The sequence below is a fragment of the Vulpes lagopus genome, chromosome 15 (assembly GCF_018345385.1).
Source record: "Vulpes lagopus strain Blue_001 chromosome 15, ASM1834538v1, whole genome shotgun sequence".
NCBI lineage: Eukaryota > Metazoa > Chordata > Mammalia > Carnivora > Canidae > Vulpes > Vulpes lagopus.
Genome location: NC_054838.1, coordinates 42134577 through 42206665, shown reverse-complemented (window position 1 = coordinate 42206665; position 72089 = coordinate 42134577). Strand labels below are relative to the sequence as shown.

The 72089-nt window shown below is 43.7% G+C and overlaps 1 protein-coding gene and 1 pseudogene across 1 annotated transcript; both read right to left on the bottom strand.

Moving 5' to 3' along the window:
* Positions 1 to 20768: 20768 nt before the first annotated feature.
* Positions 20769 to 56270, bottom strand: MTNR1B (melatonin receptor 1B). Its single transcript, XM_041729921.1, has 4 exons — positions 56158 to 56270; positions 55065 to 55183; positions 43752 to 44106; positions 20769 to 20835 (listed from the first exon to the last, which is right to left on the bottom strand). Exons 1-4 carry the CDS (start codon positions 56268 to 56270, stop codon positions 20769 to 20771), a joined length of 654 nt encoding a protein of 217 aa, XP_041585855.1.
* On the bottom strand, positions 30687 to 30765 carry LOC121476702 (annotated as a pseudogene).
* Positions 56271 to 72089: the final 15819 nt, after the last annotated feature.

Genomic DNA, 72089 nt, shown 5'->3' with positions numbered 1-72089 from the left:
TCTTCATGATCTCTACACTATGTATTTCCCTTGCCTTACAGCACTGGCTGGGAGCCCCAGATCAATGCTGAATAGACAAACTGTCTTTTTCTCATTCTCATTGTGAAGATGCACCTGTGACTCCTGAGTGATGGGAATATTTCAGAGAAACAGATGGTTTTCTAAAAAGATGACAGGAATTGAAAACTGTAGCAAGGCAAGAGAGAATTCATGTTGGTTCAGGATGAATACAACTTCATGGAACCTCAGGGGTGACTGGGGCAAAGATGGGAAAGAAACTTTTGAGGCTTATTTTGAAAGGCTATATCTCTTTTGAAAGGTATGTTATTTTTAAGCCTCATAAGAGGACAGTTAGAAAGTATGCCTGTGGGTGTGGGATTGAGGAACGCTAAAAGACTGTGTTCAGTAAAGAAATTGATCAAAAGGGGAGGGACTTCTACAGGATGCAAGGATGAACTTTGTAAAAAGGAAAAAAACCTCAAACAAACAATACATCACCAAAAGAAGGTGACAGAAAGATATAGGAGAATTCCCATGGAGGGTCATACCGTCAGGCCATGCATTTTTCTCAGGATGTTTTGTGTGCACACACACACATACACACGCACACATTACAAATAGCGTTGATGCCTTTTAAATGCATTACCACTCAACAAATGAACCAAATTACTTTTGGAGATAGTGCATACATATGTACATCGAGGAGAGCATTTGTGACAAAGAACGAACTCCAGAAAGATCTGATCCTCCCCTCTTGAACTGTATGTAACTGACAATGATAAAGGTTTATCGCAATGAGGATCTGTTCTTCCTGTCTTATAAAATCAGGAAGGAAAATTTTATTTTTTTTTCAAGATTTTATTTATTTGAGAGACAGAGAGAGAGACAGAGAGAGCATGAGCAGGTGAGGGGCAAAGGGAGGGAGTTGGGCAGGGAGCCCAATGTGGAGCTTGATCCAGGGACTCTAGGATCATGACCTGAGCTGAAGGCAGATGCTTAACCAACTGAGGCACCAGGCTCCCCAGGAAGGAAGATTTTTAATGGAGGAGGTTCTGTGGGCCTAATCAATAACTCCATCTCTTAATTAAATATGAGCCTGACTTATTGGCCAAAGCAACAGCTGCCATCCTTAAGGGACCTTTACTGAGCTGTCACTTAATTAAAGTGACCATCTATGCCCAGGTCTGTTGAAAGTGACACGAATGCCAATTTTTTCTATTTTTAATCTAGTAAGACCCTTGAAGTATTGAAATTCAATACAACTGTGAAAACTTTAAGACTACTCCTTTAAAAAGCAAAGCAAAACAAGTGAAATTAATTTTAATAACATGTTTCATTTAACCAGTATATTGAAAACATTATCATTTTAACATGTAATCAATATATTTTATACTCTTATCTCATATAAGTCTTCAAAATCCAGTATTCTACATTTACAGCACGTCTCAATTCAGAGTAGCCTCATCTCAATTTTTTAATAGCTACATGTGGTGAGTATTAGATAGTATAGTTTTAGGCTTAATTGGATATAAACATTTTTTGCCAGAATACTTCATAGATGGTGTTGTATTCTTTATATTTTATGCTTCATATTGCATGACTGGGATGTCAGGGGCATCCCATGATTAGTGATGCAAGCTTTATCCTTTGATTAATGGGCAATCATCATAGTACTTCATTACAAAGACGTGTTTTCATGTTTACATTAGTAAGAAATCTGTGGGTTGATACTTCAGCACCATGCAAATATCCTGTTCCCTAACCAAATTTCACCTACTAATTTTCACAACTGGCTGATGCTAGCTAGTCTCTTTCAGTTATTATAATGGAGGCTGGAAACTGATTCTAATTTCATTGTTCCTTTTATATTCACTAACTTTATATCTATAAAGGAGTTTATCCCTCCCCTCCTTTTATGAGGGTCATTAGGGTTTATGGATTGTTTTTATCCTCTGTATTATGATTAGTTTTTTTACATTAAAAGTACTCCAAATTTTGGCTCCTGCCAGCTCCTTTCTGTAAAGCAACTGGTAAATTTTTTTTCACTTCTTTAGACACTTGCCTATATAATAGCTTCCCAAAAGAGTTCATAATCTGTGTTCAAGTAAAATACCAATTACATCTCAGAAGAGGAATATCTCACGATCTGTAACATGTGGCTACATCACAATTGTTCTTAAAAATGTTTATTTCTTATACTAACATTGGCAGGGATTATCTTTTACCCAGAAAGTAAAAATATATTCCATCCTCCTCTATCTAGATAGCAGGATGGTTATTTATTTATAAATAAAACAAGTGGTTTTGGTGCAAGAACAGACTCTGACTGCCCATCTTCAACCCTCTACAGACATAACTCTCCAGACAGGAGTTCCATCAACCCTTGTAACGAAGGAGATTATAATCTGTCAGTCATAAACTTGTGGTATTTTGTTTGTGTTTCCATACAGGTGATTTTTCACCCTCTTCTCAAGCTCATACATTCCTTTATGTTAATACTAAGAAACGTATTTCCTTTTGTTTCAAAAAAAGAAAATCGATCGGAGAAGGACAAACATTATATGGTCTCATTCATTCGGGGAATATAAAATATAGTGAAATGGATTAAAGGGTAAAAGAGAGAAAATGAGTGGGAAAAATCAGAGAGGGTGACAGAACATGAGAGACAACTAACTCTGGGAAATGAACAAGGGGTATTGGAAGGGGAGTGGGTGGGGGGATGGGGTGACTGGGTGATGGGCACTGAGGGGGGCACTTGACAGGATGAGCACTGGATGTTATACTATATGTTGGCAAATCAAACTCCAATAAAAAATATACAAAAAATTAAAAATTAAAAAAAATTAAAAAAGAAAATTGGGCTGAATAATGATTCTCTCTTTCTTTTGATAAAATGTGAGGCTTTTCTTATATTAGCCACTGTCCTCATTCCACATCAGAATCATTTTTAATTTCCCAGATTCTCACCAGATGAGCATCTTTGGGAAGATGCACATCCTTCCACGCCTCTGTGTATTAACAATGGAATTAGTTGGATGATGAAGTGGTGATGGAGATGTCCGCACCTTGGGCAGGTGCCTTCCTGTGCCAGGTTGCATGGCGAAGAAATCCAGTTCAGTAATAATGTGCACAATGCACTCCCAGAACCTTCCTCTGACCTTCCAGCTTACTTTGCTCACACTGCTTACATTGCTATATCTAATTCAGCGGGAGCAGGGGGGTTCTCTACAGCATCAGTTCACATTGTCCAACATTTCTGCACATGCAGTCTCAGTGTGGTGCTTCTACCATGGAAAGCTGGGCAGGAGGTACACTGGCCCTTGGGAAGGGTAAGTCTAAGCATTTTCTCTTTTTGACCACACTGTGGTCATTTCATCTCAAATGAAGTAGAAGGATATTCTTCACTTGTTCCATCTGATGGCAGTTCAGATACAACTTCTTGTTATATTTCACTAACAACTGGTCAGAATTCTCAGAACCAGAGAAATTACAGAACATGCGAATATATAAGGAATCTAATTTATTATATTTTTAATCAGCACCCATCTTTGTTGAAAATGCAGATTTGGTTTGGAAGATAAAAGTATTTCCTCCTTCAGCATATCCTGGGCAATCCCCAAGATCCTGGGAACTGGACCATTTGTGGTTTTGCTTTGTTTGGGGATGCTCTGTGAGTAACATCAGTAGGTTCAGATCCTGTGGCGTGCCACCAGACATGGCTGAGGCTGCACAGCACCAAGTGTGTGGCCATAGATTGCTACAGGATTACCTTCCGTGCAGCTTCCTAGAATGAGCACTTCCTTGAGACACTCAGAAGCAGCCAGCTGGGTATAGACACCTGCTTTCAGTGGGACTTTGTTAAGCAATCCATCTGTCGAGGAGACTCCGTTGCATCCACTTCACTCAGAAGCCTCTGCTGAGACAAATAGGCAGCATCATGGAAGCTTCCAGAAGGAAATGCACATGGATGAAGTCCATCTCTCTGGCTCATGTAGGTATCTGTAATTCATCAGGGCAGACGAAAAAGAGAACTACATATCTTAAGATTATACTGACTGTAGATTTTCTTCCCCTGATCAGAATACGTTCAGAGTAAGTTTAAGGATGGTGACAATAGCTAGTGTGATATATTTGATGAGGCCTTTTTTGACCTTCACTGTTGTCCTTACCAACCTGCTCACAGAGTCCCTTAATTGAATATTAAGGGAAGGCCTCCATAGATCAGATGAGTGGGAAAGAGAAGGTTACTCCTTGTATAAAGACTGCCAGCTCCAAACAAGTTTCTAAGAAACTTCTGATAACATCATAACTCTCCGTTCCACTAGTTTTATCTCTCCCTCACACACACAGAGTTTTTTTCCAGAATTAAAGAAACTAGCTATTGTATCACTGCTATCAAAGGACTTAGTGGTCACAAAGACAAGCTTTAAAGTCATAAATGATCACACACATGGGGCCACTTTGCAGGTTCTTTCCCCCTTTTTTCCTGACCCCTCACAGTCTCCAGCACAAATGATGGCCTGCTGCTGCATGGCAAACTCGAGGGTTCATTTTCCCTTTTTGTGGTAATTAAACCTGGCCTCCATTCACCAGTCAAAATTAACTTTGCTGCTCTTCCCAGGGCTCCATGTGTCCCATGATTTCGAGCATTGTCACGTCTTGGAGCTGTAATACTTGGGGCCTGCAGAAATCAGCAAGCAGTATGGTGCCCAAGGGGCAATTCACTAGAGTGCTCCTGAATAATTACCTGGAGACGGGTCCTCCTCTAAGATGCCAAAGATCTCAGGGCCACTCATGCCAGAGACGCCTGCTCTGGAATCCATGCTGCAGGACAGCAGGCCCTGGAGGTGTTTGCTGTAGTCCATGTGGGGGGTTTGACATCCTTCTAACACTTCTAGATTGTCAATAGGATATACCCTAAGGAGGTGAAAACTGATAGTGACAAGCTCCCAGATAACTCACTCAAGTGATGCTGGAAGGACGGAACCATAGTTCAGATTTCCCCTCCAGCAGCAATCTTAATATGCCGGGAGCTTCAAAGCAAATAATCTCTAAAGCAACAGTCCTCAATAGACTGTATTTACTGTATCATCTCACCCCAGCTGGGACACTAGTGCCTCCTGCTTATGGCAGGGGTGGTGAATATGATCATCACAAAACTGTGGAAATGACTTTAAGATGCCAAACTTCACAAATCTCGGGAGCTTTATCTGTCCCTTCAAGCACTGCATTTACTCCGACAGTATCCGACAGTAGCACTGCGTGCCTTCTATGGCTCCATATAGAGAGAGGAGTAGAGCACAAATATTAGCTTTCCATCCCTCCTGAGGAGCAGGGCAGAAAAACATGTCCATAAGAGTGAATATAATTTGGCCTTTTCCAGATCCAGCTATGTTTTTCAGTATCTACGAGCTGATCATAATTAATCCTTGTGTATGTTCCATCTTCTTCCTATAAGTAACATAAACGTACGCTGTCTGAATGGGCATCATCTCACCAAGCTTTGAACTGTGGTGTCAGCAGGTAGCATTCCTTCAACCCCCTGACCTCACACCCCAAAGAGGAACGCATGGGGTCCAGAAGTCTTGCTGCTCCAGAAGGCCCGTGTTGAAGGGGGCCCCGCCAGAGAATGTAATTGACCACAGTTCTGGTGAAAGTCATCCCGCAGGTTCCTCCAGCAACAGCGCTGTGCTCATCCCTGAAGCCGGTGAGGCAACCGAGCATGCAAGAGAATTTCCATTATATTCCCAGGCCACTCTGGCTTCCGTGATCGCAGCTCCCACTGTAGCAGGGGGAGCGTGGAAATGTCCTAGTGGAGCTCTGGAAACCTCAGAGCTCGATCATCATGGAATGATGCTTCCATGCAGAGTGGCCATCCATGGGTCTCAGAGTCAGTGTGTATGTATTAACGGTTAAAACTGCTCTGCTGCACACACAGAAGCTAGGTAGAACAGAGAAAGAGAGATGACAAAGTGCCTCCCAAGAGGGTCATACTCAGTGCATATGTATTTTAAAAGGTACATACGAATTGTCAGAGTCGTCTCTACGGTACAGAATACCAGCCGTGTTCCGAAGCTGTGTGTTCTTACAGTGGTGCCATAACTCTGTCTATGGATCAAACAATTTATTCTCTTCATTCCATTGCAAAAACTTTGCTTTGTCAGCTGGCATGATCTGCTGGAGCTCTAATATTTCATAGCTACCATGGGCCTATATATTCTTGATTCTGAAACATTTTCTTAGAATGGGGGAACTTGCCTAAATTCTCAGGAAGCCCAAGGCTCAGAGGCTCTCCCACCACACAGCCATCTGTGGTAATGTACTCACCCTAAGGCTTGAGTTGTGGGTGATAAGTTGTCTTGAAAATCAGCAGTGATATATTTGTTTAAAATTGGTCACCAAGTTCTCCTTTTATTTTGAACATGTGTACTGCCTGATTGAATATGAACCATGTAGCCTAGGTTCTTGTGTACATTATCTTGGGGACCCTAAAACAGGTAGATACTTACCCTTCAAAACAACCTTCCATTATTCCATAGCAAAGCCCGTATTTCTTTGAGAAAACACATCGGAAGCACTGACCACTCAGTGTCTTTTCTTGAAAGCTAGTATGTATGGTATTGTCTTTCCATGTGCCTTTTGAAAGAGCTGAGGGAGTGGTAACCCACTCCTCACACTGTAAGGATGGACAGCTGCTAGAAGACTTATTTATTTAAATTATTTAAATTTATTTATGTATTTATTTGTTTGTTTATAGCGCAAGTGGGAAGGACAAAAGGAGAGGGAGAGAGAATCTCAAGTAGACTCCACGCTGGGCACAGAGCCCAACATAAGGGTTGACATGGGGTCCAATCTCACTGCCCTGAGATCAGGACCTGAGTCAAAACCAAGAGTCAGACACTTAACCAACTGAGCCACCCAGGCACCTCTGGTATTTATTCTCATAAATTACACGCATTGGCCACAGATCTGATGACACCCCCAGAAACAAAGTGTTCCCATTCACCATGGTCACATGGTAACCACATCCAAATGTCCATCCAATAACTCTCCATCTCACTGTTGTGTCACTCTCTGAAAGGACCCCCTCCTCCCCAGGCCTTGTGACACTCCCCTGCTGAGACCCCAGCAACATCTTAACTTTTCTCCAGGAGCTGTGTTAAGAGTTGCAGCAAAAATATATGTGAGCCTCCAAGTGATGAAAATTCACAAGATGCTGATCATTTGATGAATCACCTCAGGACAAAGAACAGATTGAAAATTTCTCTGCACCCTTCCCCTGTTGCTCTTTACCACCATCATGATATCTTTACCATCTAAAACCAATGAGATTGTGTTACTCTGCAGCAAGGAGTCTCACAGCATTCTTGCTTGTGTGAGGACAGCAGCTGTCCAACTTCTCTTGACAGTTGGAGCTGGGTCTAAATGTTCAGTCTCAGTTCTGCCAAAAGTCTGCAAACTCCCAATGGGTTCTGTAAAAGCTAGTGTCTGGTTTGGATAAAGGAATTAGTGATTATAGTCAACACTATGAAATTTTCACATAGGAATTCTCAGTTTCTTGAAGAAAGAAAATCTTGTACACCTCCGCATCATTACTCTTGGCTGCTTTAGACTCCCCACCACAGCACCTGCTTGTTCTCAGGTCTCTGCACTTCAGATGCTTTGCCTGCACAGAGCTCATCCCCAGAGTATTTCAGGAAGGCTGGCCAACCCTTGGCAGCTGGTGCTCCTATATGTTGCATCAGTCTGAGAAATTATCTGTGTGATTCATAGACTCCCTCTTTGTTCTGAGAACTCAGGGCTCTAGGAAAGCAAAAAATAAAATAAAATAGCCAGCAGCTGTGCCCCAACCAAATCCTGTTGGACATACACACTTCCTAAACCCTGTCCATTAACATCATCTGCCATGTTCCTATAATCTGCGTTTCTAACTTCACTTCTATTGTAAGCATCGAAGCACTTTGTTCAAGATGGATGATAGCCATGTTGTGTTAACAGTACAGTGACTGGGTTTTTTTGGTTCTTTGTTTTTTTATTTTACTTTCAGTCATGGTACACCAATATTATAATTTACATACATACATTATATATTATATATCATATATATCAATACACATTATATATACATATTTGTAATATTAGAATTTTTAAATAACACATGTTTGGGTACAATTTCCAACTCTTAGCAGGCTTATCATTTTTATAGTTTTGTGCACCTAGGGGAGGGTTAGGGATGGCATTGGCAACTGTTTCCTCATTTTTATTATAGCTTTGTATACATTATATTTATATATTAACTATCACTATTGTATAGAAGACAGGAATATTTATCAAAAAACGTTTTCTTAAAAAAAGTATACATAACTAATTTTAAATATATTTTACTACTGACCTTCAAAAATAAAATGTTTTCATGTACCTTGTGTGGTAAGTATAGTCAGATGAGGTAAAAAAGTACAACAAACCAACCTCCCACCATACATTATTCAAACATCTAAGAATTGCTCCATTTTCACTCCCAAAATGTTTGCATCAGGGGCATCTGGGTGACTCAGTCAGTTAATCATCCGACTTCTGATTTCAGCTCAGGTCATGATCTCGGAGTTGTGAGATCAAGCCCTGTATCTGTGCTCAGCAGAGTCTACTTGATATTCTTTCTGTCTCTCCCAAACCCTCTGCCAATCTCCCCACTCAAGCACTCTCTCTATTTCTCTCTCTCTCTAAAAAGAAATATATAGAATCTTTATTTTTTTAAGATACTTTATTTATTCATTCATGAGAGACACACAGAGAGAGAGACAGGCATAGACACAGACAGGGAGAAGCAGGCTCCCTGCAGGGAGCCCAATGCAGAACTTGATCCCAGACCCCAGGATCAGGCCCTGAGCCAAAGGCAGATGCTCAACCACTGAACCACCCACGGGTCCCCAAATAAATACATAGAATTTAAAAAGAAAACACCTGCTTCAGATTGCTGGCTGGTGAGGTTCAGGAATCAATCAGGATGATGTGGTAGGATTATGAGGTGGGCATGCAGCCTCTAAAGTGGAGAGAAAAGAACTGGGCTTTTAGTTAGCACTATGAAGGCAAAAATGAAATATAAGTTGAGAAGGCACAGGGACACCTGGGTGGATCAGTTGGGCATCCAACTCTTGATTTTGGATCAGGTCATGATCTCAGGGTCGTGAGATCAAGCTCTGTATCAGGCTATGTGCTCAGTGTGCAGTCTGTTTGAGATTCCCTGTCTGTCTCTCCTCCTTCCTGTCCCACACACACATCCTCAAACAATAAATTAATAATTCTTAAAAAAAATTGAGAGGCACATCTCTCTTTCTAAAAACCAAGTTAGTTACTATATCTTTGTGAGTCTTGGCTAGGTTGTCAGGAAAGGACACTCCTACCATGGCCTGAGGAATAAGGAAGCATCTGAGCAATTTCAAGCCAGCAAATGAGATATCCCCAAATGAGATCGCCACCCCCATTCCCAGGGGTCTGTTTGGCTTCAGTTTTCTTTCTGAAGCCTTGAATCCTACTGGAGTTACACTGTGAGATCTAAAGATATAGCCCACACAAAAAGCTTCTTTCTTAAATACTGCAAGGGAGACCAACATTGAACTATCTGACCATAAATACAACTTAAGATCTGGATAACAAGGTCATTCTCTTAGTAAGTAGTTAATAGGTCATACTTTTGGAACTACTCTATTCATAAGAGTGCCTGGCAAACTTTAAAACCCAATATTTTTTTAATCAAAGGATGCTATGCTCATATGTTGACAGATTACCTCTGCATACTGTTGATAAAACATATTAAAAAAATTACTACTTCTCCCCAAAAATTAGATAAAAACAGTACTTAGGGTAGCAGAAATTGGTCTCTTGGGAGTTATTTTTATACTTCTCACAATAATCTTGTTGATGGAATTGGTGGATTTCTATGTCAGGATCTATAGATCCAATGACTTTTATTCCAAAATCATGTCTAAAATTACTGATATGGAATGTTTTGTTGTGTTTTAAGTCTCATTCTCCCTTTTTTGGAACATTTCAATTTTTTAGTGGTATAGGAATGGGGTGGGGGGGTACATGTTTGTATTGCCAGCTGTGGCCAGAATCATCAAAGGTCAGTGGTGAGAACTTTTGAGTTTGACTTTGCAAAAATTTTATATTTAAAAAAAAATCCAGCATGTTTTCTATATGGTAATTTATTTAATAATACTTCAGTACTAGCAGTATGATATAAATCCATTTGCAGGTTAACCTTGCATGAATCAGAAAAATGTGTTTCCCTAAAGTGTCACTCATCCCAACAGCCCAACAGCAGAACTCCCCCACTACCCTGGCCCCACTTGGAAGAAGAATATTTTCAGAAGTTTGTCTGACTCTCAGCCTGATTCCCCTTTCCCCACCTGGCAGCATAGCTAATTGCTGGTTTATGCATCTCCTAGTGTTTGAAGGCAGCTGTTCTCATTAGTACTCACTTGCTGTGATGGGAGTCAGAGGCTACAGCTTCACCTCTGTGCTCAGGAGCTGGTAACGAAAGGAAGGAGTCACTCCACATTTCCAAAGGAGATATGGTACCTTCTAGTACCATTTACAGGGCAGCAAAAAGCATTTTTCAGAATAGATAATGCTCTCAGAATTAAAGACCCAGGACACCACAATAGAACTCTGCACATCAACTCTGTATCTAGAGAGAATAGAAATGTTCACCTGCTTTGTGGGCCTCCTCATTCACCAATGGCTTTAATTACCTTTATAATAATGATGACTCCAGATCTAGTCTCCCCAGCCAGGAACTCTCACCTGAGCTCCAGACAAGTCCATCTGTTGTTGACCAGCTCCAATGTCTCACACATGTTCATTATTCTGTCCCCAAAACCTGTTGCTTGCTGCTGCCCCCTCCCCGGCATCTTTCCCACCTGGTGTATCATTATATCATCCACCATCTGGAACCCACACTCATTGTGTGTCCATACTACTAAAATGTGAACAGCTTAATTAAATTGAATTTTTCTTTTAATTCATGGGGATGTCTGCTTTCTGTCAAGGGCCCAGGCAGAGTGATGCCATTTTCATATGTGGCTTCCAAGGTCACTCTGTGCATGGATGCCCATGTACAGCCAACAAGGGCACAGAGAGTAGATTTGGCCTGCAGCTTGCAGTTTGCCAAGCCTCACTTGAGAATGTCAGGTCTATAAGATCAGGAGCCTTCCCTGTCTTATTCACTCTACATCTCCTGTATTCAAACATACTGACTTTTTTTGGAGAAGAGAGAATCTTCATATTGTGTTCGAACTGAAATCTGCCAGGGGCACTCTATTTCAAGCAGGGTGCAGGAAGGAAAATCTTCACTAGAATCTGATGTTTCCTTGCTAATGAAAGAAACCACTCAGTATATATAAAATAGTGAGTTCATTAATAGTAGACTTGGTGAGTGCATTTAAGGCTTGTGAGCAAAATCTATTTTTTTCAACAAATATATTCAACAATCTAAGTAAACAAATATTGTTCCTCTAAAATAAATGTTAAACATGTTTTGTAGTTATAACAAATACATGGTTAAGGTTTGTAGTCTTATGAAAGTAAATGAAATTTTTGTAATTAAATAACTAATTATCTTGGAGAACCAACAATTTGCTTTTCAACACCCTGGAGCTATTGGTGAGATGGAGAGATATATTTTAATCAAGATAGAGATAACTAATACTTATTGGATGTCAGAAGGCATTAAAAAGGGAATATAATATTATAATATGGACAAAGGATTATGTAGGCCAATTTCCCTTCTAATCATAAATATTTCATATAAGTCATGAGCCAAAGAAGTATATTTGTAACGATGTGGGTACGGGGATCTATTTTTTTCATCTGTAACTTTTATGACAGACGTAAATGCAGACCAATTATTTTTTATGACAGCGTAGTACCTAATGTAAATATGTTATAAATGTGAAACACACAAATTGGATTTTGAAGAATTAATCTAAAAAATTGTATTTTTTTTGTGTTGATTACATGTTGATATGATAATATTATAGATATATCTGGTCAAATAAAATCTATTATTAAAATTCAAAAAAAACAAATAACAGAAATTAGAAAATATTTTACACTGAAAATTAACAGAATACAACATACCAAACTTGAGATACAGCCAAATAGACGGAAAGAAAGACTTATCCTTTTCATGTGTATATCAGAAAAGAAGGAAAGCTGAAAAATTAAAGATGTAAGCATTCAATCAGCAAAATAAACCCAAAGAAATTTTAAAGGAGACAGTAAAATTTCTAATAAAACAGAAAGGTTCTTTGTAAAACTAACAGGACTGACAAATTCCTAATAAAATTCATAAAGTTAAAAGAGAGAAGCACAAAAGAAGGAAATCTTGTCATATAGCCAATTCAGCATGGATGGGCTGTAAGGGTATTATGTGAGTCAGACAAAGACAAACAGCATATGATCTTCACCTGTATGTGAAATCTAAAAACAAACAAACAAACAAACCAAACTCATAGATACAAAGAATAGATTGGTGGTTGCCAGAGGCAGGGGCTGAGGGGTGAGCAAAATGGCTAAAGGGGGGGGGGGTGCAAAAAGTACAAACTTCCAGTCATAAAATAAATCATGGGGATATAATGTACAACTTAGTGACTATAGCTAATAATACCATGTTGTATATCTCAAAGTTGCTAAGGAAGTAGATCTTATTACAAGTTCTCATCACACAAAAATATTTTGTGACTGTGTGTGATATTGGATGCTAACTAGACTTATTGTGGTGATTATTTCACAATATACACAAATATTGAAACTTTACACCTAAACTAATATAATGCTAGGTGTCAATTACATCTCAATTAAAAAGAGAGAGAAGGTACAAATAACTAATAATAGTAATAGAAAAGGACATTACTAAAAAAAAAGAGAAAAAGACATTACTACAAATGCTGCAGGTATTAAAATATAATAAGAAGATACTATGAATGATTTTAGGACAGTAAATTTGAAATTCTAGATGAAATAGACAAATTCCTAGAGAAATGCAATTTATCAAAACTGACAAGAGGTAAAACATTTGGATTGAGTGAAAACAATTTAACAAATTGAATCAGGTAGCAAAAACTTCCCATACAAAAAACCTCAAGCCTAGATGATTCCAGGTGCAAATTCTATTTAATACTTAAAGAGAAAAGAGAGGGGCAGGGTAACAGAAAGAAAGGAGAGGAGTAGGAGGAAGAACAGAAGAAATGAGGAAGGAGAGAGTATAAAGATTGGAAAGAAATAAAATTGTTGTTATTTGAAGATAATGCACATATTTATTGGAAATCTAAATGGAATCTACTGACATTGATAAAAGAATTTAGAAAGGTTGCCAAATTAAAAAAAAAAGAATCGATATATAAAATTTAGCTACATTTCTACATGTTGGCAAGAAAACATTAGAAAATTACATTTTAAAAAATATTCAATTTATAGTATGATCAGGGTGTTTGCAAACAACAGAACTGACTCCAGAGATTGAAGGGGGTGGGGGGGGGGGCGGTGCTCGTTTTCACACTAAGCTTCTAGGAACAAGAAGCAGATCACCTTACTGTCTCAGTGATGCTGGTTCTGCTCTGAAACTCAACCATGTGCAGCCCTCTGATGCTCAGCGATTGTGCCACAGCCCCCACCAGCCAGTCATTTCCCACATGAGCCCCTTCCTCAAGTTGTCCACTTCTCAATTAAAATCTCATGTAAGGGGATCCCTGGGTGGCGCAGCGGTTTGGCGCCTGCCTTTGGCCCAGGGCGCGATCCTGGAGACCCGGGATCGAATCCCACGTCGGGCTCCCGGTGCATGGAGCCTGCTTCTCCCTCTGCCTGTGTCTCTGCCTCTCTCTCTCTCTGTGACTATCATAAATAAATGAATAATTAAAAGAAAAAAAAAACCAAAAGGTGTACTCCTAATCCCTTCACCTAAAAAAAAAAAAAAAAAAAAAAAAAAATCTCATGTAAGTGAGTCTGGTGGGTGGCCCAGGTCACATGTGCCTGTCCCAGGGGCAAAGGACACTGAAGCAAAATTTTCTGGGTTTCCCTACTTCAGAAATATGAAGCATCTTGAAAAAAAAATTATGTTCAAAAACTTGCAGGGAAAAGAACAAATCTTACTGAAAGAAATGAGAACAAACCTAAATAAATCGAATAACCATAATGCAAAGACCCCATATTGTCACATAGTAATTTTTTCCACAAATTTATCTAGATTTTTGTAATTCCAAAGTCCTAACAAGATTTTTGTAGGGTTCAATAAGATGATGCTAAGATTTTTATGGAAATTGCTAAGAGCTCCAAATGGTCAAGAATAGTGTAGAGAATTTGGTCTGCCAGAAATCCAGGCTAATTTTAAAGGTATAATATTTAAGGAAATGTGGTTTAGTGCAGGAAGAGATAAATAGGACAGTAAAACACAGTAGAGAACTCTTTAAAAAATCTATTAATATGTGGGCAGGGAAACATTGACACTGCAGAAGAGGCCCTGCAGGTTCACGAGTAAGGTCAGCCTTTACAATAAATGGTGCTGAGACAATAAGATATAGATATGGATAAAAATGGAGTTGCATTCCAACCTTATTCCATACGCAAAGTTGATTCCATGGGAAAGACAACATTCTAAAGAATATGGAAGGATTCCGTCAAGACGTGAAAACAATAATAAAGGAAAAGTTTGATAAATTGGATATTAAATGAAGAACTTCTGTTAAAAAAAAAAAGAAAACTACAACAAAAGACAAAAACCCACAAAACAACAACAGCAAAAAACACTGTAAAGAGAATAAAAAGGCAAGCCACAGAAAGGGAAGAAGATATTTGTCTCACATAAAATCAATAGCATACCAGAATGCAGAACATATGGCAAACTCCTGCAAATCAATGAGAATAGATAAACAACAACCCAATAGAAGACTAGATCAAGGGGATCCCTGGGTGGCGCAGCGGTTTGGCGCCTGCCTTTGGCCCAGGGCGCGATCCTGGAGACCCGGGATCGAGTCCCACGTCGGGCTCCCGGTGCATGGAGCCTGCTTCTCCCTCTGCCTGTGCCTCTGCCTCTCTCTCTCTCTGTGACTATCATAAAAAAAAAAATTAAAAAAAAAAAGAAGACTAGATCAAAATCCTCAATAGGTACTTTGCAAAAGATCCAAATGCACGATAAATGCTTACTTATCCTTCAACATATTAGTCATTAGGGAAATGCAAATTAAGGAGATAACATTGCATATCCTCCTAATTGCCAAAATTAAAATATTTTACACTACCAAAATGATGGCCAGGAGAGGGACCATAAATTGGCACCACCACATTGAAAAACAACTGGATACTATTCAGTAAATTTGAAGATGCACATAACCTAAGAACCCACCGCTCCGCTCCTAGCCATATTCTCTAGCAAAATATGTGCATGTGTGCGCTGGGATACATGGATGATCATGGCATAAAAGATGACACGCAGTACGATTCCTTCATAATAGACTCAAAACAAGCATAGTAGAATCAAAACAGGCAAAACTAATGTTATTTAGGTTATACACATTGGTCACAAAATGATACAAGTAAAGAAATATTCATTACACAATTTAATATAGTGGTTAACTCTTTGAGTGGAGATGTTTGGGATAGAGAATGGCCACGAAGGCAGCTTCTGGGGTGTTGACAAAGTTTTTTTCTTGACTAGAGTGGTAGTTACATGGATATTTGCCTTATAATTATAAGCCAGTTATGCATGTATACCTTATGCACTATTTTGTATGTGTTACATTTCACAACTGAAGGAGAAGCGGAGCTTGCAATGTTTTCAATTTAAGCAATAAATTATTTTCTCTATAAAATATCATGGTGGGTTGCCTGGTGGCTCAGTGCTGAGCATCTCCTTTGGCTCAGGTTGTGTTGTGATCCCAGGGTCCTGGAATCTACTTCTGCATCAGGCTCCCTTTTGGGAAGCCTGCTTCTCCTTCTGCCTATGTCTCTGCCTCTCTCTGTGTCTCTCATGAATAAATAAATAAAGTCTTTTAAAAAATCATGGTAACATAATTTCCTTTAATATATTTTTAAAAGATTTTATTTATTTATTCATGAGAGAGAGGGAGAGAGGCAGAGACACAGGCAGAGGGAGAAGTAGGCTCCACGCAGGCAGGGGGCCTGATGCGGGACCCGATCCCGAGACTCCAGGATCACGCCCTGGGCCGAAGGCAGGCGCTAAACCACTGAGCCACCCAGGGATCCCCATAATTTCCTTTAATATTTTTAAAGACTGATTCAAAGTTTAGGCTTATCATTCAATTCCACATATAATATGTGCTCAGATTTGTAGAATAAATGCATAGACCATGCATACAATCCTTTTCAGTAAGAAGTAAGAAGAATTGATGTCTTTTTTTCTTCTAGAAATTTCCCTCCTGATTTTAAGTAGCACCTGAAGCCTCTTTGTGGCCTTGTAATAGTTGTTGAAAGTACTAGAAGTCAGATAAATTAATTTCATTTTTTTTAAGATTTATTTATTCATTCATTCAGAGAGAGCGAAGAGAGAGGCAGAGACACAGGCGGAGGGAGAAGCAGGCTCCACGCAGGAAGCCCAATGTGGGACTCGATCCCGGGTCCAGGATCACATCCCAAGCTGCAGGCAGCGCTAAACCACTGCGCCACCGGGGCTGTCCCTAATTTCATTTTCTTATAAAGAAGAAGAAAGTAGATTGTGCAAGCATCTGACAGGTATGGATCAGGTCAGTTCCAAGCAAGATTCTGGAAAGAGTTGAAGGTGAGCACTCTTAACAAAACAGGATGAGAACATTTTCTTATAAAACTAAATCTAAACAAAGCTTTTTCTCCTCCTGAGTACCCAGCATGAACTTTTTTCCCCATTGTGATAAGAATTTTGTCATGGGCTGTCTCAAACAGCTTTAGGCTCAACTGTATCAACTACAAAAACCTTTAGAGTCTGCATAATTGGATTTATTTTCTGCCCCTTGTCAGTCTTCCTATTCTGATTTAAAGCTCCTCATCCTGTTTTATAGTGCTTATTTGTGCTTTACCATTATACTACAGGTTTTCCCTATAAGACACCTCAAATCCTTAGTAAAACAAGACAAGGAAGAGAGAGGGAGGCAGGGGATATAAATCTGGGAGAGGAAACCTGAAGATAGGCTTCAGCATGCTTTCTTTAAGTAATAACTCATGGTGGACAAATCTAATGTCCTTTAACAAAGGAGTTAGGTTGAACGAACAGATGAGGGTAGGGGGCATAGGTACCTCTATTTGGGCAAGACCTAACATGAAGTGCCCTGATACCTTTCTGCACATCATGGAGAAATCTGTATGAATAGCAAAGCACCAGGGAGATTCAGATTGCCATTAGGCCAAGAAGGTGACCCAGAGGAAGCTTCCAAGTAGCAGGGCTTATGACCGGTCCCAGGCCCTGGCCCCAGGCTCAGTATCTCCATTAGTGGCTTGAGTAAAGATCTCAAAGGCATCCTCATGAAAGTGGCTAAAGCAATGTGTTATAATCTGGCCAAGGCATGGGCTGAGAGTGAAATTTACTGGCATCAAACTCTACCTCTGCCTACATACTAGCATGTCATCTTGGGCAAGCCACCGATGCGCCTTAGTTTCATAGCCTATAAAATGAAGATGTTAATAATACTTACCTTCAGGCTTGCTATGAAATTAAAGGCAGTCCACAAAGTACCTGGCACGGAGTAGACACTCAATAAATGTTAAATATTTTATTGTGTAATTAGGATCAGAAAAGATTAGGTGCTTCAGATCTTTTTTTTTTTTTTTTTTAAGATTTAATTTATTTATTCATGAGAGACACAGAAAGGGAGGCAGAGACACAGGCAGAGGGAGAAGCAGGCTCCCTCAGGGGAGCCCAATCTGGGACTCAATCCCAGATCCCGGGATCACCACCTGAGCTGAAAGTAGACACTCAACCACTGAGTTACCCAGGTGCCCCGAGATGAATCAGGTCTAACAAAATAACATGAGATGGTTTTATTTTATGATTTTGAATTTGGTCCAAATAACTAAAAAACAAATGACAAAAAATAAATTGCGGAAATCCAGGGAGGAGAAGCTATGGCAATAGCTATCTCTACAAACCTGTCTGCACCGGACTGTGTGCATGCCTTTTAGCTAAAGCAGGTCCTATGAGGAAGCTGGGGGCTTTTAGCAAAAACACACTCTCCATATGTCATTGCGTGACCTTGCACCCTCCCAACAACATGAGCCTGCCATTTTTCTGCTCTAGCAGTCACTAGACAACATGGCAATGTGCCAGTGGCAGAGCCCACAATCCTACACAGTAATTTACAGCCCCGGGGCCAAAAAACAGGAATTATAGCATTTTTCCTAAATCCATCTCTTTACTGCATTGAGCCCATCTTAGGAAAATTCTGGCCCTCTTTAAAGAAGTAGAACTTATTCTTGGGGAGGCAAAGAGATATTTTAGATTCTTCTTTTACCCGGAAGATTAATGAAGCCCCCAATGCATAGAGAAAAGAATAAAAATAATCTGTTGAATTTCTTTCTTTATGCCTGCAGAGGCTGGGAAGGACGGACGAGAGTTTCCCGCGGTAGCCCCTTTCACCAGGTCTCAAGAGAAGCATAAAGTTTGTTCTTTGGCTCACGAAACTAATCCATTCGTTCAACAGAATTTGGTGAGTAGCCACCGTGTATCAGGCACCACATCGGGAACATCAAAATAATACTCTTTTTGGTTCCTCGACTGGTCATGGCTCAATTTTGCCAGTGGCCATAGACATCCCTTAAAAAGTTACTGCTCACCTCTGAATTCTGGCTCAATTTCTCCAGCTCGTCTTCCCTTCATCCACTGTGCTATTACATGTTGGTTCACTGAAATTCCTCACCTGCTTGCCTTTAAAAAAAAAAAAGAAGATTTTATTTATTTATTCATGGGAGACACAGAGAGTGGCAGAGACACAGGTAGAGGGAGAAGCAGGTCCCTGCGAGGAGCCCGATGCGGAACTCGATCTCAGGACCCCGGATCATACCCTGAGCCAAAGGCATCAGATGCTCAACGGCTGAGCTACCCAGGTGTCCCCTCCCCACCTGTTTGTTTTTTAACTCCTTACCCACCCTCGTGTGATTGAGGCTGCGTATCTGGTGGTTGCCTCTCCACCCGCAGGCTGTTGCACAGGCCACGTGAAGTGGGATCTGCCAGGGCACTTCACGTTAGGTCTTGTCCAATAGGGGCCCCGCCCCGTGCCACCCAGGAAGGGTTTAGAAGGGGCACCTTGGGGTGTGTCACCTTGCAAGGCCCTCCCGTCCCCTGCCCATCCCACAGCCAGGCTGCCTCCCAGCCCTCCCAGGACCCCCAGTGCAGAGCAGCCGGTGTCCATGCAAGCGCGCAGTAGTTTAACGGGGAGCGCTCAGTAGTCGGGCAGCGCCAGCGGAGCCGGGAGCCCGCGGTCACAGTGGGCCCCGCCCGCGCCCGCGCCCGCGCCCGCCCCCGCCTCCCCGCGTGGCTGCGAGCCGCGCCTCTGCCCCGCGCTCCGAGCCCTTCCCGGGGCTCGCGCCCTACGGCCGCTCCCCGCGCCGGCTGCCGGGTCGTGAGCCTGAGCCTGGTCCTCCGCGGCCTGGGGGGCCCCGTGTCTAAGAGAAACCGCCGAGGGGGCCCCCGGGGGCCGGCGGGGGAGCGTCCGCGTCCGCCCGGGCGGACCCCGGGTCCCGGGATCGAGTCCCGCATGGGCTCCCCGCGGGGGCCTGCTTCTCCCTCGGCCTGTGTCTCCCATGAATAAATAGATAAAATCTTAAGAAAGAAAAAGAGAAAAGAGGGAGAGAGAAACTGCCGAGTGTGGCCAAATCCAAACTGAGGGTGAACACGGAAATTGGCCGAGCACCGCGTCCTTCGTGCTTATCATCATCGAACCCAATTAGCTAAATACTTTGATCTTCATTTCACGGCTAAGGAAACTATGAGACTCGGAAAATTAAATAACTTCCCCCGTGCCCGGGCGGGTAAATGAGCAAGCCGAGTTCCCGGTCAGGTGCGTCTGGAAAGCCCGGGCACCTGCTGCACCAGCCGCCGCGTGGAGCCTGGAGCCGGGCCGCGCGGCCGCCGGCTGAGCCCAGGGGCTCCTCCCTCAGGGGGAGGACCGGAGTTCACTGCCTCGTGATCACCAAGTGCACAAGTGGATGTTCACATGTGGACAACTCTGAAGCCCTGCAGCCTGAACTACACACGTGAGGTCAGAGAGGTTAGCCCCAGGGAATCTGCATGTGCCTTCAGAGGATGGAAATTGGGCCATAATACAGAATTGAAAGGCAAGTTCGGGGCACCTGGGTGGCTCAGTGGGTTAAGCGTCTGCCTCTGGCTCAGGTCATGACCCCAGGGTCCTGGAAAGGAGCGCAGCATCAGACTCCCTCTCCCTCTGCTGCCCCACCCCCCCAGCACTCATGCTCTCTCTCTCAAATAAGCAAAAAATAAAAATAAAAAGGCAAGCTCCCCATAGAGTGGGCAAAGTGAGGGACACTGTGAAGGCTTGTACCTTCTTCCAGCTGGTATGGATGTATCTCGGCATGAAGACTGGAAGTCTGTGACTCAGAGTCCTTCTTGCCTTAGCTTTTGGGATAAGCATTGAAGAAGCAGCTGGTGTGAGTGAGGCCTGAAGATGACCCTTTGGGACAGTGCCTTTTTTTCTTTCTGAGAAAGGGGGACAGAGGGCTCTGTAATCTGGAGAGAGGGCAGTAGCAGCAGTGAAGGAGGAGCCTCCTCCTCATGGGAGCCAGGAATCACAGAGGTCCAGGAGAATGGCCACTAGGATGAGGGCCTTCTGGGAGCAGCTATGGGAGGAGCAAAAATAGGGGGAAATCCAGGAACCCCACTAGGGACTCCCAAAAGAGGACCTTTGAGACATAGCAGTGTCTGGGGCAAGGGCACAGGAGGGACCGAAGGGTCACCTTTGGATTGGACTGTCCAGCTTAACTATGCAGAGGAAATTCTACTCATTTGGGTTGGTTAGGACTCACTTGTATGTTTATTTGTTGGGCCAACTGGACTTTTCTTTTTCTTTCTTTTTTTTTTTTTTTAAGATTTTATTTTTTTCATGAGAGATAAAGAGAGAGGGGTAGAGGCACAGGTAGAGGGAGAAGCAGGCTCCTGCAGGGAGCCTGATGTGGGACTCGACCCGGGGACTCCAGGATCATACCCTGGGCCGAAGGCAGGCGCTAAACCAGTGAGCCACCCAGGGATCCCTGGACTTTTCTTTTTAACCGTTCCAAGGTTCATGTTAGGTCTACGCTTCATGTCCTCAACATGAACTAGGCTAACCTGATTTTTCTCATGAGGATAGGAGCCAGTTTGCATATAAGTGTAGGACACCAAAATGAAACAGCACCTCCATCTTTTCAAAACAATAGTAACCTTTTCTTTTTCTTTTTTTTACCTTATAACAAAGTCAGTGCATATTCATTGAAGAAAATTAGGAAATGCAGGCAAGTAAAAAGAAGGAAAAAATATCCACTATTTGGTGACACAAAATAGCACCCTAGTGGGATTTCTTGTGGAATTATTCTTCCACATGTTTTTCCACACATGTTTTCTAGAAATAAGATCATGCTAATCCTGCTGGTTTATTATGTGCTTTTTATTCACTTGGTTAGGTTTTAAAAAAATATGGATAATATTCATTTCCAACATCATTTTTTATGGTATAATGGTATTCCATAGTATTGATGTAACTTAATGATTCTTCTACTGGTTGAGTATTTACATAGTGGACAATTTAATTTTATAATTTGGAAGGCATATTTAAAAAATAAATATCTAAAAATATAAAAAATAGCCTAAAAATATCCATGTAAAAATTGCATTTTGACTACTATGAAAAAGATGATAAAAATTCTTCTAGTTCTTTAAATAAAAGGGGCACCTGAGTGGTGCAGGTGGTAAGCATCCAACTAGGTTTCGGCTCAGGTCATGATCTTAGGGTCCTGAGATCAAGCCCCACATCTGGCTCCATGCTCAGCATGGAGTTTGCTTTAGACTCTCCACCTCACCTCTCCCCCTCCCTCCTGTGCTCTCCCTATCTCCAAAGTAAACAAATAAATAAATCTTTTTAAAAACTCTTGTGGTCATTCTAGTTATATCACTAGGACAAATACTTGGAAGGTAATTATTGGTTCAAGTTGCATGCACATTTCCTCCCCAATTTTTATTTTAAAAATATTCAAATGTATTAAAAAAAACCCAAAGGAATAGAATAGTAAACAACATAACCTTCACCAAAATTTATTTCATTTGCTTTATCTCTTTCCATAAATTTTTGGTGAAAAGTATTAAATGCTATGTACATCATGACATTTCACCTGACTACTCCAGCTTGCATCTCCTAAGAACAAAGACATTAACTCCCTTAACCACAATACCATTATCACATCCAAAACCTTAACATTGATTCAAAAATGTTATCTAAATTTCCCCAATCTTCCTCCAAATAAACATCCTGTTAGCTGTGTCCTCACTTCCAGAATTCAATGAAGAGCTGTATCTTAACCTTGGTGGTTATGTTCTTTTAATCTCCTTTAATCTAGAATCGTCCTTTTGCTTTTTGTTTTCTTCCATGATGTATTAGCCATCTATTGTTGTATAAGAAAATAGCAAATTGTTGTATAACCATAAAACTTAGTGTCTAAAAAAACTCTAAACATTTATTATCTCGTACTTGCTATTGGTAGGAATTTGAGAATGGCTTAGTTGTATAGTTTTGATTTGGGGTCTCTCATGAAGTAGTCAATAGTTCACCTGAGAATTCAGTTATCTGAAGGCTTGTTCAAGGCTGGAGTATCACTTCCAAGGTGGCTCACCCACATGGCTGACAAGATGGTTCCAGCTGCTGGCAGGAGAGTTCCTCACCAATAGACCACTCTGTAGGAGTATTTATGTGTGCTTCTCAGGCCATGATGATTAGCTTCCTCCAGAGCAACTGATCTAGGAAGATACAAAGCAGAAGCCACAATATCCTTTATGATTTCACCTCAGAAGCCATATATAGTTAACTCTGCAAAACTCTAGTCAATGTGGGAGGGGATTACACCAGGGCATGAGTACCAGGAGGCTATGATCATTGTGGGGCCATATTGGAAAGTAGCTACCACACTTGCCATTGACATTTTTGAAAAGGCCAAGCCAGTTGTCTTGTAGGATGCCCGGGTTCTGGGTTCTTCTGATTGTTTTCTACTGACTTGATACAAATAATTTGTATTTCCCATTGAATTATGCCAAGAGGTGCATACTGTCAGTTTGATCTATTATTGGTCATGCTAAATTTGGCCACTTAGTTCAAGTAGTCTAGTACATATACCAAGTCTTGGAATCACCATTATCAAATGTTGAGGCCTGGGATGATTTCTCCAGAGAAAAACTGAAGGTTTTTATAAACTGAAGGTTTATAGTTTAACTGAAGGTTAAACTGAAGGTTTCAGTATAAACTGAAGTTTATACTACCAGTCTTTTAGCAACAACAGCTATGTGTGTCTGTGTGTGTACACACATTTGATGTTGATACTGGTAGACATTCTGAACTGAAGAATGCAAATTCAGTAGGAAGGAGGTAAAGGGCATATAGAGGAATGAACTCCTTGAGGACAGAAACGGTCTTATTCTTCTATGAGTTCTGACTGCTTGACACGATGTTGAACAAATAGGCATTTAACAAATATGTGTTGGATAAATGAAAGAACAAATCAGAAAAGGGAAGAAACCCAGAAGAGAGGCACTTTCTAATTTATAAAATGTAGACACCAAAATATTAGTTTATACCAGGATAAATGAGAAGTCCCTGGGAATCTCCTACCCTTCCATTCCCCTCTCTAGGTGGCCTTAAGAGCTTCCAGTCCTGTGGTCCTCAGGTCCTGCCACCATAAGGACTCTGGGTCCTGACAGTCAAAATCTCCAGTCTCCTTGGTTCCTTAGAGAGCCCGCTACATTCCAAACCATGATGATAAACTGCTTGCATGACAATATGAGCCTTGTTCATCCGCTTAGTCATTCTAGGAAGGAAGTGAAGTACAGTGTAATGACATTTTGCTGATGGCGAGGGCCATGGTAAATTGAATTGCCTGAGCTAATCTGAGGGCACTTCTGTGTAGCCTCTCACATTCAATTCCATCTTCACTTTGTTTCCTCTGTGCTATATTGATTCATGAGCCCTCCCTCTGAGATGCATGAAACTGTAGTAATGTGTCCCCTGGTGAACAAATAATTAAAACAATGGGTCTCATTTTTTAACTGCCTTTTCTAATAGAAAAAGGGCTTGGAAAAGCACTAGGCACCAAGGAGGTAAATGCGCACCACCCCCCGCAAGTCTGCCTCAGTGAACACCCTGTTATCCAGGTAAGCCAGGACATAGTAGACAGTTAAAAAGAGAAGGAGGGAAGGAGCGGGACTTATTGAGACCTCCTGTGGTTGGAAACATGCCAAGTACTGTCCCAAAGGCAGCCAGGAAGTGTTGGGTGGGATTCTAAAGCTAGGTCTCTCTGCCACCAAGGCTGATGTCCTGAACACCAACACATCACTCCACTATGCCTTTCTTCTTAAATTGAGGTAATGAGCCTTTCACGCACAACCTTTTTGCACTCATCTCCCACAGCTCCCCCTGCAGTAGATTATTCTTGTAAACAAACCATACACTTTAAAGTTTTGGAAGGGAATACAATTAAAAAATTAAAAATCAAAATAAAAAAATTTAAAAGGGATGCTTGAGTGACTCAGGCAGTTAAGCATCCAACTTTTGATATTAGCTCAGGTTCCAATCTTAATGTTGTGAGTGCAAGACCCACGTTGGGTGTGGAGCCTACTTAAAAATAAATAAACATATAAATAAAGTTATGAAAGGGTACATATCAAGAAAATGAAATTAGGAGATCAAGGAGATAGCTGTATTCTCACATTCACAGCAGCCTATTCACACCAGCCAAGATATGGAAATAATTTAAATGTCTATTGATGGATTAATAGATAAAGAAATGTTATACACACACACACACACACACACACACACACACACAATAGGACATTATCTGGCCTGAAATAAAAGGGAAATCCTGCCATCCAACATGGATGAACATAGAGGACGCTATGCTAGGTGAAATAAGCCAGACACAGAAAGACAAATACTGCATAATCTCACTTTTATTTGAAACATAAATAGTCAAACTCACAGAAATAGTGAGTAGATGCTGGTTGCCAGTGGTTAAGGGGAGGAGGAAATGGGGACATGTTGGCCATAGGGTACATTTTCAGTTATACACAGTGAGTAAGTTCTGGAGACCTAACATCCAGAAATGTGACTGTAATTAACAATCCTGTTTTACACACATGAAATTCTGAGAGGGTAGATCTTAATAGTTCTCACCATAGGAAAAAAAAAAAGAAAGAAAAAGAAGAAAAGAAAGAAAGAAAAAGAAAGAAAGAAGAAAGAAAGAGAGAAAGAAAGAGAGAGAAAGAGAGAGAGAGAAAGAAAGAAAGAAAGAAAGAAGAAAGAAAGAAAGAAAGAAAGAAAGAAAGAAAGAAAGAAAGAAAGAAAGAAAGAAAGAAAGAAAGAAAAGACACCTGCCAGTTTCTCTCCTGAGGCAACACATTTATAAGTTCCTTGTGTCTTTTCAGAGACATTTTATGCATACAGTATTGAATGTTTATATTTATTCTTTATTCTATAATGTCCCTTTTTTTACACAAATAGTAGTCTTTCATACCTGCTGTTCTGCAGCTTGTGCTTTTCCCGAGTAATATATCTTGGAGATCCTTCCAACTCATTCTTTTGAGACTTCTTTCTTTTTTGTTTTGTTTTTTGTTTTGTTTTGTTTTTTTTGGCACCATTGTGTTGCATTCCTAAAAGAGGAACTGCTAGATTACCCATAGGTGTCTTTGTGAACATGAGTGATCTCCCTAGTTGTCCTCAACAGGGCTTGGACCAGCCTCCACCCTAACCAGCAAACCTGAAAGGGCTTGTTTCCAATACTGTTGGCCACACAGTATCACATATATAATTTTAATCATTGACAATCTGATAGGCATAGAATCAAACTATGCATTCCAGGCTTCAATGCCTTTTCTTTGCATTTCTGTCTGCTTCACACATCATCTTCCCTCTGACTGGTGACCTTTTATCTATTTAATTTGAGCACTGCCTGAAGGTGGTGTTTCTGGGGGGACATCTACCATTTCCACAAGCTTACAAAATGCTCTCACAGCACCTTGATCTTGCTCTGTTACTGTACTTGACACATTCTCTGTTCAGGTGTCTATGTCCCTGACCATGAATCTCTCCAGGACTGGAATTTTGACTTACTCACCTTGGTCTCCTCAACCCCACCAGGCCTAGTAGGTATGTACTCATTTAATGAATTTTTAAAAGATTTTTATTTATTTATTCATAAGAGACACAGAAAGAGAGGCAGAGACACAGGCAGAGGGAGAAGCAGGCTCCATGCAGGGAGCACGATGTGGGACTCAATCCTGGGACACTGGGATCACACCCTGAGCCAAAGGCAGACGCTCAACCACTGAGCCACCCAGGCATCCCTCATTTAATGAATTTAAAAAATACTTTGGTTGCATATCAGTTGGTAACAAAATTAGCATACTAGATTTTTGCAATCTAAAGGAATGTCTCCTCTCTCACATACTTGCACCCTGGAACCTAAGTCAGGATACTTCTCTGCTTTACCATGGAGCACCCATCCCTCGCAGAGAGCAGGGAGATAATGACTAGGAAAAACTGTGGATTTGCTCATCAGACTGGACTCTGTAGTTCCTGGGGATAGTCTGGCTTTGACTTCTGAAAGCACGTGGGCCAAGTTGGAGGAATACTGAATTCCCTGCTATCATGTGTGCCAGGCTTCAAGGGAGCTCATCTCATCCAGGACTTAACTAGAAAGATGTTAAAGCTTTAATATTTCAGCCATTGAAAACTTGCCCTGATTTTCCATCCAAATTTGTGTTGCTAAAATAAAGGGTTATGTTATTGCCAGACAGAACAAGCCAGATTGCTTTTAAATGAAAGCATGGAGCTTGTTTGTACACTAAATATGAATTTTAGGTTCATGAGAACAACTCTTGACAACTCTGAAAAGGAAATGAATGTAAACATATTACCAACTCTGCCCATTTTTTCATTTATGCAATGCATCTTCCTCTGGCCCACCTCTCAGCTGGATTAAATGAAGAGGAATGATGATGTATCACATCAACTCTCCTTAATTTCATTGTTTCTCATCATAAGCCATTTATATGAGAACTGACATTAATTAATTCAGCTTCATCTATCATGTAGTTCAACATTTAATCTAGTCCCATGTATCAGATAAGAATATAGTATTCTGAATTCTGGAGTTCTTACCTTGAGTGAAAAAAGGGGTCATAAATCTAAGACAGCACTGGTGTCTCTTCCTTTTGCTTGCTACTCCATCAATTACAGGTAGATACTTCTCCTGGAAAGTTCAGGAGAGAGAACCAACAAGATCGATGTGCTTAGACCTAACGCGGAGATACGTGACCAGTCTCTCAATGCCTAATGACTCTCAAAATAAGAAGCCTTCTTTGAGGAATATCTACCAGAGATTCTAGAAATCTTCATTTTGAGTCAGCACTATCTCTAATATTTCTTCAGATTGTGTTGTGGGGTCCTGTTTTTTGATCTCCAGTCTAGACCAACATATTCTGATCATACAGTTTTGGAGAGCTAACTAAGAGGCCAAGGTCTGCAGCACTTTCTCAGTTACCCTGAATTATACCAATACCTGACTGTTTGCCCTTTCCACAGTCTTCTTACCCAGAGTTCAGAACATGTGGCACTATGATATAGGTCTGTCCCTACCCTACACCCTGGTCAATGGTCACATTTCATGTGAACAGATAGCTCACCACCGTTCTAAAACTGGGGTCTGCTTTTCTCTTTATGGGTCCGTAGCTGTGGCCTTGTCACGACCTCTGACTCAGGTAGATTGTACTCTGAAGGCTCTCCTTTGCTCTTGCTATCTCCCAAAGCTCCACCCTACGGCCTGAGGTCTGTTCCCCGCACTCCAGGCTTTTGGCTAGGTCTCTGATCCCTGCTGCCAACCACATTCCACTTTCCTTTCCTAGTCTGCCACCTGGTATGAGGATTCCCTGTAAATCTCTGAGATTGTGGACACTGGCTGTTAGCCTTGACCTGTACCTCTCACCATTTTCCCTGAATACCTGGTTCTAGGTGTTGGGTATACTTCTTCCCAATCTTATTAATGCAACAAACTATGTCTGCCTCACCCTGTCCCTTGTTAGCACCAGTAGCCTCAGAGAGTTCATCTAGACATTGTACGTTAATCTTCTTTTGCTGTGATTAAGCCATCTTTGTTCAGTGATATCATGATAGATAACAAGAGTTCTAGTTAGTGGTACACTTAAAATTTTTTAATCTCTCTATTGTTTATTCCCCCAAATAAGACATGTTCAAGTTGGAAAGAAAAGACAATAAAAGATTAGATAAAGAAAAACATGGAGGGTCTTTCCCTACAGTCATAGTCCATTCCTTTTCCCAAAGGTAAAAATTAGGTGAACATATCTCCAGACCTTGTGTTATGTATATACAAATTATCAATGGATGAACATACATACATAGAAGTTATAATATGGGGGGATCCTTAATCTTTTCACTTAACCTATGTAACAATCCATGTTAGTATATAGATCTACCTATGCTTTTGAACACCAGTAAAGTATCCCATAATTTTTTAAAAATATTTTATTTATTTATTCATGAGACACTGCTCATGAATATTTATTCATGAGACACACACAGAAGAGAGAGAGAGAGAGAGAATGGGGCAGAGACATAGGAAGAGGGAGAAGCAGGCTCCATGCAGGGAGCCTGATGTGGGACTTGATCCTGGGACCACTGGGGAGAGAACCAGTGATCTGCCAAAGGCAGATGCTCAACCACTGAGCCACCCAAGTGTCCCAATATCCCGTAATTTCTATGTACTGCTTTCTATATAACCATGATTCTGTTGACATACACTTAAACTGAATCCAATTTTTCAACACTACAAATAAGGAGGTGTTATACATTATTATATCCAAAATATACAGATACTTCTACAGGTTAAATAGTTAGGTATACACATATAAAATTTTGATAAGCACTAAAAATTTATTTTACAAATATTTAATAAAAACTTGCATTTCTGGGATGCCTGGGTGCTCAGTGGTTGAGCATATGCCTTTGGCTCAGATCATGATCCTGGGCTGCTGGGATCGAGTCCCACATCGGGCTTCCCACAGGGAGCCTGCTTCTCCCTCTGCCTATGTCTCTGCGTCTCTCTGTGTCTCTCATTAATAAATAAATAAAATCTTTTTTTAAAAAAAAACAAAAGTTGCATTTCTATAACAGTGAATAATAGTGTTTATATCCTCACCAATATTGAATATCTTCGATCTTGAATCTGTTTGCCAATTTAGTGAGTGAAAAATGATATCGATATCACATTGGCATTTATTTATTTTTTTTTTAATTTTTATTTATTTATGATAGTCACAGAGAGAGAGAGAGAGAGGCAGAGACACAGGCAGAGGGAGAAGCAGGCTCCATGCACCGGGAGCCTGACGTGGGATTCGATCCCGGGTCTCCAGGATCGCGCCCTGGGCCAAAGACAAGCGCCAAACCGCTGCGCCACCCAGGGATCCCCACATTGGCATTTAAAAAAATTTTTGGTTGAATATTTTTCAAATGTTTAACAGTCATTTATATTTCCTCCTCTGTTCATTATGTCTATTTGACCTTTTGTTTTTTAATTTTTATGTTATAAGTTTTTTATAAACCATAATTTAGATATTATTACTTTTTTAAGGTGTTGCAAATATTCTCTGCTAATCTGTTGTTTTCTTTTTAGAATTTTATTCATAACATATTTTGCCACTTTACTTTCTCCAAGATGAAGAGATAGCTATATAAGTACAATTTACTAAATATACTGTTGTTTCCTTACTGATTTGTAGTAACAGATTTTGTATTCTGAATATATGTATGTGACTCTGTCTTTAGACTTGTTTCTGGCCCACTGATCTACTTACACATTACTGCAATGAGCTTTATGTGAACCTGAGATTAAATGGTTCAGGCTATATTAAGAGATATTAAGGTTACCCTTAATTTATATTTGTATCATCCTAATGAGTACAAGTTTAGTGCTCTGTGAAAATTTTTAAAGGGTTTGAAAGTGGCTTTCCTTAACACTGGTCCTTTGGGATCCATACTAGCTTCAGTAGAGCATAAGGGCAAGAAATTATGTGAATCTAAAATTTGAGGACATCAGGGGTGTCTGGGTGGCTCAGTTGGTTAAGCATCTGCCTTCGGCTCAGGTCAGGATTCTGGAGTCCTGAGATGAAGCCCTGCATCAGGCTCCCTGCTCCAGGAGGAGTCTGCTTCTCCCCCTCCCTCTACTCCTCCCCTACTGGTGCTCTCTCTGTCACTTACTGTCTCAAATAAATAAAATCTTTAATACTATTTTTAAAAAGATTTTATTTATTTATTCATGAGAGACAGAAAGAGAGAGGGAGACAGAGACATAGGCAGAAGGAGAAGCAGGCTCCATGCTGGGAACCTGATGTAGGACTTGATCCTGGGACTCCAGGATCACACCCTGAGCCAAAGGCAGACGTAAAATCTTTAAAGTAATTAGCAATAAATGCGCCTTGGATAAACCTCATTGGCTACAATACTGCCACTGCACAAAGCTAATCTTTAAAATAAAATAAAATTTGGGACACCTGGGTGGCTCAGTGGTTGAACATCTGCCTTTGGCTCAGGTCCTGATCCCAGGGTCCTGGGATCAAGTTCCTCATCAGGCTCCCCACGGGAGCCTGCATCTCTTTCTGTCTATGTTTCTGCCTCTCCCTGTGTGTCTCTCATGAATAAATAAATAAAATCTTAAATAAAATAAATAAAATTTAAGAACAACTTAAAAAATTTATTCTCCAGTTTCTCTATAGGTTATTGAAATATCCTCAAGAATTCCATTCATGCATTCATTCAGTTTATATGTATTGCACACTTACTGTATACTATGTATACTGTTTTCAGCACAGAAAAGACAAAACTAGACACAGACCCTGTCCCCAAACAGTTTACAGCCTCGTTAGGGGACACAAATATAAACAAGTGTTGGTTTCAATGGTATGATGAAGGTAAATACAGGATAGAGTGGTGACCCAAAGTGAGGGTGAATGAGCTGAGGGGCGGGGAGTAGATAACATATCTAGGTTTGAAAGGGTGAACACGAGCTCACAGGGGGCAGAAGGCAGGCCAGGTGACCCAGCAGGGCCAGTACGGACACAGGCACAGGCCACTAGAGCACTGAGGTAATGGTGAGGGCTCCCATGGGCTGGAGGAGAGAGGAAGAGTGGGAATGGAGCAGCAGATGATGCTGTTGGAGAGAAAAATCATGAAGGGCTTTTGAACTGCAACAATGTAAAGAGACAAGAACTATTTGCATAGTAAGATGAAAGTACCATTTTTACATTTCGAAAAATGACTTTGGTTGCAGTGTGGAAAATAGAAGAAAGTGAAATTAGAAACATAGCGACATTCAAGAGGTTGTTGCAACATCTGGGCTATTGTGACATGGATGGATGGATAGATGTAGTGATATATCTATGTGTAAAGTGATATATCTATATATGCAGTGTATCTATACACGTATCTGTGCATGTAGATATACATGTATCTGTTTACACACCATGTGATGGATTAAATAGCCATGTTGTTTTTCCTTCAAGCCACCTTAATAATGATTCATTATTTAAAAAGACAAAATAAGGGCACCTGGGTGGCTCAGTCAGTTAGGAGTTTGCCTTTGGCTCAGGTCATGATACCAGGGTCCTAGGATAGAGCCCCACATGGGGTTTCTGCTTGGTGGGGAGCCAGATTCTCCCCCTGCTTATGCTCTTTCTGTGCCAAATAAATAAATAAAATCTTTAAAAAGTTAAAATAAAAAGGCAAAATAATAATCCATACTTACTCTGATAGCCTTTTAAGAGACTTTTATTTATAATGGGGTAAACAAGCCAACAGAGTATGTACGTAAACAAAAAGTTGGGCAATATAAGTTGCTTACAAATAAATTCCTTGAAAGATTTTTTTCTGAGTCATTAAAATAAGGGAGACTTAATCTTGGGCTATGTTTTAAAGTCCATCCAACCTAATCTTCTCCCTGGCTAAAATTTTGAGAAGGGCTATCCATCCTAAAACATGATTTTAGGTCTAGTCAGTTCCAAGCGATGGCTTTAACTGGTGTGGGGTAACTGGTGAGGTAAACAGTCCTCTTCAAGGACTCCTGAAAGGGGCTCGAATCAGATCGGGGACAGGGAGTGTTCCTCCATGTATAGAGCAGAGGTCTGGAAGGCATGAAGTTTGGAAAGAGTTCCTCTTTATTTATCCCAGGACACAACCCACGTCACTCTGCATTTCCTTATGGACAGAAAAAGAACACATGCGTTTCCTATTTTAGAAATTTTCACCTTTGTTTTTATACAAACTCATATTTTATATTCATTTAATATCAAGTTGATCAGTTAATATTTGGAGAGGGTCAAAGAAACACCTTTGATCTGGTTATAACATGTAGAAGATCCTGCTGGAAAATTTTCAGTGATCCACAGGCAGGTCTGACCTATCTCAAGACGCTGAAGCTCACAGAAAGAATGAGACTGGAAATTTGAGGTTAAATTGAATGGGAGAGTCATTGGGTATGTCTGGTTCTTCTGTCTTTCCCAATGATGGCTCTGTCATTTGTCATAGAATGTGGTTGTTATGGTGACAGCATGGGGGGGGGGGACTATGACAAATAGAATGAAATGTGGCAAGGGAAGAGAGCTTTGGGCATGTTTGCTTGTGCTGATTTATCTTGCTCAAGTCTTAGGACATGCATAGTTTGCTGCCCCTATGAGGCCAAGAAGATCTATGAGGGTGGGTTCCCATCCTCCTGGTCACCAGCTCTCAGGCATTCTTGCTGAGTCTGTCCCATGGTGTCTGACTCACTGTACTCACTTTTGACTGTTTTTCTCTCAAGGTTTGTCATCACCTGATGCTCACTTGTCTCCATCATGAAGCAATCCATCAATCTTATCTGTTTATGCCTAAGCTTAATTAGAAACCAGGTGCCTGTGCAAAATAAAGAATTTGTCTGGGTACTGGTGATGTGCTGTCACCTGTTCTTCCTCAGCAGCACATACAAATCTGGGCTGCACCCACAGAGGAGCCCCACTGTGTACCCAGCACAGTGCCCGGGACACATTTCTAGTAGGATCTAGGATCAGGGAAAGAAGTAGATCAGTATCTCAAAACACCAAGCCGAAGATACAGAAGATGGAAGAGACAAAGAAGGCTGCTGTAATTACACTAAAGTACAGTCCTGGGACATCTAAGTTGACATGGTTTGATGTATGTGTGTGTGCAGGCACGTGTGCATGTGTGCATGGAAGCAGTACAAGAGCCCAAAAGCTAATTATCAAACATTCTGAAAAGAACTAGAGGGAGTTTATTTTGTAAAGCCAAACACAACTCTAAATTATACCAGAGGTCTTGCTTTTAGAATTTTGGTTTGAGGGGGAAAAAAAATAAGATTTTATGCTTCCTTTTTTTTTTTAAATTTTTATTTATTTTTACTTATTTATGATAGTCACAGAGAGAGAGAGAGGCAGAGACACAGGCAGAGGGAGAAGCAGGCTCCATGTGGGATTCGATCCCGGGTCTCCAGGATCACACCCTGGGCCAAAGGCAGACGCCAAACCGCTGTGCCACACAGGGATCCCTTATGCTTCCTTTGACTCGTTCTCCTTAAATGCTTTGGAAATCTTTAAAAACGCTTTTAGAATGAGCTTGTCATGCCCTGGTCATGTGCAAGGCACACTATTGGCATCTCTATATGAAATATAGAGGGTACCACAAACAGCAATAAAACAAATACATAATACAGCTCTAATATGAGGCAAAGGAAAGTAACACTAAGAGTGTGGGGGTGGAGTGTGGGGGGTGGGTCAGAGCAGAGAGAGGTCTCACAGCTTGAGGGAAATAGGTACGACCATGCATGGTCATGGTCTCTGGGATCATGACCCAGAGACAATTCCTCAAAACAGGAGGAATTATGTATGGTTGTGAACCTCAGGCTGGTGGTTTTGGCTTGATGCTTGTCAGCTCTGCAGAAGGTCCCCAGAAAGCCTCTTGGCCCAAGTGAGGTTCATTAGGCTGGCTGCCTTAAGCGAGAATTCCTACTGACAGTCTTGGTAATATCTCAGATGGGGGAAGTGAGGGAGAGTATTTGCCAGGTTTGGGGGCCTGGTTTTTAATAGTTTAAGGCAGTCTTTTATGATGGATAACTAATTTAGGTAATAGGTTTTATGCCATAGTAGTTTAGAATTAGCAATTCTTGAGACGTAAACTTGGCTAGTAATAAGCCATTTGGCCAGATGAGCAAAATCTATCATTCTCATAGCAGAGCTATTTGCCTAGATGGACAAACTCTTTGCTTTAAACCAGTTGATCAGAGTATAAGGATTTCCTGAAGCACACAGTGAAATGAGACCTTGGCAAAAACCTTATCTTCCTGGGCAAATATTTTCATAGAACTAATGATGAAGCTGTGTAGACGCAGGTAGACTCAGTTCTGTAGTTCACAGGTAAGCCAAGCACAGTTCTCTGATTGGCTCTTGGGATGGGGTGGAAAGTAATGGGACCTAAAGTCTGAAGGTGGGTTGTCCCAAGCCGTGGTGACTCAATTGGCATGTGGCAGAATGAACTTCTTATAACCTATTTGAAATCTGTAGATTTTATCACTGTGATGTTCCTAGCTTTGACCACCTACTCTATTTTTATTGCTACCAGCCCAAGTAGAGTTTTCTCTATACTTTTCCTGGAATTAAAGTCTTTCAAATGGCCCCCTGCCCTCTGGGTTTTCTCTTCCATATATCCGACTAGAGCACCCAGATTCATTTTGTCAACATATACCTTGGGCCACATCACCCTCCCTTAACATGGCTCTTGAACTCCAGTAAGTGACCTCTGCTAGGTCTTCAGCTCCTGCACCGTCCTAGGTGGCCACAGGCACCTGTCATGCCTTTGGATCTCACCCTGAGGTCTGAGCACAGGCCTTCAGACATGGTGCAGCCTCAGAGCTGGAGGACACTGTGGATAGGGCCTGGCCTCCAGCTTAAGAGGAAGGTGTGATTTGCAAAGGCACATCCTACTGAAGTCCATGAATGAGTCTAAAATAGAAATCAATGCATGATACTTGGGGTTTAGTGCACTTTAGACTTTGCTTTATTTTTATTTTGTTTAAGATTTTATTTATTTAAGAGAGAGAAAGTGCACACAAGCAGGGCTGGAGGAGAGCTAGAAAGAGAGGGAGAAACAGGCTCCCCACTAAGCAGGACCAAAAGTAAGACCCTGGACCCTGGGATTATGACCTGAGCTGGAGGCAGACACTTAACTGACTGAGCCACCCAGACCCCCAGATCCCCCAGATTTTGTTTTCTTTAAAAGTGACTTTCTAAGCCTTGTGCTCAATGTATTTAAAACAACAACCTGGTTTCAAGAAACAGTGTGAAGCACATGAATTTTCTTTTAATCTTGCCTACCTTGGTTTCTTCCTCATTATATATGAAATTCTAGGGAGGCGACAGCTGCTTTGCTGACCAAGAACTTTGTGCCAGCTGCTTGACTACATGCAGTCATTCTGCGCTCCCTGGGACCAGTATGGTGGCTGTTAACCTCTGCGTGTCACAAATAGGGAGCCCGGGAGTCAGAGAATTAGACAAGGAGGCTAAGATCTGCTGGTAAGTGGCAGGTCAGTATTTAATTTCAGTTATGTTTGATCACCATGCCATGCTGCCTTTGGGAAGCTGAATTTGCAAACCCGAACTGCAGAGGATCCACGGCGCCTCCCCCTCACTCCAGAGCAACTTGGCTCCTTCCCCAGGGGACCAGGTTGCTCACATTGGCCGGCTCTGGCGCCTTGGAGAGGCTTTCCGTGCACACCTCTTCTCCCACAGCACAGCGATGTCACTAGCATTCCGCTAACACAGCTACCGGATACTGTTCCTCTCTCTTCCACCACCACCACCTGCCACCACCACCGCCACCACCACCTTTGGCCACAAAGTGATGAACACCCTCTTGGGGTCAGGCTCAGCTAAGCACTCAACAAACATGACTACACTGAATGTTCACAGCAAGCCTCGAGGGTGTCGTGCTGGTGAGGCATCTAGAGGAGTATTTCAATTTAAACCGCTAATGGGTTGAATTCTTCCATTTTTCTTGCAAGCATTTGACTTCAAGTGCACAGAAGCTAATGGTGCTGCTTCTGGTTCTGACAGATCTTATATCTCAAAGTTTTTTTGATGCTTTCCCTTGTTTCCATGGATTTTCCCTAAACCTAGGCCCATCTTACCTTGGATAGCCTGATTTGGACACAATCATTAGTGGCTCCTTCTTTCATTTCCATAAGTATTTGGCCATTCTACCTAAACTGGCAGCTAAGGAAAAACAGCACATGTTTTGCAAGGCGGTAAGACACTGCAGCCTATAAACCACGCTGCTCGCAGAAAACCCTGCCCTGTGGGCACCTTGGCAGCCTGCAGGCACATCCTGCTTGCTTCCTTCTCCTGGCCCAGGTGGGGCTTTGTTTGTGTGAGTGATGCTGGCTGCGTATGCTGAGTGGCTATCTCCAGACCTAGTGGGTCACGCCAGCCCAGTAGGGGCTGTAATTTTTCCATGCGGGATGAAGAAGAAAATGATGTGATAGCCATCCATACTAGGGAAGACAAATAGCCAAAGAAACATGGGAGTTCTCCCGCCCCACATCAAGATGGATTTCCCTGCCTTCCCTAGAATGCATTCATCAACAGTGGTGTACAGGCTCCATCTGTGGGGTGATGGAACTACTTGATTTGGAAATTGCACTTTGGGCAAACATTAAGAAGGTTCTGTATTTTATACTTCCATGTGCAATTAGAAAAATGTGTTACTGTGCTACTGAAGAGCAATTGCTCCCTGATTAAGGGGTTCCAGGGAGGTAAGGGGTCCCTTAGAGATGCTCTGATTGGATAATAAATCAGAGTCAAAAATATTTTGAAGGGCAAAAACTGCTTGCTTGGAGGCAATTGTAAATGGATACCAATATCAGCGTGCCTGTCAAGCAAATGCATACATTATGAAATATTTACACGATGGGGCTTACCACGATATAGACTATTTTCAGGAGTCACCTGCTACCTCATAATGGATGCATGGCTCATTGGTCTGGTCTTACACCAGCTCCTGGGGTATCGGGCAGATGTAGTTGTTCTGTTTTATAGATGGTGAAACTGAGACTTAGAGTCCCAGATTCTCCCATGTGAACTCAGGGCCAATCCATGTAGACATTTCAGCAAGTTACTTGAGCTTTTCTTCATCCATAAAATGTCTGTAACAGCATCTACCCCGTGGAAATAAAAAGGTGATGAGGAGTTCCAGCCCTCCCATGAGATCTGCCCTGCAGCAGATACTCGAGCAACTATTCTGTGGTCCCCCCCTCCTCTCACTCCCCATCCTCCCCCACTGACCTTCTGTGGTAGAGACCAAAATGATCAGGAGTCTAGCAGGAAAACTTAGAAAATAAGAGTTTTCTCCTGGCTTTGAAGTCCCTCCCCCAGGATGGTGAGCTGCTCAGAGAGCAGGGACCACATGTGACTCCTGTCTGCGCGCCTCCTTCTCCAAACACAGGTAAGGCATCCCAGGATGGAACGGCTGAGTGCAGTTGACTTGGCATGTGGCAGATCGATACTGCCATCCCTCTGTCTGGCAGGCCTGTTGTGTGGCTGTGCACACTGGCCACCTGAAATAGGTCACTGGGAGGCCGCTTCATTTAGCCAGGCTCTCTGTTGACCTTGCTTCAGAGTGGGGTCAGCCATCATGTGCAGGTTGGCCTCATCCAAGAGCATTTCAGGGACTTATTGATCTCAAACTTGTGCTTTACTACTATAAGAAGTTACAGTGATGCTCTATGGGTACATTTCAGATCAGTTTTCAGATTAAAATTTGTCACCATGAGATATCCCCAAGAGAAGAAACAGAGAATCATATTGTTACAGTCTTTTTCATTGCTGCAAATTGGAAAAACAAAGTATTGTTATTACTTAGTCTACCTTCAGAAAATAGAATGCAGTTTTGAAAATTTTGTATTTAACCATTTGAACTTATTTGCTAAGGTAATTAAGCCTGGTCAATAGATCTTTTACATTTACTATCCCTCTACTGTGTCTATAAATAGGCATATATTTGTCAGGAAACCCTCTAAAATGCAGACATTCAAATGTGCGTTATTTGTCACAGTAGTCCTCTTGAGACATCACACGCTGGTTCCTACAACCCTCTGGTCCCAGAGATGTGTGGAAATTCCTTTTTTGGGATCTACCTTGGAAGTCAGTATATAAATTGCACAAGAAAATCAACCTCAATTCCAGCCTTAGTTTTTGACTCTGTCTGCACTTTAGATTTGCTGGGGAGCTTTAAAATCCGAACAGGGGCACCTGGGTGGCTCAGTTGGTTAAAATCCAAACAGGGGCACCTGTCTTTGGCTTAGGTCATGATCTTAGGGTCCTGGGATTGAGCCCCTTCTCTGCCCTCATGCAGCGGGGAGTCTGCTTCTCCCTCTGCCTCTCCTCAAGCCCTGCTCATGCTCTCTCTCTCTCTCAAATAAACATATTAAATCTTTTTTTTTAAATAAAAGAACAAGTATTTAAAAACAAAACAAAATCAATGATTATCTCATCATAAAGCAATTAAGTAAGCATGGCTGGGCATTCACTTTTTCTAACTTCTCAGAGGATGCTAATGTGCTGCAATGATTGAAAATTATGCCTCTTTTTTTAACAAACAGATACAACCAGTTTCTCTTTGATTTTTTGTGCATCCAAAATGTAAATCTATCATCAAAAAGAGAGATGTGTGCCTTTGAAAATGTATACCAAAAAACAAAACAATATAAAAACAACTGTTTATAGTTTCCCAAAGCAATTCCCAAATTGTTTCTTATTATATCTTACTAGAATAAACATGTGCCTTTTTTGGGAAGAATTTGGAAAAATACAAAGCTTGTCATTTGTTCATTCATTCTTCTATTAATGAGCATTGGGTTGCTAAGTTTCTGGTAACTGTAAATAAAGCTGCTATAAGCATTTGTGTGCAAGTCTTTGTAGGGACATATGTTTTCATTTATTTTGCATGAATACCAAGGTGGAGAATAACTGAATCATAAGACCAATCATAGTAAAAAATAAAAGCTATATATAATAATGTATGTTTACAAGAAATGGTCAAATTGTTCCCAAAATTTAATTTTACACTCCATCCAGCAATGTATGAGAGTTTTAGGAGTTCTATGTCCTTGTTAACATTAGATACTTTCAGGCTTTTTGATTTTAGCCACTCTAAAAAGTATAGAATTTACTATAATTATGGTTTAAATTTATATTTTCATGATGATACTGAACATTTTTTTGTTTTTATAGGCCATTCATGTGTCTTCTTTTGCAAAGTGACCAAATCTTTTGCTCATTTTTTAGGTAAACTTTTTATTTTGAGATAACTGTAGATTCACAGGCAGATGTAAGAAATAATACAGACATCCTGTATGCCTCTTACCTTGTGTACCCCATGGTAGCATCTTATAAAAGTATAGTACAACATCACAGCCAGCTACCAGCATTGCTACAGTCTTCCCATCACATTCAGATTTAACCCCCTGTCCATATACTCATTTATGTACGTGTATTAATTATACATGATTGTATAACACACATGGATTCCTGTATCCACCGTCATAGTCAAGACCCAGAACAATTCCATTATCACAAGGATACCTCATGTTGCTCTTTCATAACCATATCCTGCATATCCGGTTAAACTCTGCAACCACTAATTTGTCTCCATTTATAAAGTTTGTCATTTAAAAAATGTTATAGAAATGGAATTATACAATATATAGCCTTTTGGGATGACTTTTTTAACTCAGCATAATTCCCTGGAGATTCATCCAAATTGTTGCTTGTATCAATAGTTTGTTCCTTTTTTTGGTATGTGGCATTCCATAGCATGGATATACGACAGTTTATTTATTTATTTATTTATTTATTTATTTATTTATTTATTTATTTTAAAGATTTTATTTTATTTATTCATGAGAGACACAAAGAGAGAGAGGCAGAGACATAGGCAGAGGGAGAAGCAGGCTCCATGAAGGGAGCCTGATGTGGGACTCGATCCCAGGACTCCAGGATCACGACCTGAGCCAAAGCCGGATGCTTAACCACTGAGCCACCCAGGTGTCCCTACGACAGTTTATTTAACCATTTATCCACCAAAAGGCATCTGGGTTGTTTACAGTTTTTCACTATTATGAATAAAGCTGAATGAATGATCATTTGTGTGCAGGTTTTTTGCTGGGTCATATGGTAATTGCATGGGTAGTTTATAAGGAACTGTAAACTGTTTTCCAGAGTGATGGTATCATTTTACATCCCCACTAGAACTGAGTTTTGAAAACTCTTCATATATGTTCTGGATACTAGTTCTTTGTCAGATATGCGGTTTACAAATATTTTCTCTCTGTCTATAGTTTGCCTTTTTATCCTCTTAACAGTCTGTTACAGAGCAAAACTTTTTCATTTCAATGAGGTTCAGTTAACCTATTTTTTTGCTAGATTGTGCTTTGTTGTCAAGTCTAAGAACTCTTTATTTCTCAAATACTTTCCACATCTCAAATATTTTCTACATCTCAAATATTTTCTATTTTTTTCTAAAAATAGAAATACATTATACATTTAAATCTGTAATTAATCATGATCTCAGGGTCGTGAGATCAAGCCCCACATCAGGCTCTGTGCTAAGTATGGAGTCAGCTTGGGATTCTCTCCTTCTTCCTATGTCCCTTTTGCCCCAACTCACACTCTCTAAATAAATAAATAAATAAATAAATAAATAAATAATTACACTGATCAATTTTCAACTGTAAAATTAACTGTATATTTCCAGGGTACCCCCTCCACCACTTTGGCCATGATGCAGAATCCTTTTTGTATAGTTTTGGAATCAATCTACTAATTTATGATTCTGGATTTTTGCATCTTTGTTCATGGGTGACATAATTTTTATTTTTGTGTGTGTAATTCTTCTTTCTTTTAGATGACCTTGCAATGTTATAAGGAAGGGTTATGCTGATTTCACAAAATACATTGAAAAGTGTTTGTTCTTCCTCTTTTTTCTGAGTGTGTATAAAGCTAGTTCTAGTTCTTTCTTAAATGTTTGATAAAATTCACAAGTTAAATTTTGTGGGCCAGTGTTATCTTTGTGGGAAGATTTTTTTTATTATAAATTTAAGTTCTTTAATAGATATGGAGTGAGGAGGTAGAGGATGAATAGAGTTCCTGCATTATTGCAGCAAAATTGTCTTTATTTAAAATCAGGGCCTGTAGCTTACAGCCATTCCATATGAGCATATACATGGCCCAATGTCCAGGGCCATGTCTCCCTACCCCCTTTCATTCTGTTGCTTCCTAGATCATCACCAAAACCTATGGAAACAAGAAAAGATCCCAGTCAGCAAATTGTCAGAACTGGCAAAATCAGGTAACATCTGTGGGTCCAAACTGAAAAGAGCTTTTATTTCTTCAGTCCAAATTTATTAAGTCTCAGAGTTAAAAGACAGAAATAAGGGGAGGAGTGGGGGACAGCCCATTGCCTCAGAGTCAAGAGTGAAAGGCAAATCCCTACAGTTGGTGTCTGGAGAGAGGAGGCGGAGAGAATAGAAAGCAAACACAGGCCTGACCTGATAGCCAGGCTCTGTGCAGAGTCAAGAAAATTGGCTGAAGCTCAGGGAGAAACTTTAGGTCTCTTGTGTTTCCCTCTCAGACTGAGGTCTGAACTGGGAGGCCTCCCTGGATGGGACTCTCCACACCCAGCAATGGGATCCCAATAGGCAGGAAAGCAGGGCTGGACCACCTACATTCCCAACAGCCTGTAGAGGACCTCCAGGGTCAGAAGCAGATCCCAGGCCCTTCCCCAGGCCGCCACACTCAAAATGGTCTCAGTGGAGCCAAAAGCACTTGCCTGTTTAACAAGCTCCCCGGTGACAGCACCCAACCTAACTCCTCAAATGACAAGGGGAGGAAGAGCATCCAGAATAAAACTAAGGGGTCAGTATTCCAGGCTCTCTGCTCTGAAAAGCAGCCGGCTGGCTGAGGTAACTTTTGTCTCTTCTTGGAACCTCCCAGGTACCCTACCCACTTTGTTCCTGCCACACATGCCAAGGTGTGGGCTGGGGGCAGAAATGGGATGCTGCTGTCAGACAGACTTGAGTTCCGTGAACTCAGGAAATCATTTTGTGTCTTGAGTTTTAGTTTCTTAACTATAAATAGAAATAAAGATACATTTTCAAAGAGTTCTGTAAGGATTAAAAAAGATAATGTATATCAAGCACTTCCCCCAGTGCCCGGTACAAAGCAAACACCCAATAAATGTCAGCAGGTATTATTCATTAACAGGAGGGCAGGCAACATGCCTTTGTTTCTCCTGCGGGACCCGGCCCACAGAGGAGTCAGTCATGTGCATGGAACAGAAGAAGGAAGATAAATCTGTTGGTGCTAAATGCAGACCTGAGGCACCTGCAAATACAAAGCCTGTGGGTGTACCTGCCCTTCACCCACCTCCACACACTCTTTCCCCACTCGCTTCCCTCTACTTCCTGTCTTTGTGCAGCACCTCTTCTCTCCTTCAAGATTATCTTTTATTTTGTGTAGTAAGAATAATGATACAGTTAGCCATCACTGAGTGGCTAGCTGTAGGTCAGGCACTGTCCTCAGCTCTTCAGCTGTGTTATCCCAACGAATCCTCACAGTGGCCCTGAGGGGCAGTCACTGGCATGCTCTCCACGGTAAGGTGAGTCGACAGAGGAATACAGAGGTCGGGGCCTGCCGCCAAGTCACACAGCTTGAACGTGGTGGAGAAGCCAGGCAGACTTCGTGCTCCAGGTACCTGAGGAGTTTGTGTGTGTGTATGTGTGTATAGGGTGGCCGTGGTGGTGGTGCTGTGTGCAGTGTATATGTGGTGGTGTGTGCGCGCATGTGTATGCATGTGTAGGGAGAGTCAATGAGGGACAGCACACAACTTGCCCTCTGCACCACGCCAGTGCCCTGTCACCCCTGCAGAGCCACCTAGCTCCCAGCACTACAAATTCCTATTGCCCTCTGGGGAAAACTGAGAAAGCAGCAAGGAGGCTGCAAAGCAGGAAGAGAGAACAGCTCATAAGGAGTCATTGGCTTCTTCTGCCCCAAGCCCGTCTTCAATCTATCCCTTCCCGGATGATGTATACATCAAGCCCTGTGCACTGACAGTGTCTGCGAGGGCCGGTGCTGCACTCACTACAACGTTGAGATCCCCTGGTCAGTTCCAGGTGCATCTCAGGCTACTGGCTCTGTGACTCAGTACCTGTAGGCATCCCCTGGCCAGCCTGAACCAACGATGCCAACGGGCTTCCTTTCCACAGGATGAAGTTCCACAAGCTCCCTGCTGACTGTCATGTGAACAGAACAGCGTAGCCAAGGGGGCTGCCTCATCTCACCCATGCAGCAGATCCCCTCCTACCATTTCATGAATCTGGTGCCCAGCTGGTGATGCAGACTAGAGACTGTCTACCTTGACAAGGTTCTGGGCATTAACAACAGGCAGAGCTTGGTTCTGAGGCCCTGTGGCCCGGCTGCCTTTGGAAGCCTCCCGAAAGCAATGCTGAGGGTTCCAGAGGGCCGAGGCAATCTTCTTGTATTCCACCGGCAGATCTGGTGGTAGGCCACGCTGGGGCAGATGTAGCAGTAGCGGTTAATGGCAATGGCAGTGAGGTTGAAGACAGAGCCAATGACATTCAGGCCCATCACGAAGTCACTGGCCTTGCAGTGCACCTCCCCCAAGGCCCAGCCATCGTGGAAGATGGGTGGGTACGGGTACAAGGCCACCATGAGGTCAGCCAATGCCAGACTCACCAAGAACAAATTACCTAGAGCAGATAATAGGGAGCAAAAGTCAGCAAGAGACCCCACAATTTCAAGTCTGTAGACTCTCCCACCCGTTATCCAGTTACCTTTACCCAGCTACTTAAATGTAACTATGGTACTGTTAAGCACTGGGGTTGGAGACCTAGGGGCTTTCAGAGACATGGAGTTCCAGGTGCATCTCAGGCTACTGGCTCTGTGACTCAGGTGCTCCAATGCTCCAAGCCTCACTCTTCTCATTTGTAGAATGGGAATAATGATTCCTACTTTATACCATAGCTGTGAGAATCAAATAATGGTGCAAAGTCCTTGGGGACACAAGCAGGCGTTCATAAGTGATAACTGTTTTCACAATAGGCAGATACTCCGAGCCTTTGAATCATTTAAGCCCCAGCAAAGATTCTAAGGGAGAAGAACCAGAAAATCAGGAAAGTGGATTCACTAGCACCCATCTTTGCCCATAATCCCACCTTCCTTCAAATCTCTCTTGCCAGTCTCCTTTTGTGCCTTCTCCTCCACTGGTCAGCAGGCTACTTCTAAGTGTCTTTGATTCAATTTTCTAAATGTGGATTTCATTTTGCAGGTGGGATAGAAGAAAGGTTTCAGAGTAGGAACCACGTGTTCTGTAATTCCCCTGTCTGTCTGGTCGGGGCCTACACTCACAGCCATGCTGCCATGACGCCACGTTGCCGTGCCACCATGTTGTCAGACACCTGGCCTGGTGGCATACTGTCCAGTCCTGAGGAGTCTCACAGCCTCCAGTGGCCTCCCTGCTTTGCCTGCTTTGCTTTGCACATTCTCCAGCTTTTTGAATTGCCTCCCTCCTCTGGATGGAGTGTTCTTTAGCCAGAGAGAGCCTCTGGAAACCACACCATCCATTGATCAATATGCTTCAGGCATGTTTGGGGCCAGAATTCTAGGGAAGAGACAGGGCTAACTCCAAAAGAACATATTTCTATTTCTAAAGCATTTGGATTCTAAAACAAACACTGACTCATGAATAAAACACCAAGAATCTGAAGGCATGGCCAAAATCAAGCTCAGAGCACGAGAAGCTCTGTTCCTGATGCTATTCATTTCATTCACCAAGTGTAACTGTTTGAGCTCCTACTACATGCTCCGAGCATCAGGCAGATGGAAAGGCTCCCAGAGATGCAGCCATCAGAGAGGCTAGGCCGTGGTCTGGCTTTAAGGGGGTACAGAAGAAGGGAGGCTCAGAGCCACCAGGCTGGGGGGGGTCCCCCTGAGCCAGATGTTCAGGTGAGGTAGACTCCACAATAACAGTTATAAGCCTACAAGGTAGAGGAAGGGCTGCTCCCAGCCGTCCCCTGTTCCCACACATGTTCATTCACCGCGGCTCAAAGAAGATTCCACAGGATGCGCTCCGGCGTGGGGGTGGGAACACGGAGGATCCACAGGCAGCCTTCCTGAAGGGCCCGTTTCAGCCTCAGAGGCTTGCAGTCGACCTCGCTCAGAACCAAGAGAAAAGAAGTCTGTCAGCCTCCTGGGACTTGTCAGGGTCTACCTACTCCTGCAGCAGAGCTCGGTGGGGGCCCGAGCGGACCAGATGGAACGGGAAGGACACCGTTGGACAGTTAGAGTACTAACAAGGTGGTGAGCTTACCTGTCTCGAGAGGCAGGCTGTGAAGCAGTCCTGTCTCAGGTTCAACTGCCAGCTTCCTTCCCGCTCAACGACTTTAGGGATCTATCTACTCGGTGGGGGTAAAGAAGCCCCCTCCCATTCTTCCCGCTTGGTACAGCCAGGCAAGAAAGGCACATCTGAGGGCCTGCTCGAGGTGTGGAGGGGGCCTCTGGCTTTTCCGTTTACTTCCCAGTTCTATTTGCTACCTCCACTGGTGGCTGTCAGCCTCTGACTCTTCTACTCAGACCCCACCAGGGCTCAAGGTGGTGACGTATTTCCTCACTTGAAGTTCCCGTTCTCAGCTGGATCAGGAGCTCCTGTCTCTTCCCAGAATTTTCAGTGGCTTTCTGACATTTGGAAGTGGTGCTGGAAGCTGGAATGACCCGGGTAGTCTCAGTTCTGCCACTCTGAAGTTGGGCACGTTTCTGAACTTCTTCCTCCATGACTGTTCTTTGATCAGTCCCCTCCTTTTCTTTGGGGGCCCTCTTTCCTTTTCCTTACACGCATTCCACTTGGTTATTTCTGTGAGGAAAATCACTTCTCCCCAACATAGGAAGATGGGTCTCTGTGAGTAAGGGAGAGGCAGGGCTAGGTAGGGGGCCATGGAATCAGGCTAGTAAAAAAAAAACTCCCAAAATGTGGAAATGAAAGGAAACCAGGGATAAATCAACCAGGCCATCCTGTCCCAGGTGTCAGAGGTGGGGTCTTGTTATAACAGCTACTTGTGACCAACAAAGAATTACCGGACCCTAAAAAGGAAGTAAGCCATTGAAGGTGTCATCACTAGTCCTTCCTCAATGGTGATATCAATAGAGATATTAAAAGGATTTAGGTTCCCTGGTTGGCTTTCAGTAAAAGACCAACTCTATAAGCCCCCCATGGCAACCTGTCCGGATCCCTCTCACTCCTGAGAGCTTTTTCTGTATCCTCGCTTCATAAATGTCTATTCCTTTACTCACCTTCCTTTGTCTGAGAGATTCACTCTTCAACTCTGAGAGGCAAGAACCAAGCTCCCTGCGTCATCTACAAGGCCTCTGGGCTCCTGGTTGAGCAGCAAACAGGCTTTTAGCACTTGCAAGCACGTGCAGAGAGAGTCAAGGGCTGCTGGGAGCCGGTGCCAACTCAGCCAGCTGTTTCCCCCGAAAGCCAGTCAAGCTCCGCTGTGTTAATGTGGCTCATCCCCTAATCATGCCCCAGAGGCTGGCAAACAGCTTGTAAATAGTGGGAAGAACACATTCAACTCCGCGTAGAGAGTGATTCAATTACTCTCCCCTATTACTCCGGCTGTTCCTAAAAGGCTGAAATCAACCAGTTCCTGCTGTAGGTTCATCTGCCCAGACATCGTACTGTCTCCCAGATTTCTTGTCACCATTCCAAATTAGGCAAATAAAATTCTTGTTCTGTCCCCCATCTGCAAGAAGCCAGGTCCTATCTGGATGGTAGTCAAGGGAGATCTTGTTCTCTATCCATCTCTCCCCCAGACAGGTGAGAAATCCATCAGGAGGCGCACAACCCTGCTCATCCTCCTATGCACACGCTTGTGATGAATATTCATGTCACAAGTCCTGGCGTGACTTATTTCCATCTGCCTCCACCAGACAGGGTGGATTAGTGGGAGACAGCCTTCAACAACAGGCCTTTGTTCACTAATATGGAATTCCCTCTTAACATTCATACACAGAGCACATCTCTCTCCCCACATGCAACCACCAAAATCCACCCCCTCCCTCCTCACTTCCTCTTTCTTTTTTTCCAGGACATCTATTTCTTAACAAGGATCTGGTAACCCTGGAGGGTGTAAGGGGTGTAGGGGGACGGGGACCCAGCAAGCCTTGAGTTATCTAGTCTTCATCCGATAGAATTCCAGAAGGTAAAGCCGCCTCCATCCTTGCCCCTCCTCCCTGTGCCCTACCCTACAGGCCCAGAAAGAGTTTATAGAATGTAAATTGTCCTTGGTCACTGAGCTAAAAGCCAGTGTAGAAATAGTCATGGAGTCATTTTCTCTACAAATATTACTGAGTATCTACTAGGTACTAGCTCTGCCTTTGCCAGAGCAGAGGGAGGCATGGGGGGCAGGAGAGACACACTCCCTCTCCTTCCAAAGCTGGAGGTCTCACAGGAGTCAATTAAACCAATAAAAACAAGACTTGCAAAGGTTACAACAAGGAATTCAACAGGTACACTATCATTGCTAATAGGTTTAAACTTCCTGTGCCTCAGGCCCTTCTTCCATCCTTTACCTATTCAAACATACAATACGCTTCCTGAGTGCCTACCTATCTGGAGGGCACAATGATGGTCAAAGAGATGGCCCCTGCTGCTGAGATTGCGGCCAGGGGAAGTAGACAGAGAAATGGGCCCTCCAGTGTGTGTGTGTGTGTGGGGGGGGGATAAGGGAACAGTGAGGAAGACCTAGGATGGCGTCAGAATGGAGACAGTGGCAGGAGATGGGGCTGGCCAGGCAGGAGAGTTCATCAAGGGGCTGTACAAAACCCTCCTGGCCAGCAGCCTGCTTCCTTCCTAGAATGGCTGTTTTCCTCCAAAGGGATTTGGATGGGATGAGCCAAGGAAATAACTATTTATCCCCAAATGAAAGTGGAATACCTTCATTAGTTACCTTCTGGGGGAAAGCATTTGAAATCACTGAGCAGATCATTTGTTAAAAACTTGATTGCCTTACAAATAAATACTAAAACAGGGATCCCTGGGTGGCTTGGAGGTTTGGTGCCCGCCTTGGGCCCAGGGCGTGATCCTGGGGTCCCAGGTGGAGTCCTGTATTATGCTCCCTGCAGGGAGCCTGCTTCTCCCTCTGTCTAGGTCTCTGCCTCTCTCTGTGTCTCTCATGAATAAATAAATAAAATCTTTGAAAAAAAGACAATCTTAGAGAATGTGAATGAATCATATAAGGGCCAAGCTGAAATATAACTTTGCTTTAACTGAAAATGAAAAGGCCTGCTAAGCAAGCTAACTGTGTAAAAAACACGATGGGAGTATTTCAACCACTTAAAAGAAGAGAATGTATTTAAAAGCATAAGCATCTATTTTTCTTAAAACTGAGATACCTATTACAAATTATCCTTCCATAATCATCAACAGAGATCATTTTGAGACTCTTACAATATCATTTTATTATTTCAATTACACTTTATACTAACAACAAAACCATAATTGGTATAGCACCTTTAAAGTTTATAATGTGCCCTTTACATAAATTGACTGAATTTTTTCTCACAAGTACCCTATAGGGTGAATCCCATGTTTCCATTTCAAGAGACTGACACTCAGTTTACGTGAATTGCCTATGGCCATAACAGAGAAAGAGAAAGAAGAGAGACAGGAGGAAATCAGGGAAAAGAAATGTCAAGGGCAAAGGTGCAGAGTTTCTTAGTCATCCACCAAAGTGAGAAACAACAGGAAAGTGCACCATTTAACCTGGCAGTTAGGAGGTCATGAGTGGTATTAGCAAGGGCATGGTTCTGTCCAGCTGGAGGATAAGCTTGTGTACAGAAGCTTGCTCTCCCCATCGGCTTTTCCCCATCGGCTTTGACTTCAAGAGAAGGAAAGAAATGGAATGGGACTTGCAAAAGGATATCCCTTTGATGGAGAGGTTGTACAGCCTTTTTTTTTTTTTCTTTTCTCTTCCTCTCTTCTCAATGGGAGAGACTTTTATCTGGCATGTAAGAAGCACATAGTAATATTAGCTGTTGTTTATTACTGCTGCTTTTATATTATTTGTTGTGTAGAAAGAATGAGAAAGAGACTCTGAATGTTGGACTCCAATTCCCCAGGAGATAAGATAGGAGAAGTGACAGTGCTGGGAGGACAATGAAGAAGGCAGGATGTTGCCCTAGGGTGAAAACCCCCCAAGTGCCGAGGACTCTGCTTCTCAACTCCTTAAATTCTACTCTTTCCACAATAAGTATTTTAAATTGTAAGACCTTAGAGTAGCACTGGTATCTTCAGAGTTTTGATATATCATGCTAAATACAGACCCCCAATTTCTGAGTGAAAAAGGCAACCTAACAGGAAAGTCTTCACGGCCCTGGGCTACTGAGAACTACATGGGAGGAATTAAAGAGGATTATGAGCTTTCCTGATTGTTCAGCTAAAGACATAATTATGGGATTTAAAACATGCTCATCTTTGCTTGGTGAGGAGATAAAGTATTCCGAGTAGAAGCCTGAAGTTGGAGAGCTTGAGCCACATCAGCAACGGAGTCCAAGTTAGCCCTGTTTGGTCTTTAGCTGATAACAAGCGCTCCAAACCCCCACAGGCTGAGCGGGTCAAAAGACACCTGTCACCAAGTGGCGTCTTCCCGAGCGGTAGGATAAAACTTGGATGAAGTGGGTACCATCTTACCCCATCACGCCTGGAGCACAGGGACTGTGGATCTAGTAAGTATTTCCTCCAAGCCTTCCAAGAGCCTTTGTCCAGAGCTGGTCTATTTATTCATCCCTTACACCCCCAGTCAACAAGTTGGGGGAGGAGGTGGACTCTGCGCCAATCTGACCTGAGACGCTGAACACCTGCTGGGCTGAAAACTCTCATCGGGAAGCCTGCAATGCAGTCACTGTTTCCAGACAAAAGATGCAGAGTGAGCATCCCTGGGTGCCTGAAGAACTGGGCAGACTATGGCCGAGGACCTGTGTGTCCAGCAACCAAATCCTCCTCATTTTCTTGGGAAATCCCAATGTCAAGTGTTTCACATCCTTTCTCTTATGGATCACCCAACTGTCTTAGCAGTGGCTTCACACCCACTCACTCACAGCACCTCCCCCATAGCCTCTTTAACTCAGATGCAGCACAAGAATCCATCATCAGACTCAGGCTCCTGAGCATTGCCTGGGAAATCAGCCCCTGAGCCCACAGGCCAGGAGCACCTGATGCTGTTGGGCTTTCCCCTCTGCTAACAGAGATTAATTTTTTAAAATGATTTGTCCATTTATTTTTGAGAGACACAGAGAGAGAGAGAGGCAGAGACACAGGCAGAGGGAGAAGCAGGCTCACTGCAGGGAGCCCGACGTGGGACTCATCCTGGGTCTCCAGGATCATGCCCTGGGCTGAAGGCGCCAAACTGCTAAGCCACCGGGGATGCCCTAACAGAGATTAATTTGATCGATCTTACAGTAAGGACATGTTTCTCTCAGCTCTCTTCTGTGTGGCCAACTGTCTGGATGGCGAAGGTAATGGCAGGAGACTCACCTACATGCAGCTCAAAGGTGGCACTCTCAGACCAGACCGGCAAGGGCCAAACTCCCAGAGGAGGCACAGAGGCACAATCCGGGAGAGGCCTGGCATAGCTGGAGACTGCTGGCGACACAGGAGCAAGTGGGGCAGGCCTCTCTGTGCAGACGATCCAGTCAGCTTTCAAGGAGAAGAGTGAGGTGTACTGCGGGCTTTGGCTGCTGGAAGCAGTTCAGTTCCTCAAGAACCCTGTGGATGGGGGCACTTGGGTGGCTCAGTGGTTGAGTGTCTGCCTTTGGCTCAGGGTGTGATCTGGAGTCCTGAGATCCAGTCCCACAGCAAGCTCCCTGCATGGAGGCTGCTTCTCCCTCTGCCTACGTCTCTGCCTCTCTCTGTGTGTCTCTCATGAATAAATAAATAAAATATTTGAAGAAGAAGAAGAAGAAGAAGAAGAAGAAGAAGAAGAAGAGGGGGAGGAGGAGGAGGAGGAAGGAGAAGAAGAAGAAGAAGAAGAAGAAGAAGAAGAAGAAGAAGAAGCAGCCACCTGCGGATGGCAGAGGCAGTGCCGGCATCTGTAAGTGAGTCTGCCCCACCCCACGATGTAACATTTATTCCTTCTGCCCCACTGCTTTCCTGCTTTCTATGATCAATTTGTCGCAACAGATTGGTTTTTATTTCTTAATGTGAACTTGGCTCTGTGGACAGAAATGGAATAGAAGTCTCAGCTTTGGACAGATTCGCAGTCCCATAGGGAGAGAGATAAATGAACAATAGCACAGTGAGGTGGGTGCTGCCCGGGGAGGGTGCGTGGAAGCCCCAGGAGGGAGATGGTCCCCACGCCCTATTTGGTCTTAATGAGCAAGGTCAACAACCACATGGGGGAGTTGCGGAAGGGGTCTGAAGGAGATGTTCACTGGCAGAAAAGAGGCAAGATGAGGCAGTGTATAGGAGTCCAATCCGGACTGTGTGTGTGTGGCAGTTGGTCAAAGGCAGGATAAGAGGAGGGAGACAAGGTTGTCCTGTTAGGCGGGTGAGTTAGCTGGAGAAGGGCTATGTGAGTAGAGCTCTGGAGTCTGATGATGCTCTACAGACAGCAGTCACTGATGGCAGTGACCCCCACCAGTGGGAACACCCATGGGAGGAGGGAGCAGGGACACCTCTCTGGACACTATGGACATAGTTCATTCAAGATATGGTGAGCATGTAAAGGGAGGCAGTGCGAGTAAGGAGAGCAGGAAAGGGGAATATTGGGAGATACTATAAGGCAAAAGTCACAGGGACTTGGGGAATGAAGGAGGCAGGAATGATACCCAGGGATCAGGCTTCTGGGAGAGGAGGAGAAGGAGATCCAAAAACTGGAGCATCAGGTCAGCCAAAGGAATGAAAGTTTCCAAGGAGGGAGTGAGCCTGAAGATCACACACTGCATGGAGGGGCATTTTGGATGCCAGTCTCCAGAACTACCCCCCACTTCACCTCATGCTAGCACAGCTCTCTCTCTCTCTCTCTCTCTCTCTCTCTCTCAAATAAATAAATAAAATCTTAAAAAATATATATAAAATCAAGGTACGATTTTTTTTTTTAACACTGGAAGCCCTTGTGTATGTGTGTGCCTGTGTGTGTACCTGTGCATGCATGTGTGTGTGGGAGGGGTGTGTGTGCGTGTGTGGGCTAAAGGGAAAGAGCAAACACTGAAAACACAGAAGAGAGAGAAAGAACTTGATGGGGGAAGGTTCCAAAAAAGTAGGGAGAGGAAGTGATAACCGGAAAACACAGATATTATTCTTGGCTGAGTCTAGACCAGGGCAAGCTTGGTCATGCAGGCACAAGAAATATCTTCAGACCCCATCAAAAGAGCCCTAAATAGGACAGGTCCCCAGGAAGCACACACTAAAGAGTGAAATGCCTGGTCTTAGACCTGGTTTTACCTTCCAAGTTGGGTCAATGCCCTGAATCTGTCTCCCACTTTCCCTCCATCCTGCCCTCTCTGTCTTTCTCTGGTGCCATCTCTGGAAAAGTCAACCCAACACATGCAGCAAGAGGAGCTGCAGATGGGACAATTAATCTAACCCCTTACTCTGTTGTCAGGATCACCCCTGTTATGGATGACAAGAGGAACTGCATTTGTAATAGTCAAGTGATGGATGCTGTCGTCCGCTAAGAAAGGTGTATGATCTTAATATTGGCTGTGTGCCGTGGCTGTGGAACCTGTGAGTGTCCTCACTGCCACATTCCTATCTTCTTAATATGATGAACTAAGAAACCAGACTTAATTACAAAAAGGTCTGAGATGAGAGTTTCTTAAAGTCACTCTAAACTCTCAGTAGAGAGACTTGATTCCTAGTGGAATGAGGGTACATTCCAAGTGCTATTCATTTTTAAGCACCTTTTGAAATCTCACTCTGCCAAGGTTTAACGGAAGTCAATAGGTACGATTTTTCATGACCGTTACCAATAAAGCCTGTGGTCAAATAAAAACTGGTTCAATTGCCATGACTGGAGCAGCCACCAATGTGTCAGGAATAACGTCACGTAGCTATGGTGTTAGATTTTGTTTCTGGTTCTGGGCTGCAGCAGACTCAACAGGAGGCAGGAAGGATAGGACAGGAGATGTACCAGCGATTCAATGCTCATCACCCACCCGGGCCACGCTCCCAAAACAGCAAGGTTTCTGTGAGCCCCTTAGGAACACAGAAGAGGCCAGCCCTCCTGGGAATGGAGGAGGCGAGAGATGCCTGGGTGCCTCATGTAAAATGAAGCAGCACTCACCCCCTCCTCCATCGCCTCTGCACCAGCAAGCAGCCCAAATTACGGGCCAGGGAACCACAGCCCACCCGGTTGGTTAGTCGGAGAGAGAAGTGGCTGGTGTCAGAACCTTGACGCCCTCGTCCTGCCTCCCTTCTGCCTCTCTGTGTAGGAGACACGTATTTGAGGCTGCTGCAAAGGAACGATGCAATTAAAAATATCAAATACAACTTTCCACTAACTGTAGGGCTTTTTCCTAATATATAAGCTTTTTAGTCAAAGGACATAACAATATCTTGAAAGAGGTGTTCCAGATGATACTAACCATCACCACTGCAATGACTTGAGTTAGAAAGCTTATTTCTGCTTCATGTATTGTTTCCCACATTATGAAAGAAGCTCATGTATATTTTTTGTTTGCCATTTAGATACAAGCACTGGAGTCAGAGAGCCCCACAAAATATATATACCCCTTTACTACAACTGGCCTTTCTGAATGGTGTGGTGCTTTAGAAAAGCACAGTTGAACTGCACACCTGGCTTTCTCCTGCTGTCTGTTCTCTACGATTCACTCTAATACTGGAGTTGTCCCTAAGGCTCAAGCTAGGAAATTACAAATTGACAAACAGGGTATTTAGCCTCCCTTGGCTGAAACGGTCAGCATGCTCCAGTGACCCCTCAGGGTCAGAGTTCAGAGACTCCCTCCATCTGGTTTTGTTCCCTTACAGACCTGAGGAATGGAAAAAGCTTCAGCTTATTTCATTTCAATGAGAGTGGCACAGAGAAGGAAAAATTACTTTTCTGGTTTGCAGCACCGTGTTTACCAAACCATTATTTTAATCTTCATTTAATGCCCTGAGCTCCATCTTGAGAATAGACCACCTTTTCCCAAAGCAAAGTAGCTCCACCCGCAGCAGAGCCTGCAGATTTCCGCACCTGTGCTCTCTGCTGGAAATGGGTCTTCAGGTGACCTGGAGATAAATTCGACACACAACTCCCTGGAGGGCTTCAGGATCTCAGCACCCACGGGGGGGGGCGGGGCGGGGCGGTGTTAAAGATCCTGGGATTCCTGTGGCCAGGTAGGGTCCCACGTGCACCGCGTAAGCTGGGCGCCGCGGCGGGTGACAGCGGCTTCCGGGCGCCCCCAGGGGGCGGGCGGGCGCCGCGCTGCAGAGCGGAGGATCCCGCGGGCACAGGCGCCCCGGGGCAGCGCGGGGAGGCGCGGGGAGGCGCGGGGAGGCGCGCCCCGAGCCGCACGTCGGGAGAGGGAGAGGCGGCAGCTGCCCTAACTTCTGAGCTCAGGACCAGACTTGGGGACTGGGGTCGGCAAAGGGAGCGGGGCGGCCGGGAACGGAGAGCGGGGCCGGGGGAGCGTCGGCCCGGCGCGGGCGGGCGCTCCCCCGCGTTCCGGGGCCTGCGGTTCCCGAGCACCCCCAGGATGACCAGGAGGTCGCCCACGACGTCGGGCGCCGTGGGGACCACGAGCACCGCGGACAGCGCGGGCGCCGGCCCCCGCCCCCGCCAGCCCCGGGCGCCCCCCGCCCCCCGCCCCCGCCAGCCCCGCGCGCCCCCCGCCCCCCGCCAGCCCCGCGCGCCCCCCGCCCCCGCCAGCCCCGGGCGCCCCCCGCCCCCGCCCCCGCCAGCCCCGCGCGCCCCCCGCCCCCGCCCCCGCCAGCCCCGCGCGCCCCCCCGCCCCCGCCCCCGCCAGCCCCGGCGCGCCCCCCGCCCCCCGCCCCCGCCAGCCCCGCGCGCGCCCCCCGCCCCCGCCAGCCCCGCGTGCCCCCCGCCCCCGCCAGCCCCGCGCCGCCCCGCCCCCGCCAGCCCCGCGCGCCCCCCGCCCCCGCCAGCCCCGCGCGCCCCCGCCCCCGCCCCCGCCAGCCCCGCGCGCCCCCGCCCCGCCCCCGCCAGCCCCGCGCGCCCCCCGCCCCCGCCAGCCCCGCGCGCCCCCCGCCCCCGCCCCCGCCAGCCCCGCGCGCCCCCCGCCCCCGCCCCCGCCAGCCCCGCGCGCCCCCCGCCCCCGCCAGCCCCGCGCGCCCCCCGCCCCCGCCCCCGCCAGCCCCGGCGCCCCCGCCCCCCGCCAGCCCCGCGCGCCCCCCGCCCCCGCCCCCGCCAGCCCCGCGCGCCCCCCGCCCCCGCCCCCGCCAGCCCCGGGCGCCCCCCGCCCCCCGCCAGCCCCGCGCGCCCCCCGCCCCCGCCATCCCCGCGCCCCCAGCGGTTCCCGGCATCGCGACGGTCCCCGCCGCCCCCTGGGGGCGCCCCGGCGGGAGGGAGGAGGCGCCGAGACGAGGCAACCAAGCGGGGGCGGAGCGCGGGGACTGCAGGCGCGGGAGGACTTGGGGTGCGGGCGCCGTCGGAGGGGCTGCGGCGCTCCCTCCCTCCCTCCCTCCCTCCTCGGCGGTGGCTGACCCAGGAGAGGCTAAGACCCAACACCGGCCCGTGGCTGGCTCAGCTCAGGCCTCAATTCCCGAGAGCCCCTCCTCGCCTCACCCCCAGGAGAGGCTGTGCCCAGGAAGTGGCACCCGGGCGTGCAGACTGGAGAAGGTGCTGGCGGTGGGGACCTGCCGACCTGGGGTCAGAAGGGCAAGGTCTGAGGCCCCCATGGGGGCTGTGCAGCTCCAAAGAGAACGTGGTCCCCCGGGGCAAAGTAGGGCAGAGGGTTACACCCCTGGCAGCTGCAGAAGAGCAAGTCCTTGCTATTTATTTATCGAGCACTTGTTGATCTTGGGAGACACTGATGATGTCTCTGCTCTGGCCTCTTTATCCTGAAGACGTCTTTCGTTTCTTTAAGATTATTTATTTATTCATGAGAGACACAGAGAGAGGCAGAGGCAGAAGGAGAGGCAGGTTCCCTGCAGGGGAGCCAGATGTGGGACTCGATCCCAGATCATGATCTGAGCCAAAGGCAGATGCTCAACCACTGAGCCACCCAGGCATCCGTTAAAGATGTCTTTAAGCCGAGACACCTACTGATACATGAACATCTATTTAAATATAACAATCCTCAAATAGATGTGTAGTCAATACTGGTGGTAATTATAATGTGGTTTTGGAGGGCTTTGGAACAAAAAGAAGAGTAAAACGTGACTACTGGAAAGAAAGAACTAAGATGCTTTTTATTTAAACTGTTTGAGCACTTGCTCTGATCAAAGCAAAAGCTAACCTCTGCTGAGGGTGAATCTTATGCCAAGCAGTGTCCTAGCACCTTTCACATCAATAAAACCACTAAAATCAAAATGACTGACAATTTTAAATTTGAGGAAGAGGTGAAGCACCTGGATACATTGCTTTCATGAGAATGCAAAACGGTATAACCCCTTTAAAGAGCTGTTTGATAGTTTCTTACACCATTCTACGACCAGAACGGAGATAAATATGAAACATATGTCCACCAAAAAAAGACTCATTGCCAGAATGTCCGGAGCAACTTTAATGTAGTAGCCTAAAACAGCCCAAATATCCATGAATTAGTGAACAAATTGTGTGCATTCATACATGGAATACCATTCAGCAATAAAAACTACTGATCTACACAACATGGATTAATCTCAAAAATACTTCATTGAACAAAAGAAGGTGGACACAAAAGACAACACACTCTAGAGTTCATTTATATGAAGTCAAAAGGTGAGGAAAATTAGCTTATGGTGATTTATGCCTGTAAGGGTAAGGATTGACCAGGACAGAGGGCAAAATAAATTTCTGAGGTGCTATTTGTATGTTATCTTATGTAAATATAATATGTGTATTTTATGTAAATTACACTCTCCCACTTCCATCCTATCCCAGCCCCCAAGAAGCAAAAACATAAAGGAAGAGTGCAGGGGAAAGAGAGGGGATGATTCAGGAGAAGGATGTGATTATTGGAGAACAAACTCCTTGAGAAATGAGCCCATCCCAAGCCCAAGGAAGGAATATTATTATTAGCAAGGAGAGGCTACACCCCCGGGACCGAAAGGAAGCAGAAGTCAGGGACAAAGTCCAAAGAGTTTCTAGATTGGTGTGAGAAAATGAGGGAGCTGCCCCTGGCCGCTCTTGGCTCAAGGGGTTTGAGGCTACCTCATTAGCCAACATTTGAGGGAAAGAATGTGGGAGGTTTGAAGACTGGAGAAGGTATAAAATGTCATTTCAGAAAATAAGTACACTAACTAGGAGCCGTGGCAGATGTGTCAGGAGAGCCAATACCCCTGAGCAGCTTCAGATCATGGCTTTAAGTGAAGCCAGGCAGCCTCATGGGATGGTTGTCAATCAGCAACTTGGATCTGCTCAGGACAGGTACAGGGGGGGTGTGGGGGGGTGTCTTCAGCTGAGATTGGCGTTTGCTGGCCAGGAGTAACAGGAGGAAGTGAAAGGCATGATGGGAACATCGACCCTAGGATCTACATTAAATGAAAGATGCTGAGAAAACAGGTGGAGGGTAGGGGTGAGCAGGCTGATGGGCTGTGAGACAGAGATGGGATCAAGGGATTGGAGGGGCTGAATTCAAAGAACTGTGGTGGGGGAACTTGAAAAAAAAATAGGTTGTGATATTGAGAGAGTGGCTTGTTTGAAACTTGCCTGAGATTTCTTAGGAGTGCAGATTCTGTTGAAGTGAGGGCTCTCGGTGGGGTGATGTGGCTAGAGGAAGGCGAGGGAAAGTTCATTGGAAATGAGAAGCCCAAGTGTGGGTATCGTGGTGGTGAGAGAAAAGGGAAACTGAGTCAGAGGGTGAATCCCAGTGAATGGAGAGAAATGACCAGCCAGTTGGTAAGAAAGGTGCAGGAAAAAGGAGAGACAGGGAGACAGCAGGAAAGTGTGAATGTCACAGGCTGGTTTTTTTTTTTTTATTTTAAGATTTTATTTATTTATTTGAGAAAGAGATTAAGAAACAACACAAGCAAAGGGAAGGGGCAGAGGGAGACAGAGAAGCAGACTCCCCATCGAGCAGGGAGCCTGACTCAGGGCTTGGTCCGAGGATCTTGGGATCATGACCTGAGCCGAAGGCAGATGCTTAACCAACTGAGCCACCCAGGTGCCCCATCACGGGCTTTTTTCAAAGAAGGGATAACCATACTTTCCTTATTCTTACGTAGACACGTGTATCAAACATATAGTGGCACTTCTGTGGCTTTCAGCAGCCCTCATAACAGTAGGTGAGTTGAATACAAGATAAATTTCCCCAGTTCAGCACACCAATAACACACACACATTTGGTTAATTGAGTATGAAACAGAGGAAGCGGCCCTGTGCTGCCCTGGGATGTGATCATGCTTATGTCCACAACAGTGTATCTCAGACCTTCGGGCCCTAGGAATTGGGGTGCTCTCTGCCTAAGAAGTCAGCGTTATATCCTGGCACAGCGGACCAGACTGTGACTCAAAAGGGCAGGGAAATTGTACTACAACTTTGGAAGACAGTTTTATGGTTTCTCACAAAACTAAGCACGCTTGATGATGATTGTCATATGATACGGCAATCACACTCCTTAGTATTTACCCAAAGCAGTTGAAAAATTATCTCCATACGAAAACCTACACATGGATGTTTATAGCAGCTTTATTCATAATTGCCCCAAATTGGAAGCAACCAAGATGTCCTTCCGTATATTAATGGGTAAAAGAACTGTGGTGCATCCAGACAATGGAATATTATTCTTCACTAAAAAGAAATAATCTATCAAGCCACAAAAACACATGGAAGAACCTTAAGTACATATTCCTAAGTGAAAGAAGTCAACCTAAAAAGGCTACGTGCGATGTGATTCCAACTATATCACATTCAGAAAAAGGTAAAATCATGGAGAGAGTAAAAAGATCAGTGGTTGCTGGGGATTAGGGGAGATGGAGAAAGAGATGACTAGGCAAAGCACAGGGGAGGTTTAGGGCTGTGAAACAACTCTGTATGAGACTATAATGGTGAACTGGTGTCATTATACATTTGTTCAAACTCCTACAACACCAATAGTGAACCCTGATGTAAACCACGGGCTTTGAGTAATGATGATGTGTCAATGTAACTTCAACAATTGCAACAAACATACCACTCTGGGGGAGCGGATATTGATAATGGGGGAGGTCATGCAGGTGCAGGCGAAGTATGGGAACTCTGTACTATCCCCTCAATTTTGCTGTGAACCTAAAACTGCTCTAAAGAGGGAAGGGGAAGATGCTCCAGGACTCATACAGCCTCAGCCAAAACAGAATCCACACCACTATCAACAAGACCAACTAAAGCGAACCTAGAGAGGAAAGTCCTGATGGTGAAGAGATTGAGCTAGGGTACCTACGGTGATGGGGGGGCGTGCCCCAATTTAAGAGACGAGTATCATATTGGAGAAACTGAGAAGACATCCCAGAAGGAGTGAACTCAGGGTGGAGAGGCTAGACTGGGCTGGAGAAGTGGGCAGGACCCGGTCCAGATAGGCACCAAAGCCAGGACTTGAGGCCTCTGGACTTGTCCCCGTGCAATGAAGTCTGTGAGGGTTTGTCAGACATCTGCACCCTGCGCTCTTTTGCAGGCTTCTCTTCCAATGCAGAGCGGATGTCTGCCACAGAAAGCAGTTCCCACGCTGACTCCTCAAGTGTAGAAGAGTGGTGATTGCTTCAGTGTTCCAGCCTGATGACCTCTTAACATGAGCAGATTCTTTCCACAATAGACAAAACTAACAGGCAACAGTGGCTGCCAACAATGAAATAAAATGATATGGGAAGAAAAAATCACACCCTGGAGAAGGAAGGGGGGAGAGACAAAAGAGGGAGATTCAAGATTCCTAGCTGTTTTCTCAACCGAATCAACCAATATCTGGAACACCTACGGAGAGTTCTAGTGTTACAAAAATGAGCAGGGCTGATGTCCCTACACCTGCCCCCGAGTCCAAATGCAAATCACATACGTTCACAGAAGCTCAGCTTCCCGCATCCAAACAATAGTACCTTTCAATCTGGATAGTACTTGAAACCCTTTCCAAACCACTTTACACAGGCCATCCCATGTCCCCTTTCAACATCTCAGCAAGGCCTGGGAGGCAGGTCCAATTGGTCCCCTGGAAAAGAGAGGAACAGGCCATTGGAGATAAGTCACTTGCCGAGGTTGGTGGCTGATGAGTGGCCAAATATGGGTCTGTAAACCTGCTGTCTAACAGAATCCATTTCTTCTATTGATGGCTTCTTTTATGATGACTTTTACTCTCAGTATGAAATATGCAAAGAATATAATTGAAATTTTCTGGAGGTCATAAGGTTTGCAACCTGTCTTGCCCTTTTACTTATTTTTTATTTTTAAAGATTTTATTTATTCATGAAAGACATAGCGAGAGAGAGAGAGGCAGAGACCTGGGCAGAGGGAGAAGCAGGCTCCCTGTGGGGAGCCCGATGCCAGACTCAATCCCAGGACTCTGGGATTACGACCTGAGCCAAAGGCAGACGTTCAACCACTGAGCCACCCAGGTGCCCCTGTCTTGCCCTTTTAATAATACTATAAATGATAATGATAGCAGCCGCAGCTAACAGGGAGTGTTTACAGTGTGCTAAGCACACGAGACATAATGGTTTCTCATTTAACTCTCACCATCTCTATGAGATGGATCCTATCACTGTGCATTGTGAAGGGACTCAGACTCAGAGAGGTTAAGAAATCTGCCTGAGGTTGCCCAGCTAGTGGATCTAGGAGCTAAAATTAGAACCTAGGTTGATTCCACGACGGGGTACAGTCTCGTTCTGGCATCAGGGAATATTAAAACGTCTGGACTCTTTTCCACCTCAGGAGAAGGATGAGGAAGCTTGATGATGTTGGGCAGTTTGAACCCTGGGAGAAAATGGTTCTGTGGGTTTTGCAAAGATCTTATGTAGATCACTTAGAAGGTATACCACTGCCTCACATTGGGAAGCTGCCCTAATCTTTTTCAGAAGTGAAGAATAGTTTGGAAAGAGGGACATTGTAAAACAAAAGAGTAGAAACAAAACAAAACAAAACAAAAAACCCAACAACCATCTTCTAGGCAGTCTTCCTCCTGTTACCCAGCACACGCCCATGCCGGAGACCAGTAGGGGACCCATGACCTAGCAGGGCTGGACAGGGTCAGAGCCTCAAATTCTCTCCACTGCTAGTTGCATGATCTTTACCTTTCTGACTTTTTCATTCCCTTCAGGGGAAACCTCAGGGTGAGAGTTAGTGCCCTGGTTATTTCAGACTTGCATCTAATCTAACAGTTCAATGTTCAGCAGAGGAGGCTGACCCTTCCCTCAGAATCTGCTGAACGTCAGTGCAGTGCTTTTTTTATTACTGTACACTGTCCAGAATAGATTATTTAGGGCAAGAAACTTCCACACACATATATACACAGTTAAAATGGTTTGATTTTTTTGCTTTATTAGAAGTTTTTTGTTTACGGTTTATAGTTTACCAAAACAATATACTTTCCTAGTAAAGAAAAATCATTATAAACTGCGAATCATAAAGCAGAAAGATTCATGGGTAAGAGCTGAACCAATGTTGTGATGGTTTTAACTCTTACAAAGGGAAATTTATTTGGGAATCCTAGTGCTTATTTTTAAAACCTGGGGACAGCGGGCCCCAGTGACAGGGAAATCAGACTGAAGACTGTGGAGGCCGAGAAAATTAAGGCCATTTCACCTCAAGTTTAGCATTAGCACAAGTACAGCCACCGTAGGCCCCTGGGAATAAGAGCTGAACTTTAGAGGAAAAACTGCAGAATGTCCTAGGCAGGGAATCCCATATCAGAAAGACAACAGAGCTCAGAATGCCCTAGGCAGAGAAACCCGTATCAGATCTTAAGAAACTCCCCCACCCTTTCCCCCATATTGGAATGAAAAAAAAAAAAAAATTCATCCACCCCTTCTGAAAATCCCCTAGACCAGCCCATAAAAAAACCAGCTGTAACCCACTTTGGGGTCCAAGTCCCTGCTCTGCTGTATGGAGTATACTTGGACCCAAGCTCGAGCTTGTAAATAAACCCTCGTGTGTTTGCATCAGTGTCGGCTCCTTGGTGGTTTCTCGGATTCGCAATCTTGGGCACAACAAGACAAGCTATTAGGGAAGTGAGGCTCTGGCCAGAACTTTCTGGTCCAGGGGCCAGCATGGACCCCCTCCCCCAGGGCAAGAGGGTACTACCAGATGGTCCTGGAGCCTCAGTTGGATGGGATGCGGAATCAGCCTCCTGGCTCTTGGGAGCACGTTCATTACCAAAGCCTTCCCAGGGCCCTTATGAGATGCCGGTATCAGCCCAGGCCTCTTCCCCAGAGACCGGCTGTTAATCAGCCCAAAGGGCCTCAGGCAGTAATGTTGCATTTTTGTCTCCAAGGCCAATCAATAATAAACTCAGCCTAGGACAGAATTTTGTTTGTTTGTTTATATTTTTTAGAGAAGGAGTAGGGAGAGGCAGAGGGAGAGGGAGAGCAAGAATCTTAAGCAGGCAACACACCCAGCACAGAGCCCATTGTGGGGCTCGATCTTAACTCTGAGATCATGACCTGAGCTGAAATCAGGAGTTTATCCCTTGACCAACAGAATCACCCAAGTGCCCCTAGGGCAGAATTTTAAACATGAGTGATTCATCCTAGGTTCTCCTTGTGGTTGCTTAACTACAGCTATTTTTTTTTCCTTCTAGCCAGGTTAATTAGCCAGGACCTGGCCTGGCCTGGTCCTCAAACTAATGTCCACAGCCACGTTGAAGCTTCTTTATTGTAGATTTGAGTCTGTTTCTATGCTTGGAGGAGCAGTTCTTAATAATGCTGTATGGGAATGTCTGTATCTTTGTCCCCAAAGCCACCCATCCCAGACAAGTTTTGTGAGTCATCAAAGAAGGTGTGGATTGAACATGGAAAGGCAGCTTGTTCGTAGGGGCCTGCCATCACCTGTGCTGTCAAGCAGGAGGCGGAACTCCTCCCACCAATCAGTTGACTCCCTCAAATCCATCATTGAAGGCATGGATAGTTAGTTGTGCAAAATGGTCTATCCTCGGAGGAGACTGGACTCTTCATCCAGGCCCCAGAACATCACAGCAGTAGATGAGTACTTGGGTGAAGTTCCAGAGAATTCACTGCCTGCTATTACCATCCAACCCACGCCGGTGGCCCGTCAGTTCCAGACTCCATTCCTGCACACAGGATCCTTCTGGAATCCAGGACCAAAATGAGGTTGCTTCTCTTATAGGGTTCCCAGACCTCCCATGGGCACTCTCTGTAATTCCTCCTCTTTTTCCTTCTGCACCCATGTTCCTTGGCCAGGCTTCATCTAATAAGAAACGTTGTTTGTTGACCATATCTGGATAATGTGTTACTACTTACCTCTGCAAATCCTAAAAACAATCCTCTAAGGTAGATAAATTCATTACCGATGCTTTACAGTTGGGGGACAGGCATAGAGACATTACCTAACTTTCCCAAGGCCAGACAGTCAAGAGCTGGGTATTTCTGATTCCTTTTGACTGCGACTGTCTTCCTGGTAATAACACCTCTGAAATATACAATGTGGTAGTTAACTCTGAAGCCAGATTACTGGATGTGTGACCCTGGGCAAGCTGCTTAAACTCCCTCATGTGCAAAATAGGGATAATAATGCTTAAATCACAAAGATGTTGTGAGGTATTAAATGGGAAGGAAGATAGTGCTTGACTCCTAAGTTAGCACTTTTTTTATTGTTGTGTGTTCAGGGGCTTTCACATCTATATTTCATTTCATCCTCAAATGCAGAGACAGGAATGTTCTCATTTTACGCTGAGGTCCCTGGAAATGAGTTAGGCTGCCCAGGGCTTGACAGCCAGTGGGGAAGCCAGGGGCAAAACCAGATTTCCAGACCCCTTCACTGGACCTCCACTGTGGGAGGATATAGGTGGCCCACTCTAAGTTCAAAAGCATCTTAGGTTTCAACCTTGTGAGACTGCTACGTGCCAGGCTCACAAGATAACTGACTCAGCAGAACAGGCTGGCTCCTGCATCAAATGCTCAGACCCACAGTCTACACGCATGAAAAAGTATAACTGGTAAAGTTATAAATGCCCTTTGCACATATAAAAATGTTTCTGGAATCCAAACCTTGGAGCAACCACTTCAGACACGTTGTTGTGGGTCTTACCTGGAGTGATTTGAGGCACTGAGAGTGAAAGAGTAAGCCTGTAGCCTCCACCAGACCTAAGGACAAGCTACAGCTCAAGAGAACCCAGGTCCCCCTTCTACCCTGAAGAGAAGAGACATTCTCAGTATAAAGCCTCTGCTAATCCGCCACCGTGCATCTGCTGGGCCGGGCCACGCAGCACCGGCCTCTGCCCTCAGTGAGCTCTTCTTGCTATAAAATCCAATCCTCGGACCTAGATTTTCCATGACATTCCTTTATGGTCAAAAATATCATACCCTGTTGTCAGACCTTGGGTTCTTCCCGTTCTCAGTTGGTAACATGCAGTCAGCACACTGTTGTCACCTTTGGTTGTTACCATTCTTTGTGGCACAGTTCAAGGTGACCCAATCTGGCTGCCTCCTTCTCTTCTCAGAACAAACATGAATATGACTACGGACGCATTGAGAAGCACTCTAGCTTTTATGTTTCTGCTTTTGTTTTATGTCTTGTGTGTACGGAGCAGAGGATTGTACAGCCCAGAGTTCTGTGAATCAGCCAATTTAGTCCAGAAATTCATTTACAATTTTTTATATTACATGGTGACATATTTTAAGGTCCCTTTAACTTTCCCCCTCTTTTTTCCTAAAGTTGCTTTCCCTTCAGTCACCACCTTGAATCTCTCTCTCTCTCTCCAGCCTTTTCTCTGTTTTGCCCCAACCTTTCTCTTCCTTTCCAGTCTCTTCTGCCTGAGTCCCTCTCTTCAGCACTCAGGGTTTCTTTTCTTGTCTGCTGTCCTCCAACTGGAGGAAGGGAATTCCCCTTCTTAGAAAGCAGGAAGAAAGATGTGGAAACCATATCAATGATTTTTTTTTCTATCACTCAAATACTGTTTTGTGATGGGAAGGACAGGAAGAGGTTAAACCTATATTAAATACCCATGATATGAGCAGCCCGGGTGGCTCAGTGATTTAGCACCATCTTCAGCCCAGGGCCTGATCCTGGAGACTCGGGATTGAGTCCCACCTCAGGATCCTTCCATGGAGCCTGCTTCTCGCTCTGCCTCTCTCTATATATCTCTGTGTCTATTGAATAAATAAATAAAATCTTTAAAAAATGAATAAATAAATAAATACCCATGATATACCAGAGGTATTCTCATTTCATGGTCCAGTTAATATGTACCATCCATCAAGGTATATGGCAGCTTACCAAGACATAGGGTCCATTTCTTCAGGGAATGAAACCAGTTTTAACTGACCACACAATTATGGTACAGAAGGTACTTGCTAAATATTTTAATTGGATGCCAAAGGTTGGAAGCATGAATAAAAATAAAAATACTGATGTCTGACTTGTCTTGAAAAGCTGGAGATTTGGTATTGCCTGGCCTGACACTAGTGAGACTTCACTGTGGCTGCCTCTGCTGCCCACCTTAGATCAGGCCTGCACTCTGCAGGGTATCACCACCCTCTTCTGTGTTCTGGATACCAAAGTAAGTCCACTGTCATCTACCATCATGCTTCTACTATTTCCTTATGATAAATATAAAAATTAAATATCTCAAACATAGGTAAACAAGAGAATTAAGATGCCACGTGCTCCGTGCACCTACCCACTAGTCCCTGACCTCGCCTGCTTGCTGCCTGTAAGTATTTGTCCACTCAAAGTGAGCCCACTTAACTGAGTAATTCTTTTCCAGCTCCTCTAGGCGCTGGTACCAACAGGGGGCATGTATCCCCCAATTCTCGATGGATTGGAATGAATGCAATAAATCCTACAGGAAGCCTGTTTGTTTATAGTCTTCTCTACTGCTCTTTCCCTTCCCATTCCCTGCTGTGGCCCAGAGGTACTCCCTCCCTGGTCCATGGACAAACCCTGGAGTGCCTTTTGGGGCTTCAGCTAGTCCTAAATCTTCTGAAATATCAATGGCTATGAAAGTAGAGGAAGTATTTCAAAAACGCCTTAGTAGCACTGTTACCAGTAAACCATGGTAGAGAGTTCCCAATGGCTGGGTTTGTTATAAGCCAAGTCTAAGTTAGAAATGAACAGCCCAGAGTTCTGTGAATCAGCCAATTTAGTCCAGAAATTCATTTACAATTTTTTAAACCACTCGGTTTAGGCTCCCTTTCTCAAGAGAATAGGCCAAATTTTGGCAGTCTTGCCAAGGGCAGGGATTGAGGATGGGCATTAATACAGCAGAAAATGATATTATAAAATACCAATCCCGGGGTCCCCAGGTGGCTCAGTCAGTTAAGCATCTGCCTTTAGTTTAGGTCATGATCCCAGGGTCCTGGGATTGAGTTCTGTGTCAGACTCACAGCTCAATGGGGAGTCTGCTTCTCTCTCTCCCTGCTGCTTGTGCTGTTGCCTTCTTTGTCTCTCCCAAATAAATAAATAAATAACATCTTAAAAAAAATGATCCATTCCAGATTTTCCAGTCCACCTAATCGTGTCTTTTGTCAGCAAAGACAATTTGGTAATTGGATAATCAAATGTGACCCAATTGTTAGGCCTCTGTAAATCTTTTCATATAAATACTTTTAAGGGCTCAGGAGAAAAAAATTATTGTCACACCATTGGTCCAGGTTTTTTTTGCTTTAGGAAACATGGTGGCTACCACTATATGGCTCCTTCCTCAGAGGCTATGGTAAAGGTGTGATGCTAGGGCTGAGGAACTAAGGTACTACTCCTCAAGTGTCTTCACATGAGTGTCAACTTCACTTCTCATTACATCTACCGCCCTATATACTCCACTTCACCTTTATTTCATGCTTTTTTTGGCTCCCTTCTAGTTTCTAATATATGTATATGTTCCCCCTCATTAGACTAAAACAGCTTGAGGATGGACTACACCTTCTTTTTCCTCTTTTGGCTACCTTAGTGCCTGATTAGTATCAAACACACAGTAAGTGTTTAAATGGCTTCCAAATGAGTGGAAACTTTTTTTTCTGTTGAGTAGGAACTCTGAAACACCTTCCATCACTTTCCCCATCTCGTCTCCTTGCGATCCCTCACTGCTCCCTCCTTGACACTGAGAGAGAAGCTCTGAGTGGGAAGGAGACCTTGGAAGGAAGAAGCCAGAACCAAACCTGCCTCCTGTTTTTCCCACTTCTATTTCTGCTCATTTTATTCTGAGTCTAGAAGACACATAAAAACTACCTGTTCCCCCAAGACTGAGGAGGAAGACTTTTCCAAGGCAGTAGTTGGGGCAGATTTTTGTTTTTAATGAAAAAAAAATTATTTTTTTCTTGGCTCATTTATTTATTTGAGAGAACAGGAATGAGCGGGGGGAGGGGCAGAAAAAGAAGCAGACCCCCTCACACTCCCCAGCTGAGCAGGGAGCGTGATGTGGGACTCGATCCCAGGACCAGGAGATCATGACCTGAGCCAAAGGCAGACACTAGGCTGACTGAGCCACCCAGGTGCCTGGACAATTTTTTTCTATGAAGAGAGTGGAGCATGAATGAGCATCACTGCATCATTACTGCCCGGCTTATGAGCTCACACCAGAATGACTGGCTGCACGCCATGCCCCAGCATGCAGTGCACTGCTGACTATGCAGGGTGAACCCAGCTCTTTTGATGGATGTTTTCAAATATCCTCATACCATACCTCAAAACAATGCATTGGCATCCTATCCTTAATGCTTAAAAATGAATTTACCATAGCCATCCCTAAACCTGCTGATTCTCTTTCGTCTCCTTCTAAGAAGATCTCTCATATTCATCCAATTCTTTCCATTTGCTCCCACTACCTGATGGGATATAGGATGAGAACTGCAAGAGCCTTTGGGTATCATCCCGCTCTCATCATTTTCCACATGGCAGCCTGCCTCCATTGCCTGCTTCCAACCCATTTTCCATACAGCAGCCTGGGCTCTATTTCCTTGACAAATTAGCTAACTCTCCATCTCAAAGTGCTCCAGTGGTTCCCCTTCCCACTTAGAATAAAAACTCCAATGACTGCATGATCTGACCTCACATTTCCTACCAATGTTCCCTTCTCTCCCTTCATTGCAGCCTTGCAGGCCTCCTCCCCCAGAGAGTCTTTGCTCTCATGGATCCCTGTCTCTGAATCAGTGGCTACCCCCTTCCTAGGACAGAAGCACCCCTCCACCTGTGAGCACCACCACACCACCCTGCTTTTTTTCTTTTTCCTCCTGGCATTTAGTATCAACTGCAATTATCTATTCACTTATTTCTTGACTTGTTTATCAGCTTTCTCCATGTGGCAAGATATAAATAGCACACAGATTTCCAACTACATTGTTTTTTTGGGTAGATCCTCTCTTTTGGTGGAAGGATTCCTAAAAGGTGTAGTTGCATACATAAACTCTTTCCTTTGAATATTAACATCAGCAATCTCAGAGTAGTTCATTTTAGTCAGCACATTAAAGAATTATTGTTCACTTTTCTAGATATAACAATGGTATGATTGTTATGTATCTTAAGTCTTAACCTTTTAGAGATACATATTAAAATACTTAATATGGGGGGTGACTGGGTGGCTCAGTCGGTTAAGCATCTGACTCTTGGTTTCAGCTCAGGTCCCTCTGCTCTTCCCTACCCTGCCCCCACCCCCCTGGTTCCCTCTCTCTGTCCCTAAAAATAAATAAAATAATTTAAAAAATAAAATACTTAATACGAATGAAAAGATATAGTGTCTGAAAATTGTTTTAAAAGAAATTAGGGCAGGGCAATGGGGGGAGGAAATTGTAGAAGTGTTTAAAGTTGAATAATACATGGGAGTTCATTATACTAGTCTTTCTACACCTGTACATGTTTGAAATTTCCCATAATGAAAAGGAAGAAAGAAAAAAGGTCTTACAGCATTTTCAGAGATGTGTCCTAGACATAAATTCTCTTTCATGTAGACAGACACACACTGTCTTCATTTCAGATCATGTCAACTCAAGCTCATCCTTGGATTGGGCTATGGCCACCTCATTTCAGCAGCTGAAAAAGATCCATGACCTCCTCCCCTCACCCCACCCGCCTAAGAATGTTCACACATGAGAACAGGGAACTTGGATATGGTGTTCACAGATATGCTCCAGGCTCCCAGACCAACGCCTGGGGGAAAAAAAACATGCACTCAATAAACATGTAAACAAATTACCTATTGTGGTTCATGTCATCCTTTTTTCCAGGTCACTCAGACTACAACTGTAGGATTATCATTGCTGCTTTCTTCTCCACACTCCCTCTCACACGGGGATCCCTTCTGTCCATCCCCATTGCCAATGCCTTTCATCACCATTTACCTCTACCCCTGCAACAACCCAGATAGGTCTCTTTATCCCAGCCTCCCCTCTATAGAGCATGTTTTACACACTACCAGAGAGCTCCTTCTAAAGCATTGTTGAAAATGTACTGAAATACTTGGCCTTTTATTAGTAATAAGCTTATTTTATATTTTCACAATGTCTTATAGATGGCAAAGCTCTTTCAGCTCTGTCATTTGATTTGATCCTCATGGCCTCTTGAGGCAGAAATTTTTCTCTTCATTTTACAGACGAAGAAACTGAGACTCAAAGACCAGAAGTTAAACAGCTATTAAGTAACAGCTTGAACAAGAAATCAGTGCTCTACAGAATAAAAGTTAATGGGAAGAAAGCAATCTACAGATTTAATGCAATCCCAGTCAGAATACCCAACAGCATTTCTCACAGAGCTAGAACAATCAATCCTACAATTTGTATGGAACCACAAAAGACTTTGAATAGCTAAAGCAATCTTGAAAAAGAAGAACAAAACCAGATGCTTCATAATCCCAGATTTCAAGATATGCTACAAAGCTGTAGTAATAAAAACAGTATGGTATTGGCACAAAAATAGATACAGAGATCAATGGAACAGAATAGCCAGCCCAGAAATAAACCCATACTTACATGGTCAATTTATCTTCAACAAAAGAGGCAAGAATATGCAATGGGAAAAGAGAGTCTCTTCAACAAATAGTGTTGGGAAAACTGGACAGCTACATGAAAGAATGAAACTGGACTACTGTCTCATACCATGCACAAAAATAAACTCAAAATGGATTAAGGACCTAAATGTAAAACCTGAAACCATAAAAATCATAGAAGAGAGCACAGGAAGTAATTTCTCTGCTAATTGACTATAGCAACATTTTTCTAGATATGTCTTCTGAGACAAGGGAAACAAAAGTGAAAATAAACTATTGGGAGTACGTTAAAAAAAAAAAAAAAAGGATTCTGCACAGAAAAGAAAATAATTAACAACACTAAAAGACAACCTACCAAATGGGAGAAGATATTTACAAATGACATAGGTGATAAAGGTTTAGTATTCAACATATAAAAAGAACTTATACAACTCAACACTCAAAAAACAAATAATGCAATTAAAAAATGGGCAGAAGACATGAACAGACATTTCTCCAAAGAAGACATCCAGATGGCCAATGGACATATGAACAGATGCTCAACATCACTCATCAGCAAGGAAATGCAAATAGAAGCCACGGTGAGATAGCACCTCACATCTGAGAATGGCTAAAATAAAAAAATACAAGAAACAACAGGTGTTGGCAAGGATGCAGAGAAAAAAGATCCCTGGCGCACTGTTTGTGGGGGTGCAAACTGTTGCAGCCACTATGGAAAACAGTATGGAGCTTCCTCAAAAAATTAAAAAGAGAACTACCACATGATCCAGTAATTTCACTACTGGGAATTTAGCCAAAGAATATGAAAACACTAATTCAAAAAGATATTATGCATCCATATGTTTACTGCAGAATTATTTACAATAGCCAAGGTATGGAAGCAGCCCAAGTGTTTATCAATTGATCAGTGGATAAATAAAAAATGACATATATATAAAACAATGGAATATTATTCATCTATTAAAAGGAATGAGATCTTGCCATTTGCAACAATATGGATGGATCTAGAAAGTATAATGCTAAACAAAGTAAATTGTCAGAGAAGGACAAATACCATGTGATTTTAGTCATGTGTGGAATTTAAGAAACAAAACAAAGGGAGGAAAAAAGAGACACACCAAAACACAGACTCTTAACTGTAGAGGAAACAAACTGATGGTTACCAGAGGGGACGTGGGTAGGAGGATGGGTGAAACAGGTGACAGGGATTAAGAGGACACTTATAGTCCTGAGCACTGAGTAATCTATAGGATTGCTGAATTGTTATGAAGCCATGGGTTGCAGAACTCTTTGGGTTAGTGATAGTATGATAGAATATCGTCAAAAGATTGTATATTATCTGTTTCTAAAAATGCATGTTCAAAAGAGAAAAATAATCATCTAGTACTTTTTCTGTCAGTCCAGTACTGCCTGACTGCACTTCTACCTTATGAGTACTACTTTCCTAGTACTACTTTCCTAGACT

Bases quoted from the DNA above. Each gene is read 5' to 3' on its own strand.
- MTNR1B (XM_041729921.1), bottom strand. From the start codon at position 56,270: ATGGGGGCCTCAGACCTTGCCCTTCTGACCCCAGGTCGGCAGGTCCCC. The intron at 55,184-56,157 runs GTGAGGCGAGGA...CTGGCGGGGGCG, and splicing joins GGGCACAGCCTCTCCTGGGG to GGGGCCGGCGCCCGCGCTGT. The intron at 44,107-55,064 runs GCCCGCCCGCGC...TATCTGCTCTAG, and splicing joins GCCCCGGAACGCGGGGGAGC to GTAATTTGTTCTTGGTGAGT.